Below are 72,089 nucleotides of genomic sequence, written 5' to 3'. Positions count from 1 at the left end.
GCATCTTACCATTCATACATTCAGATATATATGCAGTATAGATATTCACATACATAAGCACGCTGTATTATTTAACTTAAAGCATAAACATGTGCTTCAGAGAGACAAGTCTGGCAGCCCAGAGACCTAATCTTTCCATTAGCAGCCTTCCATCTCCATTACCTTGTCTCACTGGATTTTCTTCTGTGTCACAGTGAGAATGGCTTTTGCAGCAGAACAAGCAGAAGAACACTGAGATTTACATAAAGACTACGCTCGACGTTTCAAGATGCAGCCATGCCGTCAGCCAAGGGATGGTTTTCTCATACTGGAGGAATCTCAGCTGTAATCATCAGCCTTTTCACAACAGATTGCTAGGAGTCTTTTACCTCCTTCACTTGCAATTTGTCCAGCTCAGAGATTTACATGAAAGGGCTGAATTAAATATTGAACTTCAGCTGAAAGTGCATTGCATGAGCTGGAAAATCAAGGAGTATCTCTAGAGTGCAACAATTTTTGCACATGGCAGAAGGATTACATCCTTTTTCCCACCCAAAACACCATCTATAAAAAGGCCACTTAAGTGGTTTACTATTATGATGTCTTTTTCTTCATCTCATATTTACTTTAAATGCGTTCAGGAAAATTAATATAAATGGTACTTTAAGAATTTTAGAAAGTGCTATGAGAACCAATATAGAGTTCCCATTAGTGGATTCTGCTCCACTGAGTTTCATTGTCAGGACTGAAAACTGAAATGCATTTTCAAGACTGAAATTAGATCATCAGCCTTGACTATTTTGAATTAATAGACTGCTCACAAGGAAAATAAGAGAGTGCCAGTACCTATAGATTAGCAACTGAGTAACGCAGGAATAAAGCGAGACCTGGATGTGAGACATGGATAATCTAAAGTAATAGTAATAATAATAATGAAAATAATAAAAATGTTTCTCTTTAGCCAAATGGATGGAAAGACAACAATGACAGATGAAGCAGAGCTGATATGAGGTACATACAGGCCTGACAATGACTGAAGAAATTAGGATTTTCTTTTCCTTTTCAGTGGTGACAATGAAGAACCTTCTTGAACCCATGACAGCAGCAGCAGACCAGGCAAAAGCACATCCAGTGTAGGTGAAATCAAAGTCTTATCTAGACCTTGCACCTTGCAGCTTGGCAAAAGTTAGGAGACTTTAGCAAGTTTGGGATTCTGCGAGTTTTCGTATAGACTTTCAATGCATTTTTCATCCTTGATACATAGGTCAGTCTGTTTGCCAGATGTCAAGCCCTTCTTGCAAAGTACAGGGGGCAACAGAGCTGTTCACATAAAGGTTGTCAGAACTTTTATGCATTTTTCTCATTTTGGCTGACGTTTTCTAAAATTATTCAGCCTGAGGCAGACACTCAGCATGAAGAATTTAAATCCAAATGGTTAAAGCTTGGCAAAACTCTGAGCAACTGAAAACAGAGCCTTGTAATGGGAAGTGTCAGACAACCTCAATAATAGGCGACCAGCCCCGTCTGTACTATGCCTTGTAATACACTGATGATTGATGATATCAGACTTGAAATTTCACAGTTAAGTAGCTGCAGTGCTGTTAATCCCCCCTTGCGAAGAAGATCGGTATTATAGTCCATCTGGTATGTATGTACAATGTAAGATTATGCTCTGCAAGAAACATAAGATTATGCTCATCACAACACAATGAATTAAGAATGGAATTCACCTTACTTTTTTAAAGTAAGGAATAAAATTTGGACATCAGTGATTGAGCTGACATTGCATACTTTGGTTCGATGACAAGTATAGGATATGGCAGCTTCCACACATATACGTTACTGAGTTTTGGATCTTTTTTTCTCATTATGTGAATATTTGTTACAATTTACTTAATTAATTGGCTTCATCTTCCATTTGGACTTTCCTGTGATTGACCTTCACTTGCCTTAATGGGCCAGGACAGAACATTTCAGGGTTGAATTGAAGAGCGTCAAGAGGAACAGAATCTTAAATGGGTGCACCTGGATATTTGTACTGGAAGCGGTTGCAGCAATATTTCAATGAAGTGAGCAGGAATAGCAACATGTGACTGGCTTGACCAACACGTCTCAAATTTTGTTATTCATGAATAAGCCAGAGGGCAAAAAAATTCATAATGATATTTGTCCAAGCAAGTACTGTGTAGGAAACTGCACTTAGCTCAGAGCTATCCCCTCAGTGGGAAAAAAGGCTACATTTGAATAAATTATTTGTGGTGAATTATTCCATTAGCTGTAGTCATCAAAATTCTATCCTGATTTTTATGTAGTATACATAAGAAATTTCTCCTTTCCATATTGTGTCTTCACTTAATTTGTTGCAGCTGGAAACAACAATTAAACATCCCTTTTAATGAAGCTGATTATCTGACAAACACATATCTTAGCTAATGTTTGCTACAGAGATGCTGCAAACAAAAGCAAAGCTCACTGTGAACTTGAGTAATGAAAAAGGTTCTCAAATTTATGCATTAATAGATCTGCGGATGAAACCAGAAATACAAGAAGCAGCACTACACTGAGTGAGCCTCATCATTGTTAGCAGAGTTTTCATTTGGGTTTTTGTTTGTGGAATATAAGGGCTTCTTAAATTAGCATGAGTCTGCAGCCGTTTTATTTCTGAGTTCTCTAGAGAAGGCTTGTGTGAAAGTTTAGACACAAATTCCTTTGTCTTGTGCTGGCCCCAGCAATGTCGAGAGAGTGCAAGAGCGTTTCTGCAGCTCATGGCTACATGACTATTGTGGGACCACATTCAAGCTCTCAAGTGCTACAAAGATCAGAGCAGCAAAGTGAGGAGAAACAGAGATGTGGAGAGAGAAGAAGGAAAATAAAAAATCTGCTTCATCTCTGGAGAAGAGGACTGTGTTCTGTTATCCTTGTGAATGAAACACCAAAGCAGAGAAAGAGCTGAGTGCTCCTGCAGCAGCTCCGGCCACCGCTGGGCTCTGAACGTCCAAGCTGCTGGGAGGCGAGGCATGGAACAACTCACCCAACTGTGCAGGTTCAGTTTGCGGGCACTCATGCAAATCACTCCTTTTGCTTTGGTTTGTGTGGGATTATCCCCTTCTGAGTTTTGGTTTCCTACAAACTCCATAACTCAGAGCAAAGCCAGCCAAAGCCAATGTGTTTTGCCTGGTTTCAGGTTGAAATCACCCCATTTCACACAGTGTTCATCTGTAACCATAAACTGGCCCAGGTGCGCTCTAAATGTTGGCCTACATCTGTTTAGAAAAAAATTACAATTTTTTCACCACAGCAGACCCAAATGTCTGATTGTTACAGACTCCCCCCCCCCAAACAAGGTCATAATGGGTTCATCATAAGGGGAATAATTGGAAATAACATGTCCATTACCTTGGCACTAAGAACGGCTGGAGAGTCTTTCTAGTCTGCTAGAAAGGTACAACAGGTTTGCCCTATATGCACAGCTGGATGCAGCCGCAAATTGAGATAATCTACCCCATATTAAGGGTAGAATTACCCTCAGTTTCTTCTGCATGAACCTGGATATCTAGAAGGGAGGGATTAATCTGGTGAGGACCCTTGGTTAATGCCAAAGATTTACTCTTCCCCCCACTCTTCATTCCCTCCATTTTTGATTCTTCTTATGACTATGATGATAATGCCCCTGGATGAAAAATCATGTCAATTATAAAAACTTTGCAGATGTAATATACTTCTTCTATTTGGTAACATATTGACTTCACATTCTCCTTCAGGAATATCGGCTCTGTGAAATAAATCTTACGGGGATTTCTGTTTTCTCACTTTTTTTTTTTTTAATTTTATCATTAATACCAAAAACAAATTAGGCAAGAAAAAAAAAAAAAAAAAGATTGAAAGCCAAGATTTTATAGCATGGGTGCCCAGGTAGACTCCTGAATTGACATTTACACATGCAAAAAAGCTACATGTTTATCCATTATGCTTGATGCTCACTGGTCTCAGAGGGAGTTGTGGGATGCTCTGCACTATGAAAAAGTCAGGTGTCTTTCCTCTGGATGGATTTAGTCTCATGTAACTTTATAGGTGTACATATCAACTGCAGAATTAAATTTTAGTCATTCTTGACTCCTTTCTGTAGTTAATAACAGTTTAAATAAGCTATTTCAGATATTTGCCACAATGTGGGCTAGATTCCACCCTAAAAAAGTCTTATTTATTTGCTCTGACTATGAAGAGATTCTCAACATCCAGGTTACATATAGACATTCATCATCCATCAGATGCATCCCATCATAAATAAGTTTAAATACGGCTTGAAGGGCAGGATTCGTCTGATGAAGTGCAGACAGCTGCAATGTTGACAACTACATTTACTCTCCTTTTGTACTCAGTTCAAAGAAACAGGTGTCTTTAGGGTGCAGTTCATCTAATATTAAAGCAGACAATTAAAACAGGTCAGACTGATCACCCGCTAAAAGCACCTATTTCCCTCCACTGGCTGGAAGGGGAGTCTGTGACAAGGACCTGAGCTGTGAATATTGGGTGGGATAAACTCCACACTAAAAATTCACCTGTAGCCTCATTTTGGCTGCTGTAAGACTCCAGAAGTGGCCAAAAATTAGAAAGCTTATGATGTGACCAAACCTCAGCAATGTGGGACAACCAAACTTTCCAAGATTTCTTGGGAAAACAGGGGTGCATGTGAACTCAGCACAAAACCCTGTACTTTTGCAGTAATATCATCTTTCTCGGGGATCAGTATACAACTATTACCTAAAGCTAATAAAATAAACTCCTCAGATTTTTTTGTTAAGTAGGTAAGAATGTGCAGCCATCATAGCTACACATGAGGAATAAATCAATAATAGTTGATTCTGTATGATATGAATCTGAGGAAGTTAATCCAGCTAAACGTGATTAAAACATTAAAGCTCCAAACCCTCATGGCATCATAGTATTAGGCAATTCCTTAGCAGGGTGCACATCACCCAAACCTTATGAAAATATTTTCGGAAAGATCCACAGGAAGTATTACATTATTAAAGACATGATAGTTCAGAATACAAAGAGTCAGGAAATGTGACTCCATGCCTGTCCCAGCCTGGTACCCATGTCCTGCCTGCCTGAAACCAGCCAGTTTATCTCCTGTTGCTCTTCCACTCTTCACTAGACTTGCCTGTGTAGGACTGTGAGCTCCTCTCTCTCATGTTGATCTAGAGCTGTGCCCTGTGGCCGTACCTCTCATAAAAAATGTGGGACTGCAGATCAACACAGATTGAACGGCTGTCCTCCTCCAACAAAAAAGGCACTGGAACAGGTTGCCCAGAGAAGTTGTGGATGCCCCATCCCTGGAGGTGTTCAGGACCAGGTTGGACGGGGCTTTAAGCAACCTGGTCTAGTGGGAGGTGTCCCTGCCTGTGGCAGGGGAGTTGGAACAAGATGATCTTTAAGGTCCCTTCCAACCTGAACCATTCTATGATCTTAGTTGATCATAAGATATACTAAGGACACACTGAAGGCTTTTAATTCTTATACTCTTACACCAGTAAGAGATGCAGATTGTGGCAGGCAAATTGCTAAGAAAGTGTAAATAACCATAGAGTGGCTGCCAAACCCTTGCTGGTTTCTGCAACCAGACACATTCTCTGCAATGCACTGATAATTATTTTGCCATTAAGTACCACTATGGAAGGGATTTTACCACTGCCCATGGTATGAGTGAGAGTGCTTTTGGAAAGCTACACCCAGTTTTTCTGATTACATTTTTTATTAAAAGTGCTGATGAAATTAGAAGAGTTCAAAGACTTCTTACAATTAACTTAAGTCTGGGAAATCTGCCTTGGACTAGAGAAATATAGTCTTTTATTTATTTAAAAAATAACTAAGAAGCATCTTAATTACAGGTTATCTACATAGAATATTTATGATTATGACTGGGGTAGGGGGAGATAATTCATTTATCACTCATAATTGACATAATTCAATGGTGGAGAACGAAGATAAAACATAGTTGACAAAAAATAAGGTGTAAATTTTGTACTGTTGCTTAGCACTAAAATGATTTATTGAGGGATGAAGTAGTACTCTTTGAAGACCTTATGCCAAGATTAAGGTTTCTACAATCCCATGAAAAGTCATGGATGAAGGAAAAATCATAGGGTTAGAGCTAAAACTAGAGTTCTATGTTTGATCAGAGGAAATTCTCATAATGGTGTCCACCAATCTTAAACTACAAATTTATCCATGGGTATGTCATGTTTTGATCCCTCTTCCACACCCTATTTAACTTTATACTGAAAGAGAACAGCATTCTCTCTCTCTCTCTTTCCTCCTACTTGGAATATTTCCCTTTCACCATTTTCATTTCCTTTCAAAGTCAGTTTGACACTTACTGCACTAACATTAATGTTGCCTTTGGCCTTCTCTCCTTCTCTAGTGTCTACCCCCATACTAAGAAGGGGTGAAACCCATGTTTCTGGATGCAGGCCGGAGAGCTCTTGTACGTTTTCCTCTTCCCCTGTACTGACTATGGCCAACAGTTGGTGATGAAATTGATGCTTCGGGACTCAAGGCTGCCACAACCCACAGGGAAGGAGTATTAATGACTCATTAGTACAAATCATTTAGAGAAACTCACAGCCCTTCCTCCCTTGGACTTCTCCCTCCACCTTCTCAGTCCCCTGGGGAGGTGCCTAAGGACCATCTTCAAAATCATGACATTTACAATAATATCATGAGTGGTAGTGACCTCATATTTCTGCAGAGCAGAGGGGCAGGTGCACTCGCAGGGTCCCACGTTTGCTGTCCCCGGCTGGGAGTGCCCAGCTTCCTGCTGATGGAATGGCCTGAGGATAATTCCTGCACATCTTCTATTACTATCGGGATTAATACTGGTTCTTTACTAGTCGTGTTCACTATTTCGTCTTAGCCTATTAAATCTATTTCTATTTCAACCCTCGCCTCTCCTTGCTTTCCCCGATTCCCCTTTCCGGGTGGGCAGGGCTCATCAGGTGACACAATAATTGTCTACACGACAGGAAACTCGTGTGGGTTTTCTCAAACCATGACAAATGGTGAAGGTATTAAAGACTATTGGTCCCAGTAGGGACCCTTGAGGGACACCACTCAGTACTGGTTTCCGCTTGGACATTGAGCCATTGACTGTAACTCTCCTTGTTAACTCTTTTCTGAACCCTTCGTCTCCCCACGAAGAGCTGGCAAAGCCGTTGGGGGGGCGGGCACAGAACACTGGGAGCCCCAACATTCCTGCCCGGGAGACGCTCAAACACAAGCACCAACACCACTTTGGTGCCTCCGCACAACACAAGAGATCGTCCAGCGACCATAACAGATCGTGGCACTGCCCATCCTGTGGCACCCACCCGGTGGCCCCTGGGCCCCCCCAATCCCACCGCTAAGCCAGACATTCCTCTTCCCTAAAAACTCCGCTGCCAGAGGTAAGGACTGACCCCAACCCCGGCAGCCCAGGGACGCACGCCGGGGAAATTCACAGCCCTTCCTCCCTTGCACCTCTCCCTCCTCCTTCTCAGTCCCCTCCATCCTGCCCGCCCCAGATGCGGATGTCACCTCCAGCGTTCGCTCATGTCTCTCTTCCAGCATCAACCAACCTCTGCCAGTTGCCTGGGCAGGAGCGGCAGCCATTTCCTGCACCCCTGGCACCCCCAACAGGTATGCCACCCCTATCTGCCCTGGCACCTCGCCCCTCCTGTCCCACCTGCACCACCTCCAGCAGCCCTGGCTCCCTTGTCTCCTCCATCCTCCCGGACACCTCCAGCATCCCCAGCGCCCCTGTCCCCTGCCAGTTGTGGCACAGCGGCTCAGCGAGGCGCAGCGACCAAACCTGCTGGCCCCTGGGCAAAGCCTGCCCAGTAAATAGAATTTACAGAGCATTTCCCAGTGTTGGGGGGACGTCTCTCCCGTTTCACCTCCCCAGTGTGCAGACCCAGGAAACTCCCCACAACCCCCAGCCCGCCACAATACATCTCCATCTCACCCATGCAGGTCTGCAAACGACTCCAAGCGAAGGCTGCTGCTTCAACAACAAAATCTCCAGCGTTGTGGGCATGAGCACCCACCAGCATTCACCAGCCGCCTTCGTGGCCATGAGCCATGGCGGTCCTTCTCCAGCAGGCACTGCCCTGTTGGGACACCACGGCTGCGGGCTACCCATGGCCTGGGCAGACCCATGGGCCCCCCCGGGCCAACACCACCTCTTCCTCCTCTACAACCAACCAGCAACGGCCCCAGCCTCACCACCACTGAAATCATACCTCCTCGGCTACCAACACCTCCAGGGGCAGTATGCACAGAACAGAGAGTGCAGCACAGCCAACACCTTAAGGGCACCCCTGGGCAGTGGCCGCCCTGCAGGAAATGATATCCCTATGGATGTGGGCACCCTCGCAGCTAATGACCTCTCCCTGGCTACAGATGTGCCCATGGAGGAGGATAACCGTCCGGCACATGACCTCTCCCTGGGCACAGATGTGCCCATGGAGGAGGACACCATCCTGGGAAGGGACCTCTCCTTGGCCACAGATGTGCCCATGGAGGAGGACACCGTCCTGGGAAGGGACCTCTCCTTGGCCACAGATGTGCCCATGGAGGAGGAGAGCCTCACGGGACGGGACCTCTCCCTGGGCACAGATGTGCCCATGGAGGAGGACACCATCCTTGGAATGGACCTCTCCTTGGCCACAGATGTGCCCATGGAGGAGGACACCGTCCTTGGAAGGGACCTCTCCTTGGCCACAGATGTGCCCATGGAGGAGGACACCGTCCTGGGAGTGGACCTCTCCCTGGGCACAGATGTGCCCATGGAGTAGGGCACCCTCCAGTAACACATCAACACCACACCAGCTGCATGAAGCCTGAAGGACCACCTAAGGATTCGGGGATTGTTTCACCACCACCCCAGGGCAGCGTGGCCCAAGAGATCATCACGCCGCGCCAGCAAGAGAAGATGCGCAAGAAGGGCTCCTTTCTAAGAAATGGCAGCAAGACCAAGGCTCCCGCAGCCACAGTTGGGGCAGGAGGGTGGGATTAGGATAGTTTCAGGGATGGGATAGTTTGGGGGATTGGGAGGGGGGAGGGGGGCGGAGGGGGGTTTATGTTGTAGTTGCTTGACTGAACGCTTTGTTCACAGTTTCTCCATTAAAAGCTTTTTATCCTGAACCTCTCTGTACCTGCATGGGATGGGGAAACAGGGGGCACCAGGCAATGCCACCAAAGCGGTGCAAGAACACCGCTGAGCCCCAAATCAAGATCCACCAAGCTCTGACTGCACCAAGACATCCTCAGGGCTGAGTCAGCGCCAGCGGTGCAGGCAATCATGGGGGCTGACTCCCCTCTCCCCGTTCCCCCAGCAGAAGCAGCCCTTTGGCGCGGCAGCCAGGACACATGGGCCCAGGCAGGACTCACGGACACGGATCCGTGCAGAAAGCAGCTCTGACCCCTGCGCTCCTGGGCACCAGGAGTAGTAGTGACCTCACGTTTCTGCGGAGCAGAGGGGCAGAATCCCCCCTCCTCGCCCTGCTGGCCACGCTGCTGGGCATGCAGCCCAGGGGGTGGGGGGCTTTCTGGGCTGACAGCGCACGTTGCCGGCTCATATCCAATTTGTTACCCACCAGTAGCCCCAAGTCCCTCTCCACAGGGATGCTCTCCATCCCTTCAGACCCCAGCCTAGATCTCTGCTTGGCAATTGCCCCGACCCACGGGCACGGCCTTGCACTTGGCCTTGTTGAACCTCAGGAGGTTCGCACACGCTCACTCCTCACTCCAGTCCGGGTCCCTCTGGATGGCATCCCGTCCCTCCGCCACATCAACAGCATCACTCAGCTGCCCGTCACCCACGCACTTGCTGGGGGTGCACTCCATCCCACTGTCTATGTCCCTGCCGTCCTGCACTGAGCAACACACGACTAACTTTTCTTCTAATGCTGGGAAAACTGCACTTTCAGAAGACTCCAGTGTCTGCGTTTGTGAAAATACTGACTTGATAGCCAGCTGTGGGGTGGGGGATTCCAGGTCTCAGCGTTTTCAAGCCTTGCCCGGAGCAGGGATGAAGAGGAGCAAGGCCTGGGCATTTGACCCAGGCTGCACAACAGCATCATTTCATGCCACAAACGTCACATTCAATATAAATTAGAGAAGTTTGCTACGTAGTTCTCTCTCCCTTCATGGCGACGGCCCAGAGAACTCCTTGCCCCGGTGCCGGACCCCTGAGCCCTTCCCTTCCTTCTCTAAGCCGTTGCACTCGCAGGGTCCCACGTTTGCTGTCCCCGGCTGGGAGTGCCCAGCTTCCTGCCGATGGAATGGCCTGAGGATAATTCCTGCACATCTTCTATTACTATCGGGATTAATACTGGTTCTTTACTAGTCGTGTTCACTATTTCGTCTTAGCCTATTAAATCTATTTCTATTTCAACCCTCGCCTCTCCTTGCTTTCCCCGATTCCCCTTTCCGGGTGGGCAGGGCTCATCAGGTGACACAATAATTGTCTACACGACAGGAAACTCGTGTGGGTTTTCTCAAACCATGACAAATGGTGAAGGTATTAAAGACTATTGGTCCCAGTAGGGACCCTTGAGGGACATCACTCAGTACTGGTTTCCGCTTGGACATTGAGCCGTTGACTGTAACTCTCCTTGTAACTCTTTTCTGAACCCTTCGTCTCCCCACGAAGAGCTGGCAAAGCCGTTGGGGGGGCGGGCACAGAACACTGGGAGCCCCAACATTCCTGCCCGGGAGACGCTCAAACACAAGCACCAACACCACTTTGGTGCCTCCGCACAACACAAGAGATCGTCCAGCGACCATAACAGATCGTGGCACTGCCCATCCTGTGGCACCCACCCGGTGGCCCCTGGGCCCCCCCCAATCCCACCGCTAAGCCAGACATTCCTCTTCCCTAAAAACTCCGCTGCCAGAGGTAAGGACTGACCCCAACCCCGGCAGACCAGGGACGCACGCCGGGGAAATTCACAGCCCTTCCTCCCTTGCACCTCTCCCTCCTCCTTCTCAGTCCCCTCCATCCTGCCCGCCCCAGATGCGGATGTCACCTCCAGCGTTCGCTCATGTCTCTCTTCCAGCATCAACCAACCTCTGCCAGTTGCCTGGGCAGGAGCGGCAGACATTTCCTGCACCCCTGGCACCCCCACCAGGTATGCCACCCCTATCTGCCCTGGCACCTCGCCCCTCCTGTCCCACCTGCACCACCTCCAGCAGCCCTGGCTCCCTTGTCTCCTCCATCCTCCCGGACACCTCCAGCATCCCCAGCGCCCCTGTCCCCTGCCACTTGTGGCACAGGGGCTCAGCGAGGCGCAGCGACCAAACCTGCTGGCCCCTGGGCAAAGCCTGCCCAGTAAATAGAATTTACAGAGCATTTCCCAGTGTTGGGGGGACATCTCTCCCGTTTCACCTCCCCAGTGTGCAGACCCAGGAAACTCCCCACAACCCCCAGCCCGCCACAATAAATCTCCATCTCACCCATGCAGGTCTGCAAACGACTCCAAGCGAAGGCTGCTGCTTCAACAACAAAATCTCCAGCGTTGTGGGCATGAGCAACCACCAGCATTCACCAGCCGCCTTCGTGGCCATGAGCCATGGCGGTCCTTCTCCAGCAGGCACTGCCCTGTTGGGACACCACGGCTGCGGGCTACCCATGGCCTGGGCAGACCCATGGGCCCCCCCGGGCCAACACCACCTCTTCCTCCTCTACATCCAACCAGCAACGGCCCCAGCCTCACCACCACTGAAACCCTACCTCCTCGGCTACCAACACCTCCAGGGGCAGTATGCACAGAACAGGGAGTGGAGCACAGCCAACACCTTAGGGGCACCCCTGGGCAGTGGCAGACCTGGAGGAAATGATATTCCTATGGATGTGGGCACCCTTGCAGTTAATGACCTCTCCCTGGGGACAGATGTGCCCATGGAGGAGGAAAGCCGTCCGGCACATGACCTCTCCCTGGGCACAGATGTGCCCATGGAGGAGGAAAGCCGTCCGGCACATGACCTCTCCTTGGCCACAGATGTGCCCATGGAGGAGGACACCGTCCTTGGAAGGGACCTCTCCTTGGCCACAGATGTGCCCATGGAGGAGGACACCGTCCTGGGAATGGACCTCTCCTTGGCCACAGATGTGACCATGGAAGAGGAAAGCCTCCTGGGACTTGATCTCTCCCTGGGCACAGATGTGCCCATGGAGGAGGACACCGTCCCGGGAAGGGACCTCTCCTTGGCCACAGATGTGCCCATGGAGGAGGACACCGTCCTTGGAAGGGACCTCTCCTTGGGCACAGATGTGCCCATGGAGGAGGACACCGTCCTGGGAGTGGACCTCTCCCTGGGCACAGATGTGCCCATGGAGTAGGGCACCCTCCAGTAAAACATCAACAGCACACCAGCTGCATGAAGCCTGAAGGACCACCTAAGGATTCGGGGACTGTTTCACCACCACCCCAGGGCAGCGTGGCCCAAGAGATCATCAGGCCACGCCAGCAAGAGAAGATGCGCAAGAACGGCTCCTTTCTAAGAAATGGCAGCAAGACCAAGGCTCCCGCAGCCACAGTTGGGGCAGGAGGGTGGGATTAGGATAGTTTCAGGGATGGGATAGTTTGGGGGATTGGGAGGGGGGAGGGGGGCGGAGGGGGGTTTATGTTGTAGTTGCTTGACTGAACGTTTTGTTCACAGTTTCTCCATTAAAAGCTTTTTTTCCTGAACCTCTCTGTGCCTGCATGGGATGGGGAAACAGGGGGCACCAGGCAATGCCACCAAAGCGGTGCAAGAACACCGCTGAGCCCCAGATCAAGATCCACCAAGCTCTGACTGCACCAAGACATCCTCAGGGCTGAGTCAGCGCCAGCGGTGCAGGCAATCATGGGGGCTGACTCCCCTCTCCCCGTTCCCCCAGCAGAAGCAGCCCTTTGGCGCGGCAGCCAGGACACATGGGCCCAGGCAGGACTCACGGACACGGATCCGTGCAGAAAGCAGCTCTGACCCCTGCGCTCCTGGGCACCAGGAGTAGTAGGGACCTCACGTTTCCGCGGAGCAGAGGGGCAGAATCCCCCCTCCTCGCCCTGCTGGCCACGCTGCTGGGCATGCAGCCCAGGGGGCGGGGGGCTTTCTGGGCTGACAGCGCACGTTGCCGGCTCATGTCCAATTTGTCACCCACCAGTAGCCCCAAGTCCCTCTCCACAGGGATGCTCTCCATCCCTTCAGACCCCAGCCTAGATCTCTGCTTGGCAATTGCCCCGACCCACGGGCACGGCCTTGCACTTGGCCTTGTTGAACCTCAGGAGGTTCACACACGCTCACTCCTCACTCCAGTCCGGGTCCCTCTGGATGGCATCCCGTCCCTCCGCCACATCAACAGCATCACTCAGCTGCCCGTCACCCACGCACTTGCTGGGGGTGCACTCCATCCCACTGTCTATGTCCCTGCCGTCCTGCACTGAGCAACACACGACTAACTTTTCACAGAATCACAGAATCACAGAATCACAGAGGTTGGAAGGGACCTTTTAAGATCATCTAGTCCAACCAATGAAAAAAAAAAAAAAAAAAAACAAAAAAAAACCCAACCAAACAAAAAAAAACAAAAAACAAACAAACAAAAAAACCCACACACAACACAAAAAAACAAAAACAAAACCACCACACACGCAACCCACACACACACCACCACACCACCCAACACTAATCCATATTCACAAGCACTATGTCAACTCCTCTCTTGAATACCTCCAGGGATGGTGCCTCAACCACCTCCCTGGGCAGCCCATTCCAATGCCTGACAACCCTTTCAGTAAAGAAATATTTCCTAATATCTAACCTGAACTTCCCCTGGCGTAACTTGAGGCCATTGCCTCTTGTCCTATCATCTGTAACTTGGGAGAAGAGACCGACCCCCGCCTCTCTACAGCCTCCTTTCAGGTACTTGTAGAGAGCAATAAGGTCTCCCCTCAGCCTCCTCTTCCCCAGGCTGAACAGCCCCAGCTCCCTCAGCCTCTCTTCGTAAGACTTGTGCTCCAGACCCCTCACCAGCTTCGTTGCCCTTCTCTGGACCTGCTCCAGCACCTCAATGTCTTTCCTCTGGTAGGGGGCCCAAAACTGGACGCAGTACTCGAGGTGGGGTCTCACCAGTGCCGAGTACAGGGGGACGATCACCTCTCGGGTCCTACTCACTACACTGTTCTTGATACAGGCCAGGATGCTGTTGGCCTTTTTGGCCACCTGGGCACACTGCTGGCTCATGTTCAGCCTGCTGTCGACCAACACCCCCAGGTCCTTTTCTGCCAGGCAGCTCTCCAGCCATTCTTCCCCAAGCCTGTAGCGCTGCCTGGGGTTGCTGTGACCCAAGTGCAGGACCCGGCACTTGGCCTTATTGAACCTCATCCCGTTGGTCTCAGCCCATCGATCCAGCCTGTCTAGATCCCTCTGCAAAGCCTCTCTACCCTCCAGCAGATCAACACTCCCACCCAGCTTGGTGTCGTCTGCAAATTTGCTGAGGGTGCTTTCGATCCCCTCGTCCAGATCATTGATAAAGATGTTGAAGAAGATGTTTTCTTCTAATGCTGGGAAAACTGCACTTTGAGAAGACTCCAGTGTCTGCGTTTGTGAAAATACTGACTTGATAGCCAGCTGTGGGGTGGGGGATTCCAGGTCTCAGCGTTTTCAAGCCTTGCCCGCAGCAGGGATGAAGAGGAGCAACGCCTGGGCATTTGACCCAGGCTGCACAACAGCATCATTTCATGCCACAAACGTCACATTCAATATAAATTAGAGAAGTTTGCTACGTAGTTCTCTCGCCCTTCATGACGACGGCCCAGAGAACTCCTTGCCCCGGTGCCGGACCCCTGAGCCCTTCCCTTCCTTCTCTAAGCCGTTGCACTCGCAGGGTCCCACGTCTGCTGTCCCCGGCTGGGAGTGCCCAGCTTCCTGCTGAGGGAATGGCCTGAGGATAATTCCTGCACATCTTCTATTACTATCGGGATTAATACTGGTTCTTTACTAGTCGTGTTCACTATTTCGTCTTAGCCTATTAAATCTATTTCTATTTCAACCCTCGCCTCTCCTTGCTTTCCCCGATTCCCCTTTCCGGGTGGGCAGGGCTCATCAGGTGACACAATAATTGTCTACACGACAGGAAACTCGTGTGGGTTTTCTCAAACCATGACAAATGGTGAAGGTATTAAAGACTATTGGTCCCAGTAGGGACCCTTGAGGGACATCACTCAGTACTGGTTTCCGCTTGGACATTGAGCCGTTGACTGTAACTCTCCTTGTAACTCTTTTCTGAACCCTTCGTCTCCCCACGAAGAGCTGGCAAAGCCGTTGGGGGGGCGGGCACAGAACACTGGGAGCCCCAACATTCCTGCCCGGGAGACGCTCAAACACAAGCACCAACACCACTTTGGTGCCTCCGCACAACACAAGAGATCGTCCAGCGACCATAACAGATCGTGGCACTGCCCATCCTGTGGCACCCACCCGGTGGCCCCTGGGCCCCCCCCAATCCCACCGCTAAGCCAGACATTCCTCTTCCCTAAAAACTCCGCTGCCAGAGGTAAGGACTGACCCCAACCCCGGCAGCCCAGGGACGCACGCCGGGGAAATTCACAGCCCTTCCTCCCTTGCACCTCTCCCTCCTCCTTCTCAGTCCCCTCCATCCTGCCCGCCCCAGATGCGGATGTCACCTCCAGCGTTCGCTCATGTCTCTCTTCCAGCATCAACCAACCTCTGCCAGTTGCCTGGGCAGGAGCGGCAGCCATTTCCTGCACCCCTGGCACCCCCAACAGGTATGCCACCCCTATCTGCCCTGGCACCTCGCCCCTCCTGTCCCACCTGCACCACCTCCAGCAGCCCTGGCTCCCTTGTCTCCTCCATCCTCCCGGACACCTCCAGCATCCCCAGCGCCCCTGGCCCCTGCCAGTTGTGGCACAGGGGCTCAGCGAGGTGCAGCGACCAAACCTGCTGGCCCCTGGGCAAAGCCTGCCCAGTAAATAGAATTTACAGAGCATTTCCCACTGTTGGGGGGACGTCTCTCCCGTTTCACCTCCCCAGTGTGCAGACCCAGGAAACTCCCCACAACCCCCAGCCCGCCACACTACATCTCCTTCTCACCCATGCAGGTCTGCAAACGACTCCAAGCGAAGGCTGCTGCTTCAACAACAAAATCTCCATCGTTGTGGGCATGAGCAACCACCAGCATTCACCAGCCGCCTTCATCGCCATGAGCCATGGCGGTCCTTCTCCAGCAGGCACTGCCCTGTTGGGACACCACGGCTGCGGGCTACCCATGGCCTGGGCAGACCCATGGGGCCCCCTGGGCCAACACCACCTCTTCCTGCTCTACAACCAACCAGCAACGGCCCCAGCCTCACCACCACTGAAACCATACCTCCTCGGCTACCAACACCTCCAGGGGCAGTATGCACACAACAGAGAGTGGAGCACAGCCAACATCTTAGGGGCACCCCTGGGCAGTGGCAGACCTGGAGGAAATGATATTCCTATGGATGTGGGCACCCTCGCAGTTAATGACCTCTCCCTGGGGACAGATGTGCCCATGGAGGAGGAAAGCAGTCCGGCACATGACCTCTCCCTGGCCACAGATGTGCCCATGGAGGAGGAGAGCCGTCCGGCACATGACCTCTCCCTGGCCACAGATGTGCCCATGGAGGAGGAGAGCCGTCCGGCACATGACCTCTCCTTGGCCACAGATGTGCCCATGGAGGAGGACACCATCCTTGGAAGGGACCTCTCCTTGGCCACAGATGTGCCCATGGAGGAGGACACCATCCTGGGAAGGGACCTCTCCTTGGCCACAGATGTGCCCATGGAGGAGGACACCGTCCTGGGAAGGGACCTCTCCTTGGCCACAGATGTGCCCATGGAGGAGGACACCATCCCGGGAATGGACCTCTCCTTGGCCACAGATGTGCCCATGGAAGAGGAAAGCCTCCTGGGACTTGATCTCTCCCTGGGCACAGATGTGCCCATGGAGGAGGACACCATCCTGGGAAGGGACCTCTCCCTGGGCACAGATGTGCCCATGGAGTAGGGCACCCTCCAGTAAAACATCAACACCACACCAGCTGCATGAAGCCTGAAGGACCACCTAAGGATTCGGGGATTGTTTCACCACCACCCCAGGGAAGCATGGCCAAAGAGATCATCAGGCCGCGCCAGCAAGAGAAGATGCGCAAGAAGGGCTCCTTTCTAAGAAATGGCAGCAAGACCAAGGCTCCCGCAGCCACAGTTGGGGCAGGAGGGTGGGATTAGGATAGTTTCAGGGATGGGATAGTTTGGGGGATTGGGAGGGGGGAGGGGGGCGGAGGGGTGTTTATGTTGTAGTTGCTTGACTGAACGTTTTGTTCACAGTTTCTCCATTAAAAGCTTTTTTTTCCTGAACCTCTCTGTGCCTGCATGGGATGGGGAAACAGGGAGCACCAGGGAATGCCACCAAAGCGGTGCAAGAACACCGCTGAGCCCCAAATCAAGATCCACCAAGCTCTGACTGCACCAAGACATCCTCAGGGCTGCGTCAGCGCCAGCGGTGCAGGCAATCATGGGGGCTGACTCCCCTCTCCCCGTTCCCCCGGCAGAAGCAGCCCTTTGGCGCGGCAGCCAGGACACATGGGCCCAGGCAGGACTCACGGACACGGATCCGTGCAGAAAGCAGCTCTGACCCCTGCGCTCCTGGGCACCAGGAGTAGTAGGGACCTCATGTTTCTGCGGAGCAGAGGGGCAGAATCCCCCCTCCTCGCCCTGCTGGCCACGCTGCTGGGCATGCAGCCCAGGGGGCGGGGGGCTTTCTGGGCTGACAGCGCACGTTGCCGGCTCATGTCCAATTTGTCACCCACCAGTAGCCCCAAGTCCCTCTCCACAGGGATGCTCTCCATCCCTTCAGACCCCAGCCTAGATCTCTGCTTGGCAATTGCCCCGACCCACGGGCACGGCCTTGCACTTGGCCTTGTTGAACCTCAGGAGGTTCGCACACGCTCACTCCTCACTCCAGTCCGGGTCCCTCTGGATGGCATCCCGTCCCTCCGCCACATCAACAGCATCACTCAGCTGCCCGTCACCCACGCACTTGCTGGGGGTGCACTCCATCCCACTGTCTATGTCCCTGCCATCCTGCACTGAGCAACACACGACTAACTTTTCACAGAATCACAGAATCACAGAATCACAGAGGTTGGAAGGGACCTTTTAAGATCATCTAGTCCAACCAATGAAAAAAAAAAAAAAAAAAAAAAAAAAAAAAAAAACAAACAAACAAAAAAAAAACACACAGAACACAAAAAAACAAAAACAAAACCACCACACACGCAACCCACACACACACCACCACACCACCCAACACTAATCCATATTCCCAAGCACTATGTCAACTCCTCTCTTGAATACCTCCAGGGATGGTGCCTCAACCACCTCCCTGGGCAGCCCATTCCAATGCCTGACAACCCTTTCAGTAAAGAAATATTTCCTAATATCTAACCTGAACTTCCCCTGGCGTAACTTGAGGCCATTGCCTCTTGTCCTATCATCTGTAACTTGGGAGAAGAGACCGACCCCCGCCTCTCTACAGCCTCCTTTCAGGTACTTGTAGAGAGCAATAAGGTCTCCCCTCAGCCTCCTCTTCCCCAGGCTGAACAGCCCCAGCTCCCTCAGCCTCTCTTCGTAAGACTTGTGCTCCAGACCCCTCACCAGCTTCGTTGCCCTTCTCTGGACCTGCTCCAGCACCTCAATGTCTTTCCTGTGGTAGGGGGCCCAAAACTGGACGCAGTACTCAAGGTGGGGTCTCACCAGTGCCGAGTACAGGGGGACGATCACCTCTCGGGTCCTACTCACTACACTGTTCTTGATACAGGCCAGGATGCTGTTGGCCTTTTTGGCCACCTGGGCACACTGCTGGCTCATGTTCAGCCTGCTGTCGACCAACACCCCCAGGTCCTTTTCTGCCAGGCAGCTCTCCAGCCATTCTTCCCCAAGCCTGTAGCGCTGCCTGGGGTTGCTGTGACCCAAGTGCAGGACCCGGCACTTGGCCTTATTGAACCTCATCCCGTTGGTCTCAGCCCATCGATCCAGCCTGTCTAGATCCCTCTGCAAAGCCTCTCTACCCTCCAGCAGATCAACACTCCCACCCAGCTTGGTGTCGTCTGCAAATTTGCTGAGGGTGCTTTCGATCCCCTCGTCCAGATCATTGATAAAGATGTTGAAGAAGATGTTTTCTTCTAATGCTGGGAAAACTGCACTTTCAGAAGACTCCAGTGTCTGCGTTTGTGAAAATACTGACTTGATAGCCAGCTGTGGGGTGGGGGATTCCAGGTCTCAGCGTTTTCAAGCCTTGCCCGCAGCAGGGATGAAGAGGAGCAAGGCCTGGGCATTTGACCCAGGCTGCACAACAGCATCATTTCATGCCACAAACGTCACATTCAATATAAATTAGAGAAGTTTGCTACGTAGTTCTCTCGCCCTTCATGGCGACGGCCCAGAGAACTCCTTGCCCCGGTGCCGGACCCCTGAGCCCTTCCCTTCCTTCTCTAAGCCGTTGCACTCGCAGGGTCCCACGTTTGCTGTCCCCGGCTGGGAGTGCCCAGCTTCCTGCTGATGGAATGGCCTGAGGATAATTCCTGCACATCTTCTATTACTATCGGGATTAATACTGGTTCTTTACTAGTCGTGTTCACTATTTCGTCTTAGCCTATTAAATCTATTTCTATTTCAACCCTCGCCTCTCCTTGCTTTCCCCGATTCCCCTTTCCGGGTGGGCAGGGCTCATCAGGTGACACAATAATTGTCTACACGACAGGAAACTCGTGTGGGTTTTCTCAAACCATGACAAATGGTGAAGGTATTAAAGACTATTGGTCCCAGTAGGGACCCTTGAGGGACATCACTCAGTACTGGTTTCCGCTTGGACATTGAGCCGTTGACTGTAACTCTCCTTGTAACTCTTTTCTGAACCCTTCGTCTCCCCACGAAGAGCTGGCAAAGCCGTTGGGGGGGCGGGCACAGAACACTGGGAGCCCCAACATTCCTGCCCGGGAGACGCTCAAACACAAGCACCAACACCACTTTGGTGCCTCCGCACAACACAAGAGATCGTCCAGCGACCATAACAGATCGTGGCACTGCCCATCCTGTGGCACCCACCCGGTGGCCCCTGGGCCCCCCCCAATCCCACCGCTAAGCCAGACATTCCTCTTCCCTAAAAACTCCGCTGCCAGAGGTAAGGACTGACCCCAACCCCGGCAGACCAGGGACGCACGCCGGGGAAATTCACAGCCCTTCCTCCCTTGCACCTCTCCCTCCTCCTTCTCAGTCCCCTCCATCCTGCCCGCCCCAGATGCGGATGTCACCTCCAGCGTTCGCTCATGTCTCTCTTCCAGCATCAACCAACCTCTGCCAGTTGCCTGGGCAGGAGCGGCAGACATTTCCTGCACCCCTGGCACCCCCACCAGGTATGCCACCCCTATCTGCCCTGGCACCTCGCCCCTCCTGTCCCACCTGCACCACCTCCAGCAGCCCTGGCTCCCTTGTCTCCTCCATCCTCCCGGACACCTCCAGCATCCCCAGCGCCCCTGTCCCCTGCCACTTGTGGCACAGGGGCTCAGCGAGGCGCAGCGACCAAACCTGCTGGCCCCTGGGCAAAGCCTGCCCAGTAAATAGAATTTACAGAGCATTTCCCAGTGTTGGGGGGACATCTCTCCCGTTTCACCTCCCCAGTGTGCAGACCCAGGAAACTCCCCACAACCCCCAGCCCGCCACAATAAATCTCCATCTCACCCATGCAGGTCTGCAAACGACTCCAAGCGAAGGCTGCTGCTTCAACAACAAAATCTCCAGCGTTGTGGGCATGAGCAACCACCAGCATTCACCAGCCGCCTTCGTGGCCATGAGCCATGGCGGTCCTTCTCCAGCAGGCACTGCCCTGTTGGGACACCACGGCTGCGGGCTACCCATGGCCTGGGCAGACCCATGGGCCCCCCCGGGCCAACACCACCTCTTCCTCCTCTACATCCAACCAGCAACGGCCCCAGCCTCACCACCACTGAAACCCTACCTCCTCGGCTACCAACACCTCCAGGGGCAGTATGCACAGAACAGGGAGTGGAGCACAGCCAACACCTTAGGGGCACCCCTGGGCAGTGGCAGACCTGGAGGAAATGATATTCCTATGGATGTGGGCACCCTTGCAGTTAATGACCTCTCCCTGGGGACAGATGTGCCCATGGAGGAGGAAAGCCGTCCGGCACATGACCTCTCCCTGGGCACAGATGTGCCCATGGAGGAGGAAAGCCGTCCGGCACATGACCTCTCCTTGGCCACAGATGTGCCCATGGAGGAGGACACCGTCCTTGGAAGGGACCTCTCCTTGGCCACAGATGTGCCCATGGAGGAGGACACCGTCCTGGGAATGGACCTCTCCTTGGCCACAGATGTGACCATGGAAGAGGAAAGCCTCCTGGGACTTGATCTCTCCCTGGGCACAGATGTGCCCATGGAGGAGGACACCGTCCCGGGAAGGGACCTCTCCTTGGCCACAGATGTGCCCATGGAGGAGGACACCGTCCTTGGAAGGGACCTCTCCTTGGGCACAGATGTGCCCATGGAGGAGGACACCGTCCTGGGAGTGGACCTCTCCCTGGGCACAGATGTGCCCATGGAGTAGGGCACCCTCCAGTAAAACATCAACAGCACACCAGCTGCATGAAGCCTGAAGGACCACCTAAGGATTCGGGGACTGTTTCACCACCACCCCAGGGCAGCGTGGCCCAAGAGATCATCAGGCCACGCCAGCAAGAGAAGATGCGCAAGAACGGCTCCTTTCTAAGAAATGGCAGCAAGACCAAGGCTCCCGCAGCCACAGTTGGGGCAGGAGGGTGGGATTAGGATAGTTTCAGGGATGGGATAGTTTGGGGGATTGGGAGGGGGGAGGGGGGCGGAGGGGGGTTTATGTTGTAGTTGCTTGACTGAACGTTTTGTTCACAGTTTCTCCATTAAAAGCTTTTTTTCCTGAACCTCTCTGTGCCTGCATGGGATGGGGAAACAGGGGGCACCAGGCAATGCCACCAAAGCGGTGCAAGAACACCGCTGAGCCCCAGATCAAGATCCACCAAGCTCTGACTGCACCAAGACATCCTCAGGGCTGAGTCAGCGCCAGCGGTGCAGGCAATCATGGGGGCTGACTCCCCTCTCCCCGTTCCCCCAGCAGAAGCAGCCCTTTGGCGCGGCAGCCAGGACACATGGGCCCAGGCAGGACTCACGGACACGGATCCGTGCAGAAAGCAGCTCTGACCCCTGCGCTCCTGGGCACCAGGAGTAGTAGGGACCTCACGTTTCCGCGGAGCAGAGGGGCAGAATCCCCCCTCCTCGCCCTGCTGGCCACGCTGCTGGGCATGCAGCCCAGGGGGCGGGGGGCTTTCTGGGCTGACAGCGCACGTTGCTGGCTCATGTCCAATTTGTCACCCACCACTAGCCCCAAGTCCCTCTCCACAGGGATGCTCTCCATCCCTTCAGACCCCAGCCTAGATCTCTGCTTGGCAATTGCCCCGACCCACGGGCACGGCCTTGCACTTGGCCTTGTTGAACCTCAGGAGGTTCGCACACGCTCACTCCTCACTCCAGTCCGGGTCCCTCTGGATGGCATCCCGTCCCTCCGCCACATCAACAGCATCACTCAGCTGCCCGTCACCCACGCACTTGCTGGGGGTGCACTCCATCCCACTGTCTATGTCCCTGCCGTCCTGCACTGAGCAACACACGACTAACTTTTCACAGAATCACAGAATCACAGAATCACAGAGGTTGGAAGGGACCTTTTAAGATCATCTAGTCCAACCAATGAAAAAAAAAAAAAAAAAAAACAAAAAAAAACCCAACCAAACAAAAAAAAACAAAAAACAAACAAACAAAAAAACCCACACACAACACAAAAAAACAAAAACAAAACCACCACACACGCAACCCACACACACACCACCACACCACCCAACACTAATCCATATTCACAAGCACTATGTCAACTCCTCTCTTGAATACCTCCAGGGATGGTGCCTCAACCACCTCCCTGGGCAGCCCATTCCAATGCCTGACAACCCTTTCAGTAAAGAAATATTTCCTAATATCTAACCTGAACTTCCCCTGGCGTAACTTGAGGCCATTGCCTCTTGTCCTATCATCTGTAACTTGGGAGAAGAGACCGACCCCCGCCTCTCTACAGCCTCCTTTCAGGTACTTGTAGAGAGCAATAAGGTCTCCCCTCAGCCTCCTCTTCCCCAGGCTGAACAGCCCCAGCTCCCTCAGCCTCTCTTCGTAAGACTTGTGCTCCAGACCCCTCACCAGCTTCGTTGCCCTTCTCTGGACCTGCTCCAGCACCTCAATGTCTTTCCTGTGGTAGGGGGCCCAAAACTGGACGCAGTACTCGAGGTGGGGTCTCACCAGTGCCGAGTACAGGGGGACGATCACCTCTCGGGTCCTACTCACTACACTGTTCTTGATACAGGCCAGGATGCTGTTGGCCTTTTTGGCCACCTGGGCACACTGCTGGCTCATGTTCAGCCTGCTGTCGACCAACACCCCCAGGTCCTTTTCTGCCAGGCAGCTCTCCAGCCATTCTTCCCCAAGCCTGTAGCGCTGCCTGGGGTTGCTGTGACCCAAGTGCAGGACCCGGCACTTGGCCTTATTGAACCTCATCCCGTTGGTCTCAGCCCATCGATCCAGCCTGTCTAGATCCCTCTGCAAAGCCTCTCTACCCTCCAGCAGATCAACACTCCCACCCAGCTTGGTGTCGTCTGCAAATTTGCTGAGGGTGCTTTCGATCCCCTCGTCCAGATCATTGATAAAGATGTTGAAGAAGATGTTTTCTTCTAATGCTGGGAAAACTGCACTTTGAGAAGACTCCAGTGTCTGCGTTTGTGAAAATACTGACTTGATAGCCAGCTGTGGGGTGGGGGATTCCAGGTCTCAGCGTTTTCAAGCCTTGCCCGCAGCAGGGATGAAGAGGAGCAACGCCTGGGCATTTGACCCAGGCTGCACAACAGCATCATTTCATGCCACAAACGTCACATTCAATATAAATTAGAGAAGTTTGCTACGTAGTTCTCTCGCCCTTCATGACGACGGCCCAGAGAACTCCTTGCCCCGGTGCCGGACCCCTGAGCCCTTCCCTTCCTTCTCTAAGCCGTTGCACTCGCAGGGTCCCACGTCTGCTGTCCCCGGCTGGGAGTGCCCAGCTTCCTGCTGAGGGAATGGCCTGAGGATAATTCCTGCACATCTTCTATTACTATCGGGATTAATACTGGTTCTTTACTAGTCGTGTTCACTATTTCGTCTTAGCCTATTAAATCTATTTCTATTTCAACCCTCGCCTCTCCTTGCTTTCCCCGATTCCCCTTTCCGGGTGGGCAGGGCTCATCAGGTGACACAATAATTGTCTACACGACAGGAAACTCGTGTGGGTTTTCTCAAACCATGACAAATGGTGAAGGTATTAAAGACTATTGGTCCCAGTAGGGACCCTTGAGGGACACCACTCAGTACTGGTTTCCGCTTGGACATTGAGCCCTTGACTGTAACTCTCCTTGTAACTCTTTTCTGAACCCTTCGTCTCCCCACGAAGAGCTGGCAAAGCCGTTGGGGGGGCGGGCACAGAACACTGGGAGCCCCAACATTCCTGCCCGGGAGACGCTCAAACACAAGCACCACCACCACTTTGGTGCCTCCGCACAACACAAGAGATCGTCCAGCGACCATAACAGATCGTGGCACTGCCCATCCTGTGGCACCCACCCGGTGGCCCCTGGGCCCCCCCCAATCCCACCGCTAAGCCAGACATTCCTCTTCCCTAAAAACTCCGCTGCCAGAGGTAAGGACTGACCCCAACCCCGGCAGCCCAGGGACGCACGCCGGGGAAATTCACAGCCCTTCCTCCCTTGCACCTCTCCCTCCTCCTTCTCAGTCCCCTCCGTCCTGCCCGCCCCAGATGCGGATGTCACCTCCAGCGTTCGCTCATGTCTCTCTTCCAGCATCAACCAACCTCTGCCAGTTGCCTGGGCAGGAGCGGCAGACATTTCCTGCACCCCTGGCACCCCCAACAGGTATGCCACCCCTATCTGCCCTGGCACCTCGCCCCTCCTGTCCCACCTGCACCACCTCCAGCAGCCCTGGCTCCCTTGTCTCCTCCATCCTCCCGGACACCTCCAGCATCCCCAGCGCCCCTGGCCCCTGCCAGTTGTGGCACAGGGGCTCAGCGAGGCGCAGCGACCAAACCTGCTGGCCCCTGGGCAAAGCCTGCCCAGTAAATAGAATTTACAGAGCATTTCCCAGTGTTGGGGGGACGTCTCTCCCGTTTCACCTCCCCAGTGTGCAGACCCAGGAAACTCCCCACAACCCCCAGCCCGCTACACTACATCTCCTTCTCACCCATGCAGGTCTGCAAACGACTCCAAGCGAAGGCTGCTGCTTCAACAACAAAATCTCCAGCGCTGTGGGCATGAGCACCCACCAGCATTCACCAGCCGCCTTCGTGGCCATGAGCCATGGCGGTCCTTCTCCAGCAGGCACTGCCCTGTTGGGACACCACGGCTGCGGGCTACCCATGGCCTGGGCAGACCCATGGGCCCCCCCGGGCCAACACCACCTCCTCCTCCTCTACATCCAACCAGCAACGGCCCCAGCCTCACCACCACTGAAACCATACCTCCTCGGCTACCAACACCTCCAGGGGCAGTATGCACACAACAGAGAGTGGAGCACAGCCAACACCTTAAGGGCACCCTTGGGCAGTGGCCGCCCTGCAGGAAATGATATCCCTATGGATGTGGGCACCCTCGCAGCTAATGACCTCTCCCTGGCTACAGATGTGCCCATGGAGGAGGATAACCGTCCGGCACATGACCTCTCCCTGGGCACAGATGTGCCCATGGAGGAGGACACCATCCTGGGAAGGGACCTCTCCTTGGCCACAGATGTGCCCATGGAGGAGGACACCGTCCTGGGAATGGACCTCTCCTTGGCCACAGATGTGCCCATGGAGGAGGAGAGCCTCACGGGACGGGACGTCTCCCTGGGCACAGATGTGCCCATGGAGGAGGACACCATCCCGGGAATGGACCTCTCCTTGGCCACAGATGTGCCCATGGAGGAGGACACCGTCCTTGGAAGGGACCTCTCCTTGGGCACAGATGTGCCCATGGAGGAGGACACCGTCCTGGGAGTGGACCTCTCCCTGGGCACAGATGTGCCCATGGAGTAGGGCACCCTCCAGTAACACATCAACACCACACCAGCTGCATGAAGCCTGAAGGACCACCTAAGGATTCGGGGATTGTTTCACCACCACCCCAGGGCAGCGTGGCCCAAGAGATCATCAGGCCACGCCAGCAAGAGAAGATGCGCAAGAACGGCTCCTTTCTAAGAAATGGCAGCAAGACCAAGGCTCCCGCAGCCACAGTTGGGGCAGGAGGGTGGGATTAGGATAGTTTCAGGGATGGGATAGTTTGGGGGATTGGGAGGGGGGAGGGGGGCGGAGGGGGGTTTATGTTGTAGTTGCTTGACTGAACGTTTTGTTCACAGTTTCTCCATTAAAAGCTTTTTTTCCTGAACCTCTCTGTGCCTGCATGGGATGGGGAAACAGGGGGCACCAGGCAATGCCACCAAAGCGGTGCAAGAACACCGCTGAGCCCCAGATCAAGATCCACCAAGCTCTGACTGCACCAAGACATCCTCAGGGCTGAGTCAGCGCCAGCGGTGCAGGCAATCATGGGGGCTGACTCCCCTCTCCCCGTTCCCCCGGCAGAAGCAGCCCTTTGGCGCGGCAGCCAGGACACATGGGCCCAGGCAGGACTCACGGACACGGATCCGTGCAGAAAGCAGCTCTGACCCCTGCGCTCCTGGGCACCAGGAGTAGTAGGGACCTCACGTTTCTGCGGAGCAGAGGGGCAGAATCCCCCCTCCTCGCCCTGCTGGCCACGCTGCTGGGCATGCAGCCCAGGGGGTGGGGGGCTTTCTGGGCTGACAGCGCACGTTGCCGGCTCATGTCCAATTTGTCACCCACCAGTAGCCCCAAGTCCCTCTCCACAGGGATGCTCTCCATCCCTTCAGACCCCAGCCTAGATCTCTGCTTGGCAATTGCCCCGACCCACGGGCACGGCCTTGCACTTGGCCTTGTTGAACCTCAGGAGGTTCGCACACGCTCACTCCTCACTCCAGTCCGGGTCCCTCTGGATGGCATCCCGTCCCTCCGCCACATCAACAGCATCACTCAGCTGCCCGTCACCCACGCACTTGCTGGGGGTGCACTCCATCCCACTGTCTATGTCCCTGCCGTCCTGCACTGAGCAACACACGACTAACTTTTCACAGAATCACAGAATCACAGAATCACAGAGGTTGGAAGGGACCTTTTAAGATCATCTAGTCCAACCAATGAAAAAAAAAAAAAAAAAAAAAAAAAAAAACCAACCAAACAAAAAAAACCAAAAAACAAACAAACAAAAAAAACCCACACACAACACAAAAAAACAAAAACAAAACCACCACACACGCAACCCACACACACACCACCACACCACCCAACACTAATCCATATTCCCAAGCACTATGTCAACTCCTCTCTTGAATACCTCCAGGGATGGTGCCTCAACCACCTCCCTGGGCAGCCCATTCCAATGTCTGACAACCCTTTCAGTAAAGAAATATTTCCTAATATCTAACCTGAACTTCCCCTGGCGTAACTTGAGGCCATTGCCTCTTGTCCTATCATCTGTAACTTGGGAGAAGAGACCGACCCCCGCCTCTCTACAGCCTCCTTTCAGGTACTTGTAGAGAGCAATAAGGTCTCCCCTCAGCCTCCTCTTCCCCAGGCTGAACAGCCCCAGCTCCCTCAGCCTCTCTTCGTAAGACTTGTGCTCCAGACCCCTCACCAGCTTCGTTGCCCTTCTCTGGACCTGCTCCAGCACCTCAATGTCTTTCCTGTGGTAGGGGGCCCAAAACTGGACGCAGTACTCGAGGTGGGGTCTCACCAGTGCCGAGTACAGGGGGACGATCACCTCTCGGGTCCTACTCACTACACTGTTCTTGATACAGGCCAGGATGCTGTTGGCCTTTTTGGCCACCTGGGCACACTGCTGGCTCATGTTCAGCCTGCTGTCGACCAACACCCCCAGGTCCTTTTCTGCCAGGCAGCTCTCCAGCCATTCTTCCCCAAGCCTGTAGCGCTGCCTGGGGTTGCTGTGACCCAAGTGCAGGACCCGGCACTTGGCCTTATTGAACCTCATCCCGTTGGTCTCAGCCCATCGATCCAGCCTGTCTAGATCCCTCTGCAAAGCCTCTCTACCCTCCAGCAGATCAACACTCCCACCCAGCTTGGTGTCGTCTGCAAATCTGCTGAGGGTGCTTTCGATCCCCTCGTCCAGATCATTGATAAAGATGTTGAAGAAGATGTTTTCTTCTAATGCTGGGAAAACTGCACTTTGAGAAGACTCCAGTGTCTGCGTTTGTGAAAATACTGACTTGATAGCCAGCTGTGGGGTGGGGGATTCCAGGTCTCAGCGTTTTCAAGCCTTGCCCGCAGCAGGGATGAAGAGGAGCAACGCCTGGGCATTTGACCCAGGCTGCACAACAGCATCATTTCATGCCACAAACGTCACATTCAATATAAATTAGAGAAGTTTGCTACGTAGTTCTCTCGCCCTTCATGGCGACGGCCCAGAGAACTCCTTGCCCCGGTGCCGGACCCCTGAGCCCTTCCCTTCCTTCTCTAAGCCGTTGCACTCGCAGGGTCCCACGTTTGCTGTCCCCGGCTGGGAGTGCCCAGCTTCCTGCTGAGGGAATGGCCTGAGGATAATTCCTGCACATCTTCTATTACTATCGGGATTAATACTGGTTCTTTACTAGTCGTGTTCACTATTTCGTCTTAGCCTATTAAATCTATTTCTATTTCAACCCTCGCCTCTCCTTGCTTTCCCCGATTCCCCTTTCCGGGTGGGCAGGGCTCATCAGGTGACACAATAATTGTCTACACGACAGGAAACTCGTGTGGGTTTTCTCAAACCATGACAAATGGTGAAGGTATTAAAGACTATTGGTCCCAGTAGGGACCCTTGAGGGACATCACTCAGTACTGGTTTCCGCTTGGACATTGAGCCGTTGACTGTAACTCTCCTTGTAACTCTTTTCTGAACCCTTCGTCTCCCCACGAAGAGCTGGCAAAGCCGTTGGGGGGGCGGGCACAGAACACTGGGAGCCCCAACATTCCTGCCCGGGAGACGCTCAAACACAAGCACCAACACCACTTTGGTGCCTCCGCACAACACAAGAGATCGTCCAGCGACCATAACAGATCGTGGCACTGCCCATCCTGTGGCACCCACCCGGTGGCCCCTGGGCCCCCCCCAATCCCACCGCTAAGCCAGACATTCCTCTTCCCTAAAAACTCCGCTGCCAGAGGTAAGGACTGACCCCAACCCCGGCAGCCCAGGGACGCACGCCGGGGAAATTCACAGCCCTTCCTCCCTTGCACCTCTCCCTCCTCCTTCTCAGTCCCCTCCATCCTGCCCGCCCCAGATGCGGATGTCACCTCCAGCGTTCGCTCATGTCTCTCTTCCAGCATCAACCAACCTCTGCCAGTTGCCTGGGCAGGAGCGGCAGCCATTTCCTGCACCCCTGGCACCCCCACCAGGTATGCCACCCCTATCTGCCCTGGCACCTCGCCCCTCCTGTCCCACCTGCACCACCTCCAGCAGCCCTGGCTCCCTTGTCTCCTCCATCCTCCCGGACACCTCCAGCATCCCCAGCGCCCCTGTCCCCTGGCAGTTGTGGCACAGGGGCTCAGCGAGGCGCAGCGACCAAACCTGCTGGCCCCTGGGCAAAGCCTGCCCAGTAAATAGAATTTACAGAGCATTTCCCACTGTTGGGGGGACATCTCTCCCGTTTCACCTCCCCAGTGTGCAGACCCAGGAAACTCCCCACAACCCCCAGCCCGCTACACTACATCTCCATCTCACCCATGCAGGTCTGCAAACGACTCCAAGCGAAGGCTGCTGCTTCAACAACAAAATCTCCAGCGTTGTGGGCATGAGCACCCACCAGCATTCACCAGCCGCCTTCGTCGCCATGAGCCATGGCGGTCCTTCTCCAGCAGGCACTGCCCTGTTGGGACACCACGGCTGCGGGCTACCCATGGCCTGGGCAGACCCATGGGCCCCCCCGGGCCAACACCACCTCTTCCTGCTCTACAACCAACCAGCAACGGCCCCAGCCTCACCACCACTGAAACCATACCTCCTCGGCTACCAACACCTCCAGGGGCAGTATGCACAGAACAGGGAGTGCGGCACAGCCAACACCTTAGGGGCACCCCTGGGCAGTGGCCGCCCTGCAGGAAATGATATCCCTATGGATGTGGGCACCCTCGCAGCTAATGACCTCTCCCTGGGGACAGATGTGCCCATGGAGGAGGATAACCGTCCGGCACATGACCTCTCCCTGGGCACAGATGTGCCCATGGAGGAGGACAGCCGTCTGGCAAATGACCTCTCCTTGGCCACAGATGTGCCCATGGAGGAGGACACCGTCCTGGGAAGGGACCTCTCCTTGGCCACAGATGTGCCCATGGAGGAGGACACCGTCCTGGGAATGGACCTCTCCTTGGCCACAGATGTGCCCATGGAGGAGGAGAGCCTCACGGGACGGGACCTCTCCCTGGGCACAGATGTGCCCATGGAGGAGGACACCATCCCGGGAATGGACCTCTCCTTGGCCACAGATGTGCCCATGGAGGAGGACACCGTCCTTGGAAGGGACCTCTCCTTGGCCACAGATGTGCCCATGGAGGAGGACACCGTCCTGGGAATGGACCTCTCCCTGGGCACAGATGTGCCCATGGAGTAGGGCACCCTCGCACCCTCCAGTAACACATCAACACCACACCAGCTGCATGAAGCCTGAAGGACCACCTAAGGATTCGGGGATTGTTTCACCACCACCCCAGGGCAGCGTGGCCCAAGAGATCATCAGGCCGCGCCAGCAAGAGAAGATGCGCAAGAACGGCTCCTTTCTAAGAAATGGCAGCAAGACCAAGGCTCCCGCAGCCACAGTTGGGGCAGGAGGGTGGGATTAGGATAGTTTCAGGGATGGGATAGTTTGGGGGATTGGGAGGGGGGAGGGGGGCGGAGGGGTGTTTATGTTGTAGTTGCTTGACTGAACGTTTTGTTCACAGTTTCTCCATTAAAAGCTTTTTTTCCTGAACCTCTCTGTGTCTGCATGGGATGGGGAAACAGGGGGCACCAGGCAATGCCACCAAAGCGGTGCAAGAACACCGCTGAGCCCCAAATCAAGATCCACCAAGCTCTGACTGCACCAAGACATCCTCAGGGCTGAGTCAGCGCCAGCGGTGCAGGCAATCATGGGGGCTGACTCCCCTCTCCCCGTTCCCCCGGCAGAAGCGGCCCGTTGGCGCGGCAGCCAGGACACATGGGCCCAGGCAGGACTCACGGACACGGATCCGTGCAGAAAGCAGCTCTGACCCCTGCGCTCCTGGGCACCAGGAGTAGTAGGGACCTCACGTTTCTGCGGAGCAGAGGGGCAGAATCCCCCCTCCTCGCCCTGCTGGCCACGCTGCTGGGCATGCAGCCCAGGGGGCGGGGGGCTTTCTGGGCTGACAGCGCACGTTGCCGGCTCATGTCCAATTTGTCACCCACCAGTAGCCCCAAGTCCCTCTCCACAGGGATGCTCTCCATCCCTTCAGACCCCAGCCTAGATCTCTGCTTGGCAATTGCCCCGACCCACGGGCACGGCCTTGCACTTGGCCTTGTTGAACCTCAGGAGGTTCGCACACGCTCACTCCTCACTCCAGTCCGGGTCCCTCTGGATGGCATCCCGTCCCTCCGCCACATCAACAGCATCACTCAGCTGCCCGTCACCCACGCACTTGCTGGGGGTGCACTCCATCCCACTGTCTATGTCCCTGCCGTCCTGCACTGAGCAACACACGACTAACTTTTCTTCTAATGCTGGGAAAACTGCACTTTGAGAAGACTCCAGTGTCTGCGTTTGTGAAAATACTGACTTGATAGCCAGCTGTGGGGTGGGGGATTCCAGGTCTCAGCGTTTTCAAGCCTTGCCTGCAGCAGGGATGAAGAGGAGCAAGGCCTGGGCATTTGACCCAGGCTGCACAACAGCATCATTTCATGCCACAAACGTCACATTCAATATAAATTAGAGAAGTTTGCTACGTAGTTCTCTCGCCCTTCATGGCGACGGCCCAGAGAACTCCTTGCCCCGGTGCCGGACCCCTGAGCCCTTCCCTTCCTTCTCTAAGCCGTTGCACTCGCAGGGTCCCACGTTTGCTGTCCCCGGCTGGGAGTGCCCAGCTTCCTGCTGATGGAATGGCCTGAGGATAATTCCTGCACATCTTCTATTACTATCGGGATTAATACTGGTTCTTTACTAGTCGTGTTCACTATTTCGTCTTAGCCTATTAAATCTATTTCTATTTCAACCCTCGCCTCTCCTTGCTTTCCCCGATTCCCCTTTCCGGGTGGGCAGGGCTCATCAGGTGACACAATAATTGTCTACACGACAGGAAACTCGTGTGGGTTTTGTCAAACCATGACAAATGGTGAAGGTATTAAAGACTATTGGTCCCAGTAGGGACCCTTGAGGGACACCACTCAGTACTGGTTTCCGCTTGGACATTGAGCCGTTGACTGTAACTCTCCTTGTAACTCTTTTCTGAACCCTTCGTCTCCCCACGAAGAGCTGGCAAAGCCGTTGGGGGGGCGGGCACAGAACACTGGGAGCCCCAACATTCCTGCCCGGGAGACGCTCAAACACAAGCACCAACACCACTTTGGTGCCTCCGCACAACACAAGAGATCGTCCAGCGACCATAACAGATCGTGGCACTGCCCATCCTGTGGCACCCACCCGGTGGCCCCTGGGCCCCCCCAATCCCACCGCTAAGCCAGACATTCCTCTTCCCTAAAAACTCCGCTGCCAGAGGTAAGGACTGACCCCAACCCCGGCAGCCCAGGGACGCACGCCGGGGAAATTCACAGCCCTTCCTCCCTTGCACCTCTCCCTCCTCCTTCTCAGTCCCCTCCATCCTGCCCGCCCCAGATGCGGATGTCACCTCCAGCGTTCGCTCATGTCTCTCTTCCAGCATCAACCAACCTCTGCCAGTTGCCTGGGCAGGAGCGGCAGCCATTTCCTGCACCCCTGGCACCCCCACCAGGTATGCCACCCCTATCTGCCCTGGCACCTCGCCCCTCCTGTCCCACCTGCACCACCTCCAGCAGCCCTGGCTCCCTTGTCTCCTCCATCCTCCCGGACACCTCCAGCATCCCCAGCGCCCCTGTCCCCTGCCACTTGTGGCACAGGGGCTCAGCGAGGCGCAGCGACCAAACCTGCTGGCCCCTGGGCAAAGCCTGCCCAGTAAATAGAATTTACAGAGCATTTCCCACTGTTGGGGGGACATCTCTCCCGTTTCACCTCCCCAGTGTGCAGACCCAGGAAACTCCCCACAACCCCCAGCCCGCCACAATAAATCTCCATCTCACCCATGCAGGTCTGCAAACGACTCCAAGCGAAGGCTGCTGCTTCAACAACAAAATCTCCAGCGTTGTGGGCATGAGCACCCACCAGCATTCACCAGCCGCCTTCGTGGCCATGAGCCATGGCGGTCCTTCTCCAGCAGGCACTGCCCTGTTGGGACACCACGGCTGCGGGCTACCCATGGCCTGGGCAGACCCATGGGCCCCCCCGGGCCAACACCACCTCTTCCTCCTCTACAACCAACCAGCAACGGCCCCAGCCTCACCACCACTGAAATCATACCTCCTCGGCTACCAACACCTCCAGGGGCAGTATGCACAGAACAGAGAGTGCAGCACAGCCAACACCTTAAGGGCACCCCTGGGCAGTGGCCGCCCTGCAGGAAATGATATCCCTATGGATGTGGGCACCCTCGCAGCTAATGACCTCTCCCTGGCTACAGATGTGCCCATGGAGGAGGATAACCGTCCGGCACATGACCTCTCCCTGGGCACAGATGTGCCCATGGAGGAGGACACCATCCTGGGAAGGGACCTCTCCTTGGCCACAGATGTGCCCATGGAGGAGGAGAGCCTCACGGGACGGGACCTCTCCCTGGGCACAGATGTGCCCATGGAGGAGGACACCATCCTTGGAATGGACCTCTCCTTGGCCACAGATGTGCCCATGGAGGAGGACACCGTCCTTGGAAGGGACCTCTCCTTGGGCACAGATGTGCCCATGGAGGAGGACACCGTCCTGGGAGTGGACCTCTCCCTGGGCACAGATGTGCCCATGGAGTAGGGCACCCTCCAGTAACACATCAACACCACACCAGCTGCATGAAGCCTGAAGGACCACCTAAGGATTCGGGGATTGTTTCACCACCACCCCAGGGAAGCATGGCCAAAGAGATCATCACGCCGCGCCAGCAAGAGAAGATGCGCAAGAAGGGCTCCTTTCTAAGAAATGGCAGCAAGACCAAGGCTCCCGCAGCCACAGTTGGGGCAGGAGGGTGGGATTAGGATAGTTTCAGGGATGGGATAGTTTGGGGGATTGGGAGGGGGGAGGGGGGGCGGAGGGGGGTTTATGTTGTAGTTGCTTGACTGAACGCTTTGTTCACAGTTTCTCCATTAAAAGCTTTTTATCCTGAACCTCTCTGTGCCTGCATGGGATGGGGAAACAGTGGGCACCAGGCAATGCCACCAAAGCGGTGCAAGAACACCGCTGAGCCCCAAATCAAGATCCACCAAGCTCTGACTGCACCAAGACATCCTCAGGGCTGAGTCAGCGCCAGCGGTGCAGGCAATCATGGGGGCTGACTCCCCTCTCCCCGTTCCCCCGGCAGAAGCAGCCCTTTGGCGCGGCAGCCAGGACACATGGGCCCAGGCAGGACTCACGGACACGGATCCGTGCAGAAAGCAGCTCTGACCCCTGCGCTCCTGGGCACCAGGAGTAGTAGTGACCTCACGTTTCTGCGGAGCAGAGGGGCAGAATCCCCCCTCCTCGCCCTGCTGGCCACGCTGCTGGGCATGCAGCCCAGGGGGCGGGGGGCTTTCTGGGCTGACAGCGCACGTTGCCGGCTCATGTCCAATTTGTCACCCACCAGTAGCCCCAAGTCCCTCTCCACAGGGATGCTCTCCATCCCTTCAGACCCCAGCCTAGATCTCTGCTTGGCAATTGTCCTGACCCACGGGCACGGCCTTGCACTTGGCCTTGTTGAACCTCAGGAGGTTCGCACACGCTCACTCCTCACTCCAGTCCAGGTCCCTCTGGATGGCATCCCGTCCCTCCGCCACATCAACAGCATCACTCAGCTGCCCGTCACCCACGCACTTGCTGGGGGTGCACTCCATCCCACTGTCTATGTCCCTGCCGTCCTGCACTGAGCAACACACGACTAGCTTTTCTTCTAATGCTGGGAAAACTGCACTTTGAGAAGACTCCAGTGTCTGCGTTTGTGAAAATACTGACTTGATAGCCAGCTGTGGGGTGGGGGATTCCAGGTCTCAGCGTTTTCAAGCCTTGCCCGGAGCAGGGATGAAGAGGAGCAAGGCCTGGGCATTTGACCCAGGCTGCACAACAGCATCATTTCATGCCACAAACGTCACATTCAATATAAATTAGAGAAGTTTGCTACGTAGTTCTCTCTCCCTTCATGGCGATGGCCCAGAGAACTCCTTGCCCCGGTGCCGGACCCCTGAGCCCTTCCCTTCCTTCTCTAAGCCGTTGCACTCGCAGGGTCCCACGTTTGCTGTCCCCGGCTGGGAGTGCCCAGCTTCCTGCTGATGGAATGGCCTGAGGATAATTCCTGCACATCTTCTATTACTATCGGGATTAATACTGGTTCTTTACTAGTCGTGTTCACTATTTCGTCTTAGCCTATTAAATCTATTTCTATTTCAACCCTCGCCTCTCCTTGCTTTCCCCGATTCCCCTTTCCGGGTGGGCAGGGCTCATCAGGTGACACAATAATTGTCTACACGACAGGAAACTCGTGTGGGTTTTCTCAAACCATGACAAATGGTGAAGGTATTAAAGACTATTGGTCCCAGTAGGGACCCTTGAGGGACACCACTCAGTACTGGTTTCCGCTTGGACATTGAGCCGTTGACTGTAACTCTCCTTGTAACTCTTTTCTGAACCCTTCGTCTCCCCACGAAGAGCTGGCAAAGCCGTTGGGGGGGCGGGCACAGAACACTGGGAGCCCCAACATTCCTGCCCGGGAGACGCTCAAACACAAGCACCACCACCACTTTGGTGCCTCCGCACAACACAAGAGATCGTCCAGCGACCATAACAGATCGTGGCACTGCCCATCCTGTGGCACCCACCCGGTGGCCCCTGGGCCCCCCCCAATCCCACCGCTAAGCCAGACATTCCTCTTCCCTAAAAACTCCGCTGCCAGAGGTAAGGACTGACCCCAACCCCGGCAGCCCAGGGACGCACGCCGGGGAAATTCACAGCCCTTCCTCCCTTGCACCTCTCCCTCCTCCTTCTCAGTCCCCTCCATCCTGCCCGCCCCAGATGCGGATGTCACCTCCAGCGTTCGCTCATGTCTCTCTTCCAGCATCAACCAACCTCTGCCAGTTGCCTGGGCAGGAGCGGCAGACATTTCCTGCACCCCTGGCACCCCCACCAGGTATGCCACCCCTATCTGCCCTGGCACCTCGCCCCTCCTGTCCCACCTGCACCACCTCCAGCAGCCCTGGCTCCCTTGTCTCCTCCATCCTCCCGGACACCTCCAGCATCCCCAGCGCCCCTGTCCCCTGCCAGTTGTGGCACAGGGGCTCAGCGAGGCGCAGCGACCAAACCTGCTGGCCCCTGGGCAAAGCCTGCCCAGTAAATAGAATTTACAGAGCATTTCCCACTGTTGGGGGGACATCTCTCCCGTTTCACCTCCCCAGTGTGCAGACCCAGGAAACTCCCCACAACCCCCAGCCCGCCACAATACATCTCCATCTCACCCATGCAGGTCTGCAAACGACTCCAAGGGGAGGCTGCTGCTTCAACAACAAAATCTCCAGCGCTGTGGGCATGAGCACCCACCAGCATTCACCAGCCGCCTTCGTGGCCATGAGCCATGGCGGTCCTTCTCCAGCAGGCACTGCCCTGTTGGGACACCACGGCTGCGGGCTACCCATGGCCTGGGCAGACCCATGGGCCCCCCCGGGCCAACACCACCTCCTCCTCCTCTACATCCAACCAGCAACGGCCCCAGCCTCACCACCACTGAAACCATACCTCCTCGGCTACCAACACCTCCAGGGGCAGTATGCCCACAACACAGAGTGGAGCACAGCCAACACCTTAAGGGCACCCCTGGGCAGTGGCCGCCCTGCAGGAAATGATATCCCTATGGATGTGGGCACCCTCGCAGTTAATGACCTCTCCCTGGCTACAGATGTGCCCATGGAGGAGGATAACCGTCCGGCACATGACCTCTCCCTGGCCACAGATGTGCCCATGGAGGAGGACACCATCCTAGGAAGGGACCTCTCCTTGGCCACAGATGTGCCCATGGAGGAGGACACCGTCCTGGGAATGGACCTCTCCTTGGCCACAGATGTGCCCATGGAGGAGGAGAGCCTCACGGGACGGGACCTCTCCCTGGGCACAGATGTGCCCATGGAGGAGGACACCGTCCTGGGAAGGGACCTCTCCTTGGCCACAGATGTGCCCATGGAGGAGGACACCGTCCCGGGAATGGACCTCTCCTTGGCCACAGATGTGCCCATGGAGGAGGACACCGTCCTGGGAATGGACCTCTCCTTGGCCACAGATGTGCCCATGGAGGAGGACACCGTCCTGGGAGTGGACCTCTCCCTGGGCACAGATGTGCCCATGGAGGAGGACACCGTCCTGGGAGTGGACCTCTCCCTGGGCACAGATGTGCCCATGGAGTAGGGCACCCTCCAGTAACACATCAACACCACACCAGCTGCATGAAGCCTGAAGGACCACCTAAGGATTCGGGGATTGTTTCACCACCACCCCAGGGCAGCGTGGCCCAAGAGATCATCAGGCCACGCCAGCAAGAGAAGATGCGCAAGAACGGCTTCTTTCTAAGAAATGGCAGCAAGACCAAGGCTCCCGCAGCCACAGTTGGGGCAGGAGGGTGGGATTAGGATAGTTTCAGGGATGGGATAGTTTGGGGGATTGGGAGGGGGGAGGGGGGCGGAGGGGGGTTTATGTTGTAGTTGCTTGACTGAACGCTTTGTTCACAGTTTCTCCATTAAAAGCTTTTTTTCCTGAACCTCTCTGTGCCTGCATGGGATGGGGAAACAGGGGGCACCAGGCAATGCCACCAAAGCGGTGCAAGAACACCGCTGAGCCCCAAATCAAGATCCACCAAGCTCTGACTGCACCAAGACATCCTCAGGGCTGAGTCAGCGCCAGCGGTGCAGGCAATCATGGGGGCTGACTCCCCTCTCCCCGTTCCCCCGGCAGAAGCAGCCCTTTGGCGCGGCAGCCAGGACACATGGGCCCAGGCAGGACTCACGGACACGGATCCGTGCAGAAAGCAGCTCTGACCCCTGCGCTCCTGGGCACCAGGAGTAGTAGTGACCTCACGTTTCTGCGGAGCAGAGGGGCAGAATCCCCCCTCCTCGCCCTGCTGGCCACGCTGCTGGGCATGCAGCCCACGGGGCGGGGGGCTTTCTGGGCTGACAGCGCACGTTGCCAGCTCATGTCCAATTTGTCACCCACCAGTAGCCCCAAGTCCCTCTCCACAGGGATGCTCTCCATCCCTTCAGACCCCAGCCTAGATCTCTGCTTGGCAATTGCCCCGACCCACGGGCACGGCATTGCACTTGGCCTTGTTGAACCTCAGGAGGTTCGCACACGCTCACTCCTCACTCCAGTCCAGGTCCCTCTGGATGGCATCCCGTCCCTCCGCCACATCAACAGCATCACTCAGCTGCCCGTCACCCACGCACTTGCTGGGGGTGCACTCCATCCCACTGTCTATGTCCCTGCCGTCCTGCACTGAGCAACACACGACTAGCTTTTCTTCTAATGCTGGGAAAACTGCACTTTGAGAAGACTCCAGTGTCTGCTTTTGTGAAAATACTGACTTGATAGCCAGCTGTGGGGTGGGGGATTCCAGGTCTCAGGGTTTTCAAGCCTTGCCCGCAGCAGGGATGAAGAGGAGCAAGGCCTGGGCATTTGAGCCAGGCTGCACAACAGCATCATTTCATGCCACAAACGTCACATTCAATATAAATTAGAGAAGTTTGCTACGTAGTTCTCTCTCCCTTCATGGCGACGGCCCAGAGAACTCCTTGCCCCGGTGCCGGACCCCTGAGCCCTTCCCTTCCTTCTCTAAGCCGTTGCACTCGCAGGGTCCCACGTTTGCTGTCCCCGGCTGGGAGTGCCCAGCTTCCTGCTGAGGGAATGGCCTGAGGATAATTCCTGCACATCTTCTATTACTATCGGGATTAATACTGGTTCTTTACTAGTCGTGTTCACTATTTCGTCTTAGCCTATTAAATCTATTTCTATTTCAACCCTCGCCTCTCCTTGCTTTCCCCGATTCCCCTTTCCGGGTGGGCAGGGCTCATCAGGTGACACAATAATTGTCTACACGACAGGAAACTCGTGTGGGTTTTCTCAAACCATGACAAATGGTGAAGGTATTAAAGACTATTGGTCCCAGTAGGGACCCTTGAGGGACACCACTCAGTACTGGTTTCCGCTTGGACATTGAGCCGTTGACTGTAACTCTCCTTGTAACTCTTTTCTGAACCCTTCGTCTCCCCACGAAGAGCTGGCAAAGCCGTTGGGGGGGCGGGCACAGAACACTGGGAGCCCCAACATTCCTGCCCGGGAGACGCTCAAACACAAGCACCAACACCACTTTGGTGCCTCCGCACAACACAAGAGATCGTCCAGCGACCATAACAGATCGTGGCACTGCCCATCCTGTGGCACCCACCCGGTGGCCCCTGGGCCCCCCCCAATCCCACCGCTAAGCCAGACATTCCTCTTCCCTAAAAACTCCGCTGCCAGAGGTAAGGACTGACCCCAACCCCGGCAGCCCAGGGACGCACGCCGGGGAAATTCACAGCCCTTCCTCCCTTGCACCTCTCCCTCCTCCTTCTCAGTCCCCTCCATCCTGCCCGCCCCAGATGCGGATGTCACCTCCAGCGTTCGCTCATGTCTCTCTTCCAGCATCAACCAACCTCTGCCAGTTGCCTGGGCAGGAGCGGCAGACATTTCCTGCACCCCTGGCACCCCCACCAGGTATGCCACCCCTATCTGCCCTGGCACCTCGCCCCTCCTGTCCCACCTGCACCACCTCCAGCAGCCCTGGCTCCCTTGTCTCCTCCATCCTCCCGGACACCTCCAGCATCCCCAGCGCCCCTGTCCCCTGCCAGTTGTGGCACAGGGGCTCAGCGAGGCGCAGCGACCAAACCTGCTGGCCCCTGGGCAAAGCCTGCCCAGTAAATAGAATTTACAGAGCATTTCCCACTGTTGGGGGGACATCTCTCCCGTTTCACCTCCCCAGTGTGCAGACCCAGGAAACTCCCCACAACCCCCAGCCCGCCACAATACATCTCCATCTCACCCATGCAGGTCTGCAAACGACTCCAAGGGGAGGCTGCTGCTTCAACAACAAAATCTCCAGCGCTGTGGGCATGAGCACCCACCAGCATTCACCAGCCGCCTTCGTGGCCATGAGCCATGGCGGTCCTTCTCCAGCAGGCACTGCCCTGTTGGGACACCACGGCTGCGGGCTACCCATGGCCTGGGCAGACCCATGGGCCCCCCCGGGCCAACACCACCTCCTCCTCCTCTACATCCAACCAGCAACGGCCCCAGCCTCACCACCACTGAAACCATACCTCCTCGGCTACCAACACCTCCAGGGGCAGTATGCCCACAACACAGAGTGGAGCACAGCCAACACCTTAAGGGCACCCCTGGGCAGTGGCCGCCCTGCAGGAAATGATATCCCTATGGATGTGGGCACCCTCGCAGTTAATGACCTCTCCCTGGCTACAGATGTGCCCATGGAGGAGGATAACCGTCCGGCACATGACCTCTCCCTGGCCACAGATGTGCCCATGGAGGAGGACACCATCCTAGGAAGGGACCTCTCCTTGGCCACAGATGTGCCCATGGAGGAGGACACCGTCCTGGGAAGGGACCTCTCCTTGGCCACAGATGTGCCCATGGAGGAGGACACCGTCCTGGGAAGGGACCTCTCCTTGGCCACAGATGTGCCCATGGAGGAGGAGAGCCTCACGGGACGGGACCTCTCCCTGGGCACAGATGTGCCCATGGAGGAGGACACCGTCCCGGGAATGGACCTCACCTTGGCCACAGATGTGCCTATGGAGGAGGACACCGTCCTGGGAATGGACCTCTCCCTGAGCACAGATGTGCCCATGGAGTAGGGCACCCTCGCACCCTCCAGTAACACATCAACACCACACCAGCTGCATGAAGCCTGAAGGACCACCTAAGGATTCGGGGATTGTTTCACCACCACCCCAGGGCAGCGTGGCCCAAGAGATCATCAGGCCGCGCCAGCAAGAGAAGATGCGCAAGAACGGCTCCTTTCTAAGAAATGGCAGCAAGACCAAGGCTCCCGCAGCCACAGTTGGGGCAGGAGGGTGGGATTAGGATAGTTTCAGGGATGGGATAGTTTGGGGGGTTGGGAGGGGGGAGGGGGGCGGAGGTGGGTTTATGTTGTAGTTGCTTGACTGAACGCTTTGTTCACAGTTTCTCCATTAAAAGCTTTTTTTCCTGAACCTCTCTGTGCCTGCATGGGATGGGGAAACAGGGGGCACCAGGCAATGCCACCAAAGCGGTGCAAGAACACCGCTGAGCCCCAAATCAAGATCCACCAAGCTCTGACTGCACCAAGACATCCTCAGGGCTGAGTCAGCGCCAGCGGTGCAGGCAATCATGGGGGCTGACTCCCCTCTCCCCGTTCCCCCGGCAGAAGCAGCCCTTTGGCGCGGCAGCCAGGACACATGGGCCCAGGCAGGACTCACGGACACGGATCCGTGCAGAAAGCAGCTCTGACCCCTGCGCTCCTGGGCACCAGGAGTAGTAGTGACCTCACGTTTCTGCGGAGCAGAGGGGCAGAATCCCCCCTCCTCGCCCTGCTGGCCACGCTGCTGGGCATGCAGCCCAGGGGGCGGGGGGCTTTCTGGGCTGACAGCGCACGTTGCCGGCTCATGTCCAATTTGTCACCCACCAGTAGCCCCAAGTCCCTCTCCACAGGGATGCTCTCCATCCCTTCAGACCCCAGCCTAGATCTCTGCTTGGCAATTGCCCCGACCCACGGGCACGGCATTGCACTTGGCCTTGTTGAACCTCAGGAGGTTCGCACACGCTCACTCCTCACTCCAGTCCAGGTCCCTCTGGATGGCATCCCGTCCCTCCGCCACATCAACAGCATCACTCAGCTGCCCGTCACCCACGCACTTGCTGGGGGTGCACTCCATCCCACTGTCTATGTCCCTGCCGTCCTGCACTGAGCAACACACGACTAACTTTTCTTCTAATGCTGGGAAAACTGCACTTTGAGAAGACTCCAGTGTCTGCGTTTGTGAAAATACTGACTTGATAGCCAGCTGTGGGGTGGGGGATTCCAGGTCTCAGCGTTTTCAAGCCTTGCCCGCAGCAGGGATGAAGAGGAGCAACGCCTGGGCATTTGACCCAGGCTGCACAACAGCATCATGTCATGCCACAAACGTCACATTCAATATAAATTAGAGAAGTTTGCTACGTAGTTCTCTCTCCCTTCATGGCGACGGCCCAGAGAACTCCTTGCCCCGGTGCCGGACCCCTGAGCCCTTCCCTTCCTTCTCTAAGCCGTTGCACTCGCAGGGTCCCACGTCTGCTGTCCCCGGCTGGGAGTGCCCAGCTTCCTGCTGAGGGAATGGCCTGAGGATAATTCCTGCACATCTTCTATTACTATCGGGATTAATACTGGTTCTTTACTAGTCGTGTTCACTATTTCGTCTTAGCCTATTAAATCTATTTCTATTTCAACCCTCGCCTCTCCTTGCTTTCCCCGATTCCCCTTTCCGGGTGGGCAGGGCTCATCAGGTGACACAATAATTGTCTACACGACAGGAAACTCGTGTGGGTTTTCTCAAACCATGACAAATGGTGAAGGTATTAAAGACTATTGGTCCCAGTAGGGACCCTTGAGGGACACCACTCAGTACTGGTTTCCGCTTGGACATTGAGCCGTTGACTGTAACTCTCCTTGTAACTCTTTTCTGAACCCTTCGTCTCCCCACGAAGAGCTGGCAAAGCCGTTGGGGGGGCGGGCACAGAACACTGGGAGCCCCAACATTCCTGCCCGGGAGACGCTCAAACACAAGCACCACCACCACTTTGGTGCCTCCGCACAACACAAGAGATCGTCCAGCGACCATAACAGATCGTGGCACTGCCCATCCTGTGGCACCCACCCGGTGGCCCCTGGGCCCCCCCCAATCCCACCGCTAAGCCAGACATTCCTCTTCCCTAAAAACTCCGCTGCCAGAGGTAAGGACTGACCCCAACCCCGGCAGCCCAGGGACGCACGCCGGGGAAATTCACAGCCCTTCCTCCCTTGCACCTCTCCCTCCTCCTTCTCAGTCCCCTCCATCCTGCCCGCCCCAGATGCGGATGTCACCTCCAGCGTTCGCTCATGTCTCTCTTCCAGCATCAACCAACCTCTGCCAGTTGCCTGGGCAGGAGCGGCAGACATTTCCTGCACCCCTGGCACCCCCAACAGGTATGGCACCCCTATCTGCCCTGGCACCTCGCCCCTCCTGTCCCACCTGCACCACCTCCAGCAGCCCTGGCTCCCTTGTCTCCTCCATCCTCCCGGACACCTCCAGCATCCCCAGCGCCCCTGTCCCCTGCCAGTTGTGGCACAGGGGCTCAGCGAGGCGCAGCGACCAAACCTGCTGGCCCTGGGCAAAGCCTGCCCAGTAAATAGAATTTACAGAGCATTTCCCAGTGTTGGGGGGACATCTCTCCCGTTTCACCTCCCCAGCGTGCAGACCCAGGAAACTCCCCACAACCCCCAGCCCGCTACACTACATCTCCTTCTCACCCATGCAGGTCTGCAAACGACTCCAAGCGAAGGCTGCTGCTTCAACAACAAAATCTCCAGCGTTGTGGGCATGAGCACCCACCAGCATTCACCAGCCGCCTTCGTGGCCATGAGCCATGGCGGTCCTTCTCCAGCAGGCACTGCCCTGTCGGGACACCACGGCTGCGGGCTACCCATGGCCTGGGCAGACCCATGGGCCCCCCCGGGCCAACACCACCTCTTCCTCCTCTACAACCAACCAGCAACGGCCCCAGCCTCACCACCACTGAAACCCTACCTCCTTGGCTACCAACACCTCCAGGGGCAGTATGCACAGAACAGAGAGTGCAGCACAGCCAACACCTTAGGGGCACCCCTGGGCAGTGGCCACCCTGCAGGAAATGATATCCCTATGGATGTGGGCACCCTCGCAGTTAATGACCTCTCCCTGGGCACAGATGTGCCCATGGAGGAGGAGAGCCGTCCAGCACATGACCTTTCCCTGCGCACAGATGTGCCCATGGAGGAGGACAGCCATCTGGCACATGACCTCTCCTTGGCCACAGATGTGCCCATGGAGGAGGACACCGTCCTGGGAAGGGACCTCTCCTTGGCCACAGATGTGCCCATGGAGGAGGACACCGTCCTGGGAATGGACCTCTCCTTGGCCACAGATGTGCCCATGGAGGAGGAGAGCCTCACGGGACGGGACCTCTCCCTGGGCACAGATGTGCCCATGGAGGAGGACACCGTCCTGGGAAGGGACCTCTCCTTGGCCACAGATGTGCCCATGGAGGAGGACACCGTCCCGGGAATGGACCTCTCCTTGGCCACAGATGTGCCCATGGAGGAGGACACCGTCCTGGGAATGGACCTCTCCTTGGCCACAGATGTGCCCATGGAGGAGGACACCGTCCTGGGAGTGGACCTCTCCCTGGGCACAGATGTGCCCATGGAGGAGGACACCGTCCTGGGAGTGGACCTCTCCCTGGGCACAGATGTGCCCATGGAGTAGGGCACCCTCCAGTAACACATCAACACCACACCAGCTGCATGAAGCCTGAAGGACCACCTAAGGATTTGGGGATTGTTTCACCACCACCCCAGGGCAGCGTGGCCCAAGAGATCATCAGGCCACGCCAGCAAGAGAAGATGCGCAAGAACGGCTTCTTTCTAAGAAATGGCAGCAAGACCAAGGCTCCCGCAGCCACAGTTGGGGCAGGAGGGTGGGATTAGGATAGTTTCAGGGATGGGATAGTTTGGGGGATTGGGAGGGGGGAGGGGGGCGGAGGGGGGTTTATGTTGTAGTTGCTTGACTGAACGCTTTGTTCACAGTTTCTCCATTAAAAGCTTTTTTTCCTGAACCTCTCTGTGCCTGCATGGGATGGGGAAACAGGGGGCACCAGGCAATGCCACCAAAGCGGTGCAAGAACACCGCTGAGCCCCAAATCAAGATCCACCAAGCTCTGACTGCACCAAGACATCCTCAGGGCTGAGTCAGCGCCAGCGGTGCAGGCAATCATGGGGGCTGACTCCCCTCTCCCCGTTCCCCCGGCAGAAGCAGCCCTTTGGCGCGGCAGCCAGGACACATGGGCCCAGGCAGGACTCACGGACACGGATCCGTGCAGAAAGCAGCTCTGACCCCTGCGCTCCTGGGCACCAGGAGTAGTAGTGACCTCACGTTTCTGCGGAGCAGAGGGGCAGAATCCCCCCTCCTCGCCCTGCTGGCCACGCTGCTGGGCATGCAGCCCACGGGGCGGGGGGCTTTCTGGGCTGACAGCGCACGTTGCCAGCTCATGTCCAATTTGTCACCCACCAGTAGCCCCAAGTCCCTCTCCACAGGGATGCTCTCCATCCCTTCAGACCCCAGCCTAGATCTCTGCTTGGCAATTGCCCCGACCCACGGGCACGGCCTTGCACTTGGCCTTGTTGAACCTCAGGAGGTTCGCACACGCTCACTCCTCACTCCAGTCCAGGTCCCTCTGGATGGCATCCCGTCCCTCCGCCACATCAACAGCATCACTCAGCTGCCCGTCACCCACGCACTTGCTGGGGGTGCACTCCATCCCACTGTCTATGTCCCTGCCGTCCTGCACTGAGCAACACACGACTAGCTTTTCTTCTAATGCTGGGAAAACTGCACTTTGAGAAGACTCCAGTGTCTGCTTTTGTGAAAATACTGACTTGATAGCCAGCTGTGGGGTGGGGGATTCCAGGTCTCAGGGTTTTCAAGCCTTGCCCGGAGCAGGGATGAAGAGAAGCAAGGCCTGGGCATTTGAGCCTGGCTGCACAACAGCATCATTTCATGCCACAAACGTCACATTCAATATAAATTAGAGAAGTTTGCTACGTAGTTCTCTCTCCCTTCATGGCGACGGCCCAGAGAACTCCTTGCCCCGGTGCCGGACCCCTGAGCCCTTCCCTTCCTTCTCTAAGCCGTTGCACTCGCAGGGTCCCACGTTTGCTGTCCCCGGCTGGGAGTGCCCAGCTTCCTGCTGAGGGAATGGCCTGAGGATAATTCCTGCACATCTTCTATTACTATCGGGATTAATACTGGTTCTTTACTAGTCGTGTTCACTATTTCGTCTTAGCCTATTAAATCTATTTCTATTTCAACCCTCGCCTCTCCTTGCTTTCCCCGATTCCCCTTTCCGGGTGGGCAGGGCTCATCAGGTGACACAATAATTGTCTACACGACAGGAAACTCGTGTGGGTTTTCTCAAACCATGACAAATGGTGAAGGTATTAAAGACTATTGGTCCCAGTAGGGACCCTTGAGGGACACCACTCAGTACTGGTTTCCGCTTGGACATTGAGCCGTTGACTGTAACTCTCCTTGTAACTCTTTTCTGAACCCTTCGTCTCCCCACGAAGAGCTGGCAAAGCCGTTGGGGGGGCGGGCACAGAACACTGGGAGCCCCAACATTCCTGCCCGGGAGACGCTCAAACACAAGCACCAACACCACTTTGGTGCCTCCGCACAACACAAGAGATCGTCCAGCGACCATAACAGATCGTGGCACTGCCCATCCTGTGGCACCCACCCGGTGGCCCCTGGGCCCCCCCCAATCCCACCGCTAAGCCAGACATTCCTCTTCCCTAAAAACTCCGCTGCCAGAGGTAAGGACTGACCCCAACCCCGGCAGCCCAGGGACGCACGCCGGGGAAATTCACAGCCCTTCCTCCCTTGCACCTCTCCCTCCTCCTTCTCAGTCCCCTCCATCCTGCCCGCCCCAGATGCGGATGTCACCTCCAGCGTTCGCTCATGTCTCTCTTCCAGCATCAACCAACCTCTGCCAGTTGCCTGGGCAGGAGCGGCAGACATTTCCTGCACCCCTGGCACCCCCACCAGGTATGCCACCCCTATCTGCCCTGGCACCTCGCCCCTCCTGTCCCACCTGCACCACCTCCAGCAGCCCTGGCTCCCTTGTCTCCTCCATCCTCCCGGACACCTCCAGCATCCCCAGCGCCCCTGTCCCCTGCCAGTTGTGGCACAGGGGCTCAGCGAGGCGCAGCGACCAAACCTGCTGGCCCCTGGGCAAAGCCTGCCCAGTAAATAGAATTTACAGAGCATTTCCCACTGTTGGGGGGACATCTCTCCCGTTTCACCTCCCCAGTGTGCAGACCCAGGAAACTCCCCACAACCCCCAGCCCGCCACAATACATCTCCATCTCACCCATGCAGGTCTGCAAACGACTCCAAGGGGAGGCTGCTGCTTCAACAACAAAATCTCCAGCGCTGTGGGCATGAGCACCCACCAGCATTCACCAGCCGCCTTCGTGGCCATGAGCCATGGCGGTCCTTCTCCAGCAGGCACTGCCCTGTTGGGACACCACGGCTGCGGGCTACCCATGGCCTGGGCAGACCCATGGGCCCCCCCGGGCCAACACCACCTCCTCCTCCTCTACATCCAACCAGCAACGGCCCCAGCCTCACCACCACTGAAACCATACCTCCTCGGCTACCAACACCTCCAGGGGCAGTATGCCCACAACACAGAGTGGAGCACAGCCAACACCTTAAGGGCACCCCTGGGCAGTGGCCGCCCTGCAGGAAATGATATCCCTATGGATGTGGGCACCCTCGCAGTTAATGACCTCTCCCTGGCTACAGATGTGCCCATGGAGGAGGATAACCGTCCGGCACATGACCTCTCCCTGGCCACAGATGTGCCCATGGAGGAGGACACCATCCTAGGAAGGGACCTCTCCTTGGCCACAGATGTGCCCATGGAGGAGGACACCGTCCTGGGAAGGGACCTCTCCTTGGCCACAGATGTGCCCATGGAGGAGGACACCATCCTAGGAAGGGACCTCTCCTTGGCCACAGATGTGCCCATGGAGGAGGACACCGTCCTGGGAAGGGACCTCTCCTTGGCCACAGATGTGCCCATGGAGGAGGACACCGTCCTGGGAAGGGACCTCTCCTTGGCCACAGATGTGCCCATGGAGGAGGAGAGCCTCACGGGACGGGACCTCTCCCTGGGCACAGATGTGCCCATGGAGGAGGACACCATCCCGGGAATGGACCTCACCTTGGCCACAGATGTGCCTATGGAGGAGGACACCGTCCTGGGAATGGACCTCTCCCTGAGCACAGATGTGCCCATGGAGTAGGGCACCCTCGCACCCTCCAGTAACACATCAACACCACACCAGCTGCATGAAGCCTGAAGGACCACCTAAGGATTCGGGGATTGTTTCACCACCACCCCAGGGCAGCGTGGCCCAAGAGATCATCAGGCCACGCCAGCAAGAGAAGATGCGCAAGAACGGCTCCTTTCTAAGAAATGGCAGCAAGACCAAGGCTCCCGCAGCCACAGTTGGGGCAGGAGGGTGGGATTAGGATAGTTTCAGGGATGGGATAGTTTGGGGGGTTGGGAGGGGGGAGGGGGGCGGAGGGGGGTTTATGTTGTAGTTGCTTGACTGAACGTTTTGTTCACAGTTTCTCCATTAAAAGCTTTTTATCCTGAACCTCTCTGTGTCTGCATGGGATGGGGAAACAGGGGGCACCAGGCAATGCCACCAAAGCAGTGCAAGAACACCGCTGAGCCCCAAATCAAGATCCACCAAGCTCTGACTGCACCAAGACTTCATCAGGGCTGAGTCAGCGCCAGCGGTGCAGGCAATCATGGGGGCTGACTCCCCTCTCCCCGTTCCCCCGGCAGAAGCAGCCCTTTGGCGCGGCAGCCAGGACACATGGGCCCATGAAGGACTCACGGACATGGATCCGTGCAGAAAGCAGCTCTGACCCCTACGCTCCTGGGCACCAGGAGTAGTAGTGACCTCACTTTTCTGCGGAGCAGAGGGGCAGAATCCCCCCTCCTCGCCCTGCTGGCCACGCTGCTGGGCATGCAGCCCAGGGGGCGGGGGGCTTTCTGGGCTGACAGCGCACGTTGCTGGCTCATGTCCAATTTGTCACCCACCACTAGCCCCAAGTCCCTCTCCACAGGGATGCTCTCCATCCCTTCAGACCCCAGCCTAGATCTCTGCTTGGCAATTGCCCCGACCCACGGGCACGGCCTTGCACTTGGCCTTGTTGAACCTCAGGAGGTTCGCACACGCTCACTCCTCACTCCAGTCCGGGTCCCTCTGGATGGCATCCCGTCCCTCCGCCACATCAACAGCATCACTCAGCTGCCCGTCACCCACGCACTTGCTGGGGGTGCACTCCATCCCACTGTCTATGTCCCTGCCGTCCTGCACTGAGCAACACACGACTAACTTTTCACAGAATCACAGAATCACAGAATCACAGAGGTTGGAAGGGACCTTTTAAGATCATCTAGTCCAACCAATGAAAAAAAAAAAAAAAACAAAAAAACAAAAAAAACAAACAAACAAACAAACAAACAAAAACACACAGAACACAAAAAAACAAAAACAAAACCACCACACACGCAACCCACACACACACCACCACACCACCCAACACTAATCCATATTCCCAAGCACTATGTCAACTCCTCTCTTGAATACCTCCAGGGATGGTGCCTCAACCACCTCCCTGGGCAGCCCATTCCAATGCCTGACAACCCTTTCAGTAAAGAAATATTTCCTAATATCTAACCTGAACTTCCCCTGGCGTAACTTGAGGCCATTGCCTCTTGTCCTATCATCTGTAACTTGGGAGAAGAGACCGACCCCCGCCTCTCTACAGCCTCCTTTCAGGTACTTGTAGAGAGCAATAAGGTCTCCCCTCAGCCTCCTCTTCCCCAGGCTGAACAGCCCCAGCTCCCTCAGCCTCTCTTCGTAAGACTTGTGCTCCAGACCCCTCACCAGCTTCGTTGCCCTTCTCTGGACCTGCTCCAGCACCTCAATGTCTTTCCTGTGGTAGGGGGCCCAAAACTGGACGCAGTACTCAAGGTGGGGTCTCACCAGTGCCGAGTACAGGGGGACGATCACCTCTCGGGTCCTACTCACTACACTGTTCTTGATACAGGCCAGGATGCTGTTGGCCTTTTTGGCCACCTGGGCACACTGCTGGCTCATGTTCAGCCTGCTGTCGACCAACACCCCCAGGTCCTTTTCTGCCAGGCAGCTCTCCAGCCATTCTTCCCCAAGCCTGTAGTGCTGCCTGGGGTTGCTGTGACCCAAGTGCAGAACCCGGCACTTGGCCTTATTGAACCTCATCCCGTTGGTCTCAGCCCATCGATCCAGCCTGTCTAGATCCCTCTGCAAAGCCTCTCTACCCTCCAGCAGATCAACACTCCCACCCAGCTTGGTGTCGTCTGCAAATTTGCTGAGGGTGCTTTCGATCCCCTCGTCCAGATCATTGATAAAGATGTTGAAGAAGATGTTTTCTTCTAATGCTGGGAAAACTGCACTTTGAGAAGACTCCAGTGTCTGCGTTTGTGAAAATACTGACTTGATAGCCAGCTGTGGGGTGGGGGATTCCAGGTCTCAGCGTTTTCAAGCCTTGCCCGCAGCAGGGATGAAGAGGAGCAAGGCCTGGGCATTTAAGCCAGGCTGCACAACAGCATCATTTCATGCCACAAACGTCACATTCAATATAAATTAGAGAAGTTTGCTACGTAGTTCTCTCGCCCTTCATGGCGACGGCCCAGAGAACTCCTTGCCCCGGTGCCGGACCCCTGAGCCCTTCCCTTCCTTCTCTAAGCCGTTGCACTCGCAGGGTCCCACGTTTGCTGTCCCCGGCTGGGAGTGCCCAGCTTCCTGCTGATGGAATGGCCTGAGGATAATTCCTGCACATCTTCTATTACTATCGGGATTAATACTGGTTCTTTACTAGTCGTGTTCACTATTTCGTCTTAGCCTATTAAATCTATTTCTATTTCAACCCTCGCCTCTCCTTGCTTTCCCCGATTCCCCTTTCCGGGTGGGCAGGGCTCATCAGGTGACACAATAATTGTCTACACGACAGGAAACTCGTGTGGGTTTTCTCAAACCATGACAAATGGTGAAGGTATTAAAGACTATTGGTCCCAGTACGGACCCTTGAGGGACACCACTCAGTACTGGTTTCCGCTTGGACATTGAGCCATTGACTGTAACTCTCCTTGTAACTCTTTTCTGAACCCTTCGTCTCCCCACGAAGAGCTGGCAAAGCCGTTGGGGGGGCGGGCACAGAACACTGGGAGCCCCAACATTCCTGCCCGGGAGACGCTCAAACACAAGCACCAACACCACTTTGGTGCGTCTGCACAACACAAGAGATCGTCCAGCGACCATAACAGATCGTGGCACTGCCCATCCTGTGGCACCCACCCGGTGGCCCCTGGGCCCCCCCAATCCCACCGCTAAGCCAGACATTCCTCTTCCCTAAAAACTCCGCTGCCAGAGGTAAGGACTGACCCCAACCCCGGCAGCCCAGGGACGCACGCCGGGGAAATTCACAGCCCTTCCTCCCTTGCACCTCTCCCTCCTCCTTCTCAGTCCCCTCCATCCTGCCCGCCCCAGATGCGGATGTCACCTCCAGCGTTCGCTCATGTCTCTCTTCCAGCATCAACCAACCTCTGCCAGTTGCCTGGGCAGGAGCGGCAGCCATTTCCTGCACCCCTGGCACCCCCACCAGGTATGCCACCCCTATCTGCCCTGGCACCTCGCCCCTCCTGTCCCACCTGCACCACCTCCAGCAGCCCTGGCTCCCTTGTCTCCTCCATCCTCCCGGACACCTCCAGCATCCCCAGCGCCCCTGTCCCCTGCCACTTGTGGCACAGGGGCTCAGCGAGGCGCAGCGACCAAACCTGCTGGCCCCTGGGCAAAGCCTGCCCAGTAAATAGAATTTACAGAGCATTTCCCACTGTTGGGGGGACATCTCTCCCGTTTCACCTCCCCAGTGTGCAGACCCAGGAAACTCCCCACAACCCCCAGCCCACTACACTACATCTCCATCTCACCCATGCAGGTCTGCAAACGACTCCAAGGGGAGGCTGCTGCTTCAACAACAAAATCTCCAGCGCTGTGGGCATGAGCACCCACCAGCATTCACCAGCCGCCTTCGTGGCCATGAGCCATGGCGGTCCTTCTCCAGCAGGCACTGCCCTGTTGGGACACCACGGCTGCGGGCTACCCATGGCCTGGGCAGACCCATGGGGCCCCCCGGGCCAACACCACCTCCTCCTCCTCTACATCCAACCAGCAACGGCCCCAGCCTCACCACCACTGAAACCATACCTCCTCGGCTACCAACACCTCCAGGGGCAGTATGCCCACAACAGAGAGTGGAGCACAGCCAACACCTTAAGGGCACCCCTGGGCAGTGGCCGCCCTGCAGGAAATGATATCCCTATGGATGTGGGCACCCTCGCAGCTAATGACCTCTCCCTGGCTACAGATGTGCCCATGGAGGAGGATAACCGTCCGGCACATGACCTCTCCCTGGGCACAGATGTGCCCATGGAGGAGGACACCGTCCTGGGAAGGGACCTCTCCTTGGCCACAGATGTGCCCATGGAGGAGGACACCGTCCTGGGAATGGACCTCTCCTTGGCCACAGATGTGCCCATGGAGGAGGAGAGCCTCACGGGACGGGACCTCTCCCTGGGCACAGATGTGCCCATGGAGGAGGACACCATCCCGGGAATGGACCTCTCCTTGGCCACAGATGTGCCCATGGAGGAGGACACCGTCCTTGGAAGGGACCTCTCCTTGGCCACAGATGTGCCCATGGAGGAGGACACCGTCCTGGGAATGGACCTCTCCCTGGGCACAGATGTGCCCATGGAGTAGGGCACCCTCGCACCCTCCAGTAACACATCAACACCACACCAGCTGCATGAAGCCTGAAGGACCACCTAAGGATTCGGGGATTGTTTCACCACCACCCCAGGGAAGCATGGCCAAAGAGATCATCAGGCCGCGCCAGCAAGAGAAGATGCGCAAGAACGGCTCCTTTCTAAGAAATGGCAGCAAGACCAAGGCTCCCGCAGCCACAGTTGGGGCAGGAGGGTGGGATTAGGATAGTTTCAGGGATGGGATAGTTTGGGGGATTGGGAGGGGGGAGGGGGGGCGGAGGGGGGTTTATGTTGTAGTTGCTTGACTGAACGTTTTGTTCACAGTTTCTCCATTAAAAGCTTTTTATCCTGAACCTCTCTGTGTCTGCATGGGATGGGGAAACAGGGGGCACCAGGCAATGCCACCAAAGCAGTGCAAGAACACCGCTGAGCCCCAAATCAAGATCCACCAAGCTCTGACTGCACCAAGACTTCATCAGGGCTGAGTCAGCGCCAGCGGTGCAGGCAATCATGGGGGCTGACTCCCCTCTCCCCGTTCCCCCGGCAGAAGCAGCCCTTTGGCGCGGCAGCCAGGACACATGGGCCCAGGCAGGACTCACGGACATGGATCCGTGCAGAAAGCAGCTCTGACCCCTACGCTCCTGGGCACCAGGAGTAGTAGTGACCTCACTTTTCTGCGGAGCAGAGGGGCAGAATCCCCCCTCCTCGCCCTGCTGGCCACGCTGCTGGGCATGCAGCCCAGGGGGCGGGGGGCTTTCTGGGCTGACAGCGCACGTTGCCGGCTCATGTCCAATTTGTCACCCACCACTAGCCCCAAGTCCCTCTCCACAGGGATGCTCTCCATCCCTTCAGACCCCAGCCTAGATCTCTGCTTGGCAATTGCCCCGACCCACGGGCACGGCCTTGCACTTGGCCTTGTTGAACCTCAGGAGGTTCGCACACGCTCACTCCTCACTCCAGTCCGGGTCCCTCTGGATGGCATCCCGTCCCTCCGCCACATCAACAGCATCACTCAGCTGCCCGTCACCCACGCACTTGCTGGGGGTGCACTCCATCCCACTGTCTATGTCCCTGCCGTCCTGCACTGAGCAACACACGACTAACTTTTCTTCTAATGCTGGGAAAACTGCACTTTGAGAAGACTCCAGTGTCTGCGTTTGTGAAAATACTGACTTGATAGCCAGCTGTGGGGTGGGGGATTCCAGGTCTCAGCGTTTTCAAGCCTTGCCCGCAGCAGGGATGAAGAGGAGCAAGGCCTGGGCATTTAAGCCAGGCTGCACAACAGCATCATTTCATGCCACAAACGTCACATTCAATATAAATTAGAGAAGTTTGCTACGTAGTTCTCTCGCCCTTCATGGCGACGGCCCAGAGAACTCCTTGCCCCGGTGCCGGACCCCTGAGCCCTTCCCTTCCTTCTCTAAGCCGTTGCACTCGCAGGGTCCCACGTTTGCTGTCCCCGGCTGGGAGTGCCCAGCTTCCTGCTGATGGAATGGCCTGAGGATAATTCCTGCACATCTTCTATTACTATCGGGATTAATACTGGTTCTTTACTAGTCGTGTTCACTATTTCGTCTTAGCCTATTAAATCTATTTCTATTTCAACCCTCGCCTCTCCTTGCTTTCCCCGATTCCCCTTTCCGGGTGGGCAGGGCTCATCAGGTGACACAATAATTGTCTACACGACAGGAAACTCGTGTGGGTTTTCTCAAACCATGACAAATGGTGAAGGTATTAAAGACTATTGGTCCCAGTACGGACCCTTGAGGGACACCACTCAGTACTGGTTTCCGCTTGGACATTGAGCCATTGACTGTAACTCTCCTTGTAACTCTTTTCTGAACCCTTCGTCTCCCCACGAAGAGCTGGCAAAGCCGTTGGGGGGGCGGGCACAGAACACTGGGAGCCCCAACATTCCTGCCCGGGAGACGCTCAAACACAAGCACCAACACCACTTTGGTGCGTCTGCACAACACAAGAGATCGTCCAGCGACCATAACAGATCGTGGCACTGCCCATCCTGTGGCACCCACCCGGTGGCCCCTGGGCCCCCCCAATCCCACCGCTAAGCCAGACATTCCTCTTCCCTAAAAACTCCGCTGCCAGAGGTAAGGACTGACCCCAACCCCGGCAGCCCAGGGACGCACGCCGGGGAAATTCACAGCCCTTCCTCCCTTGCACCTCTCCCTCCTCCTTCTCAGTCCCCTCCATCCTGCCCGCCCCAGATGCGGATGTCACCTCCAGCGTTCGCTCATGTCTCTCTTCCAGCATCAACCAACCTCTGCCAGTTGCCTGGGCAGGAGCGGCAGCCATTTCCTGCACCCCTGGCACCCCCACCAGGTATGCCACCCCTATCTGCCCTGGCACCTCGCCCCTCCTGTCCCACCTGCACCACCTCCAGCAGCCCTGGCTCCCTTGTCTCCTCCATCCTCCCGGACACCTCCAGCATCCCCAGCGCCCCTGTCCCCTGCCACTTGTGGCACAGGGGCTCAGCGAGGCGCAGCGACCAAACCTGCTGGCCCCTGGGCAAAGCCTGCCCAGTAAATAGAATTTACAGAGCATTTCCCACTGTTGGGGGGACATCTCTCCCGTTTCACCTCCCCAGTGTGCAGACCCAGGAAACTCCCCACAACCCCCAGCCCACTACACTACATCTCCATCTCACCCATGCAGGTCTGCAAACGACTCCAAGGGGAGGCTGCTGCTTCAACAACAAAATCTCCAGCGCTGTGGGCATGAGCACCCACCAGCATTCACCAGCCGCCTTCGTGGCCATGAGCCATGGCGGTCCTTCTCCAGCAGGCACTGCCCTGTTGGGACACCACGGCTGCGGGCTACCCATGGCCTGGGCAGACCCATGGGGCCCCCCGGGCCAACACCACCTCCTCCTCCTCTACATCCAACCAGCAACGGCCCCAGCCTCACCACCACTGAAACCATACCTCCTCGGCTACCAACACCTCCAGGGGCAGTATGCCCACAACAGAGAGTGGAGCACAGCCAACACCTTAAGGGCACCCCTGGGCAGTGGCCGCCCTGCAGGAAATGATATCCCTATGGATGTGGGCACCCTCGCAGCTAATGACCTCTCCCTGGCTACAGATGTGCCCATGGAGGAGGATAACCGTCCGGCACATGACCTCTCCCTGGGCACAGATGTGCCCATGGAGGAGGACACCGTCCTGGGAAGGGACCTCTCCTTGGCCACAGATGTGCCCATGGAGGAGGACACCGTCCTGGGAATGGACCTCTCCTTGGCCACAGATGTGCCCATGGAGGAGGAGAGCCTCACGGGACGGGACCTCTCCCTGGGCACAGATGTGCCCATGGAGGAGGACACCATCCCGGGAATGGACCTCTCCTTGGCCACAGATGTGCCCATGGAGGAGGACACCGTCCTTGGAAGGGACCTCTCCTTGGCCACAGATGTGCCCATGGAGGAGGACACCGTCCTGGGAATGGACCTCTCCCTGGGCACAGATGTGCCCATGGAGTAGGGCACCCTCGCACCCTCCAGTAACACATCAACACCACACCAGCTGCATGAAGCCTGAAGGACCACCTAAGGATTCGGGGATTGTTTCACCACCACCCCAGGGAAGCATGGCCAAAGAGATCATCAGGCCGCGCCAGCAAGAGAAGATGCGCAAGAACGGCTCCTTTCTAAGAAATGGCAGCAAGACCAAGGCTCCCGCAGCCACAGTTGGGGCAGGAGGGTGGGATTAGGATAGTTTCAGGGATGGGATAGTTTGGGGGATTGGGAGGGGGGAGGGGGGCGGAGGGGGGTTTATGTTGTAGTTGCTTGACTGAACGTTTTGTTCACAGTTTCTCCATTAAAAGCTTTTTATCCTGAACCTCTCTGTGTCTGCATGGGATGGGGAAACAGGGGGCACCAGGCAATGCCACCAAAGCAGTGCAAGAACACCGCTGAGCCCCAAATCAAGATCCACCAAGCTCTGACTGCACCAAGACTTCATCAGGGCTGAGTCAGCGCCAGCGGTGCAGGCAATCATGGGGGCTGACTCCCCTCTCCCCGTTCCCCCGGCAGAAGCAGCCCTTTGGCGCGGCAGCCAGGACACATGGGCCCAGGCAGGACTCACGGACATGGATCCGTGCAGAAAGCAGCTCTGACCCCTACGCTCCTGGGCACCAGGAGTAGTAGTGACCTCACTTTTCTGCGGAGCAGAGGGGCAGAATCCCCCCTCCTCGCCCTGCTGGCCACGCTGCTGGGCATGCAGCCCAGGGGGCGGGGGGCTTTCTGGGCTGACAGCGCACGTTGCCGGCTCATGTCCAATTTGTCACCCACCACTAGCCCCAAGTCCCTCTCCACAGGGATGCTCTCCATCCCTTCAGACCCCAGCCTAGATCTCTGCTTGGCAATTGCCCCGACCCACGGGCACGGCCTTGCACTTGGCCTTGTTGAACCTCAGGAGGTTCGCACACGCTCACTCCTCACTCCAGTCCGGGTCCCTCTGGATGGCATCCCGTCCCTCCGCCACATCAACAGCATCACTCAGCTGCCCGTCACCCACGCACTTGCTGGGGGTGCACTCCATCCCACTGTCTATGTCCCTGCCGTCCTGCACTGAGCAACACACGACTAACTTTTCTTCTAATGCTGGGAAAACTGCACTTTGAGAAGACTCCAGTGTCTGCGTTTGTGAAAATACTGACTTGATAGCCAGCTGTGGGGTGGGGGATTCCAGGTCTCAGCGTTTTCAAGCCTTGCCCGCAGCAGGGATGAAGAGGAGCAAGGCCTGGGCATTTAAGCCAGGCTGCACAACAGCATCATTTCATGCCACAAACGTCACATTCAATATAAATTAGAGAAGTTTGCTACGTAGTTCTCTCGCCCTTCATGGCGACGGCCCAGAGAACTCCTTGCCCCGGTGCCGGACCCCTGAGCCCTTCCCTTCCTTCTCTAAGCCGTTGCACTCGCAGGGTCCCACGTTTGCTGTCCCCGGCTGGGAGTGCCCAGCTTCCTGCTGATGGAATGGCCTGAGGATAATTCCTGCACATCTTCTATTACTATCGGGATTAATACTGGTTCTTTACTAGTCGTGTTCACTATTTCGTCTTAGCCTATTAAATCTATTTCTATTTCAACCCTCGCCTCTCCTTGCTTTCCCCGATTCCCCTTTCCGGGTGGGCAGGGCTCATCAGGTGACACAATAATTGTCTACACGACAGGAAACTCGTGTGGGTTTTCTCAAACCATGACAAATGGTGAAGGTATTAAAGACTATTGGTCCCAGTACGGACCCTTGAGGGACACCACTCAGTACTGGTTTCCGCTTGGACATTGAGCCATTGACTGTAACTCTCCTTGTAACTCTTTTCTGAACCCTTCGTCTCCCCACGAAGAGCTGGCAAAGCCGTTGGGGGGGCGGGCACAGAACACTGGGAGCCCCAACATTCCTGCCCGGGAGACGCTCAAACACAAGCACCAACACCACTTTGGTGCGTCTGCACAACACAAGAGATCGTCCAGCGACCATAACAGATCGTGGCACTGCCCATCCTGTGGCACCCACCCGGTGGCCCCTGGGCCCCCCCAATCCCACCGCTAAGCCAGACATTCCTCTTCCCTAAAAACTCCGCTGCCAGAGGTAAGGACTGACCCCAACCCCGGCAGCCCAGGGACGCACGCCGGGGAAATTCACAGCCCTTCCTCCCTTGCACCTCTCCCTCCTCCTTCTCAGTCCCCTCCATCCTGCCCGCCCCAGATGCGGATGTCACCTCCAGCGTTCGCTCATGTCTCTCTTCCAGCATCAACCAACCTCTGCCAGTTGCCTGGGCAGGAGCGGCAGACATTTCCTGCACCCCTGGCACCCCCAACAGGTATGGCACCCCTATCTGCCCTGGCACCTCGCCCCTCCTGTCCCACCTGCACCACCTCCAGCAGCCCTGGCTCCCTTGTCTCCTCCATCCTCCCGGACACCTCCAGCATCCCCAGCGCCCCTGTCCCCTGCCACTTGTGGCACAGGGGCTCAGCGAGGCGCAGCGACCAAACCTGCTGGCCCCTGGGCAAAGCCTGCCCAGTAAATAGAATTTACAGAGCATTTCCCAGTGTTGGGGGGACATCTCTCCCGTTTCACCTCCCCAGTGTGCAGACCCAGGAAACTCCCCACAACCCCCAGCCCACTACACTACATCTCCATCTCACCCATGCAGGTCTGCAAACGACTCCAAGGGGAGGCTGCTGCTTCAACAACAAAATCTCCAGCGCTGTGGGCATGAGCACCCACCAGCATTCACCAGCCGCCTTCGTGGCCATGAGCCATGGCGGTCCTTCTCCAGCAGGCACTGCCCTGTTGGGACACCACGGCTGCGGGCTACCCATGGCCTGGGCAGACCCATGGGGCCCCCCGGGCCAACACCACCTCCTCCTCCTCTACATCCAACCAGCAACGGCCCCAGCCTCACCACCACTGAAACCATACCTCCTCGGCTACCAACACCTCCAGGGGCAGTATGCCCACAACAGAGAGTGGAGCACAGCCAACACCTTAAGGGCACCCCTGGGCAGTGGCCGCCCTGCAGGAAATGATATCCCTATGGATGTGGGCACCCTCGCAGCTAATGACCTCTCCCTGGCTACAGATGTGCCCATGGAGGAGGATAACCGTCCGGCACATGACCTCTCCCTGGGCACAGATGTGCCCATGGAGGAGGACACCGTCCTGGGAAGGGACCTCTCCTTGGCCACAGATGTGCCCATGGAGGAGGACACCGTCCTGGGAATGGACCTCTCCTTGGCCACAGATGTGCCCATGGAGGAGGAGAGCCTCACGGGACGGGACCTCTCCCTGGGCACAGATGTGCCCATGGAGGAGGACACCATCCCGGGAATGGACCTCTCCTTGGCCACAGATGTGCCCATGGAGGAGGACACCGTCCTTGGAAGGGACCTCTCCTTGGCCACAGATGTGCCCATGGAGGAGGACACCATCCTGGGAATGGACCTCTCCCTGGGCACAGATGTGCCCATGGAGTAGGGCACCCTCGCACCCTCCAGTAACACATCAACACCACACCAGCTGCATGAAGCCTGAAGGACCACCTAAGGATTCGGGGATTGTTTCACCACCACCCCAGGGAAGCATGGCCAAAGAGATCATCAGGCCGCGCCAGCAAGAGAAGATGCGCAAGAACGGCTCCTTTCTAAGAAATGGCAGCAAGACCAAGGCTCCCGCAGCCACAGTTGGGGCAGGAGGGTGGGATTAGGATAGTTTCAGGGATGGGATAGTTTGGGGGATTGGGAGGGGGGAGGGGGGCGGAGGGGGGTTTATGTTGTAGTTGCTTGACTGAACGTTTTGTTCACAGTTTCTCCATTAAAAGCTTTTTATCCTGAACCTCTCTGTGTCTGCATGGGATGGGGAAACAGGGGGCACCAGGCAATGCCACCAAAGCAGTGCAAGAACACCGCTGAGCCCCAAATCAAGATCCACCAAGCTCTGACTGCACCAAGACTTCATCAGGGCTGAGTCAGCGCCAGCGGTGCAGGCAATCATGGGGGCTGACTCCCCTCTCCCCGTTCCCCCGGCAGAAGCAGCCCTTTGGCGCGGCAGCCAGGACACATGGGCCCAGGCAGGACTCACGGACATGGATCCGTGCAGAAAGCAGCTCTGACCCCTACGCTCCTGGGCACCAGGAGTAGTAGTGACCTCACTTTTCTGCGGAGCAGAGGGGCAGAATCCCCCCTCCTCGCCCTGCTGGCCACGCTGCTGGGCATGCAGCCCAGGGGGCGGGGGGCTTTCTGGGCTGACAGCGCACGTTGCCGGCTCATGTCCAATTTGTCACCCACCACTAGCCCCAAGTCCCTCTCCACAGGGATGCTCTCCATCCCTTCAGACCCCAGCCTAGATCTCTGCTTGGCAATTGCCCCGACCCACGGGCACGGCCTTGCACTTGGCCTTGTTGAACCTCAGGAGGTTCGCACACGCTCACTCCTCACTCCAGTCCGGGTCCCTCTGGATGGCATCCCGTCCCTCCGCCACATCAACAGCATCACTCAGCTGCCCGTCACCCACGCACTTGCTGGGGGTGCACTCCATCCCACTGTCTATGTCCCTGCCGTCCTGCACTGAGCAACACACGACTAACTTTTCTTCTAATGCTGGGAAAACTGCACTTTCAGAAGACTCCAGTGTCTGCGTTTGTGAAAATACTGACTTGATAGCCAGCTGTGGGGTGGGGGACTCCAGGTCTCAGCGTTTTCAAGCCTTGCCCGGAGCAGGGATGAAGAGGAGCAAGGCCTGGGCATTTGAGCCAGGCTGCACAACAGCATCATTTCATGCCACAAACGTCACATTCAATATAAATTAGAGAAGTTTGCTACGTAGTTCTCTCTCCCTTCATGGCGACGGCCCAGAGAACTCCTTGCCCCGGTGCCGGACCCCTGAGCCCTTCCCTTCCTTCTCTAAGCCGTTGCACTCGCAGGGTCCCACGTTTGCTGTCCCCGGCTGGGAGTGCCCAGCTTCCTGCTGAGGGAATGGCCTGAGGATAATTCCTGCACATCTTCTATTACTATCGGGATTAATACTGGCTCTTTACTAGTCGTGTTCACTATTTCGTCTTAGCCTATTAAATCTATTTCTATTTCAACCCTCGCCTCTCCTTGCTTTCCCCGATTCCCCTTTCCGGGTGGGCAGGGCTCATCAGGTGACACAATAATTGTCTACACGACAGGAAACTCGTGTGGGTTTTCTCAAACCATGACAAATGGTGAAGGTATTAAAGACTATTGGTCCCAGTACGGACCCTTGAGGGACACCACTCAGTACTGGTTTCCGCTTGGACATTGAGCCGTTGACTGTAACTCTCCTTGTAACTCTTTTCTGAACCCTTCGTCTCCCCACGAAGAGCTGGCAAAGCCGTTGGGGGGGCGGGCACAGAACACTGGGAGCCCCAACATTCCTGCCCGGGAGACGCTCAAACACAAGCACCAACACCACTTTGGTGCCTCCGCACAACACAAGAGATCGTCCAGCGACCATAACAGATCGTGGCACTGCCCATCCTGTGGCACCCACCCGGTGGCCCCTGGGCCCCCCCCCAATCCCACCGCTAAGCCAGACATTCCTCTTCCCTAAAAACTCCGCTGCCAGAGGTAAGGACTGACCCCAACCCCGGCAGCCCAGGGACGCACGCCGGGGAAATTCACAGCCCTTCCTCCCTTGCACCTCTCCCTCCTCCTTCTCAGTCCCCTCCGTCCTGCCCGCCCCAGATGCGGATGTCACCTCCAGCGTTCGCTCATGTCTCTCTTCCAGCATCAACCAACCTCTGCCAGTTGCCTGGGCAGGAGCGGCAGACATTTCCTGCACCCCTGGCACCCCCACCAGGTATGCCACCCCTATCTGCCCTGGCACCTCGCCCCTCCTGTCCCACCTGCACCACCTCCAGCAGCCCTGGCTCCCTTGTCTCCTCCATCCTCCCGGACACCTCCAGCATCCCCAGCGCCCCTGTCCCCTGCCAGTTGTGGCACAGGGGCTCAGCGAGGCGCAGCGACCAAACCTGCTGGCCCCTGGGCAAAGCCTGCCCAGTAAATAGAATTTACAGAGCATTTCCCAGTGTTGGGGGGACGTCTCTCCCGTTTCACCTCCCCAGTGTGCAGACCCAGGAAACTCCCCACAACCCCCAGCCCGCTACACTACATCTCCTTCTCACCCATGCAGGTCTGCAAACGACTCCAAGCGAAGGCTGCTGCTTCAACAACAAAATCTCCAGCGCTGTGGGCATGAGCACCCACCAGCATTCACCAGCCGCCTTCGTCGCCATGAGCCATGGCGGTCCTTCTCCAGCAGGCACTGCCCTGTTGGGACACCACGGCTGCGGGCTACCCATGGCCTGGGCAGACCCATGGGCCCCCCCGGGCCAACACCACCTCCTCCTCCTCTACATCCAACCAGCAACGGCCCCAGCCTCACCACCACTGAAACCATACCTCCTCGGCTACCAACACCTCCAGGGGCAGTATGCACACAACAGAGAGTGGAGCACAGCCAACACCTTAAGGGCACCCTTGGGCAGTGGCCGCCCTGCAGGAAATGATATCCCTATGGATGTGGGCACCCTTGCAGTTAATGACCTCTCCCTGGGGACAGATGTGCCCATGGAGGAGGAAAGCCGTCCGGCACATGACCTCTCCCTGGCCACAGATGTGCCCATGGAGGAGGAGAGCTGTCCGGCACATGACCTCTCCTTGGCCACAGATGTGCCCATGGAGGAGGACACCGTCCTGGGAATGGACCTCTCCTTGGCCACAGATGTGCCCATGGAGGAGGACACCGTCCTGGGAAGGGACCTCTCCTTGGCCACAGATGTGCCCATGGAGGAGGACACCGTCCTGGGAATGGACCTCTCCTTGGCCACAGATGTGACCATGGAAGAGGAAAGCCTCCTGGGACTTGATCTCTCCCTGGGCACAGATGTGCCCATGGAGGAGGACACCATCCTGGGAATGGACCTCTCCCTGGGCACAGATGTGCCCATGGAGTAGGGCACCCTCCAGTAACACATCAACACCACACCAGCTGCATGAAGCCTGAAGGACCACCTAAGGATTCGGGGATTCTTTCACCACCACCCCAGGGCAGCGTGGCCCAAGAGATCATCAGGCCGCGCCAGCAAGAGAAGATGCGCAAGAACGGCTCCTTTCTAAGAAATGGCAGCAAGACCAAGGCTCCCGCAGCCACAGTTGGGGCAGGAGGGTGGGATTAGGATAGTTTCAGGGATGGGATAGTTTGGGGGATTGGGAGGGGGGAGGGGGGCGGAGGGGGGTTTATGTTGTAGTTGCTTGACTGAACGCTTTGTTCACAGTTTCTCCATTAAAAGCTTTTTATCCTGAACCTCTCTGTGTCTGCATGGGATGGGGAAACAGGGGGCACCAGGCAATGCCACCAAAGCGGTGCAAGAACACCGCTGAGCCCCAAATCAAGATCCACCAAGCTCTGACTGCACCAAGACATCCTCAGGGCTGCGTCAGCGCCAGCGGTGCAGGCAATCATGGGGGTTGACTCCGCTCTCCCCGTTCCCCCGGGAGAAGCAGCCCGTTGACGCGGCAGCCAGGACACATGGGCCCAGGCAGGACTCACGGACACGGATCCGTGCAGAAAGCAGCTCTGACCCCTGCGCTCCTGGGCACCAGGAGTAGTAGTGACCTCACGTTTCTGCGCAGCAGAGGGGCAGAATCCCCCCTCCTCGCCCTGCTGGCCACGCTGCTGGGGATGCAGCCCAGGGGACGGGGGGCTTTCTGGGCTGACAGCGCACGTTGCCGGCTCATGTCCAATTTGTCACCCACCAGTAGCCCCAAGTCCCTCTCCACAGGGATGCTCTCCATCCCTTCAGACCCCAGCCTAGATCTCTGCTTGGCAATTGCCCCGACCCACGGGCACGGCCTTGCACTTGGCCTTGTTGAACCTCAGGAGGTTCGCACACGCTCACTCCTCACTCCAGTCCGGGTCCCTCTGGATGGCATCCCGTCCCTCCGCCACATCAACAGCATCACTCAGCTGCCCGTCACCCACGCACTTGCTGGGGGTGCACTCCATCCCACTGTCTATGTCCCTGCCGTCCTGCACTGAGCAACACACGACTAACTTTTCTTCTAATGCTGGGAAAACTGCACTTTGAGAAGACTCCAGTGTCTGCGTTTGTGAAAATACTGACTTGATAGCCAGCTGTGGGGTGGGGGATTCCAGGTCTCAGCGTTTTCAAGCCTTGCCTGCAGCAGGGATGAAGAGGAGCAAGGCCTGGGCATTTGACCCAGGCTGCACAACAGCATCATTTCATGCCACAAACGTCACATTCAATATAAATTAGAGAAGTTTGCTACGTAGTTCTCTCTCCCTTCATGGCGACGGCCCAGAGAACTCCTTGCCCCGGTGCCGGACCCCTGAGCCCTTCCCTTCCTTCTCTAAGCCGTTGCACTCGCAGGGTCCCACGTCTGCTGTCCCCGGCTGGGAGTGCCCAGCTTCCTGCTGAGGGAATGGCCTGAGGATAATTCCTGCACATCTTCTATTACTATCGGGATTAATACTGGTTCTTTACTAGTAGTGTTCACTATTTCGTCTTAGCCTATTAAATCTATTTCTATTTCAACCCTCGCCTCTCCTTGCTTTCCCCGATTCCCCTTTCCGGGTGGGCAGGGCTCATCAGGTGACACAATAATTGTCTACACGACAGGAAACTCGTGTGGGTTTTCTCAAACCATGACAAATGGTGAAGGTATTAAAGACTATTGGTCCCAGTACGGACCCTTGAGGGACACCACTCAGTACTGGTTTCCGCTTGGACATTGAGCCGTTGACTGTAACTCTCCTTGTAACTCTTTTCTGAACCCTTCGTCTCCCCACGAAGAGCTGGCAAAGCCGTTGGGGGGGCGGGCACAGAACACTGGGAGCCCCAACATTCCTGCCCGGGAGACGCTCAAACACAAGCACCAACACCACTTTGGTGCCTCCGCACAACACAAGAGATCGTCCAGCGACCATAACAGATCGTGGCACTGCCCATCCTGTGGCACCCACCCGGTGGCCCCTGGGCCCCCCCCAATCCCACCGCTAAGCCAGACATTCCTCTTCCCTAAAAACTCCGCTGCCAGAGGTAAGGACTGACCCCAACCCCGGCAGCCCAGGGACGCACGCCAGGGAAATTCACAGCCCTTCCTCCCTTGCACCTCTCCCTCCTCCTTCTCAGTCCCCTCCATCCTGCCCGCCCCAGATGCGGATGTCACCTCCAGCGTTCGCTCATGTCTCTCTTCCAGCATCAACCAACCTCTGCCAGTTGCCTGGGCAGGAGCGGCAGACATTTCCTGCACCCCTGGCACCCCCACCAGGTATGCCACCCCTATCTGCCCTGGCACCTCGCCCCTCCTGTCCCACCTGCACCACCTCCAGCAGCCCTGGCTCCCTTGTCTCCTCCATCCTCCCGGACACCTCCAGCATCCCCAGCGCCCCTGTCCCCTGCCACTTGTGGCACAGGGGCTCAGCGAGGCGCAGCGACCAAACCTGCTGGCCCCTGGGCAAAGCCTGCCCAGTAAATAGAATTTACAGAGCATTTCCCAGTGTTGGGGGGACGTCTCTCCCGTTTCACCTCCCCAGTGTGCAGACCCAGGAAACTCCCCACAACCCCCAGCCCGCTACACTACATCTCCTTCTCACCCATGCAGGTCTGCAAACGACTCCAAGCGAAGGCTGCTGCTTCAACAACAAAATCTCCAGCGCTGTGGGCATGAGCACCCACCAGCATTCACCAGCCGCCTTCGTCGCCATGAGCCATGGCGGTCCTTCTCCAGCAGGCACTGCCCTGTTGGGACACCACGGCTGCGGGCTACCCATGGCCTGGGCAGACCCATGGGCCCCCCCGGGCCAACACCACCTCCTCCTCCTCTACATCCAACCAGCAACGGCCCCAGCCTCACCACCACTGAAACCATACCTCCTCGGCTACCAACACCTCCAGGGGCAGTATGCACACAACAGAGAGTGGAGCACAGCCAACACCTTAAGGGCACCCTTGGGCAGTGGCCGCCCTGCAGGAAATGATATCCCTATGGATGTGGGCACCCTTGCAGTTAATGACCTCTCCCTGGGGACAGATGTGCCCATGGAGGAGGAAAGCCGTCCGGCACATGACCTCTCCCTGGCCACAGATGTGCCCATGGAGGAGGAGAGCTGTCCGGCACATGACCTCTCCTTGGCCACAGATGTGCCCATGGAGGAGGACACCGTCCTGGGAATGGACCTCTCCTTGGCCACAGATGTGCCCATGGAGGAGGACACCGTCCTGGGAAGGGACCTCTCCTTGGCCACAGATGTGCCCATGGAGGAGGACACCGTCCTGGGAATGGACCTCTCCTTGGCCACAGATGTGACCATGGAAGAGGAAAGCCTCCTGGGACTTGATCTCTCCCTGGGCACAGATGTGCCCATGGAGGAGGACACCATCCTGGGAATGGACCTCTCCCTGGGCACAGATGTGCCCATGGAGTAGGGCACCCTCCAGTAACACATCAACACCACACCAGCTGCATGAAGCCTGAAGGACCACCTAAGGATTCGGGGATTCTTTCACCACCACCCCAGGGCAGCGTGGCCCAAGAGATCATCAGGCCGCGCCAGCAAGAGAAGATGCGCAAGAACGGCTCCTTTCTAAGAAATGGCAGCAAGACCAAGGCTCCCGCAGCCACAGTTGGGGCAGGAGGGTGGGATTAGGATAGTTTCAGGGATGGGATAGTTTGGGGGATTGGGAGGGGGGAGGGGGGCGGAGGGGGGTTTATGTTGTAGTTGCTTGACTGAACGCTTTGTTCACAGTTTCTCCATTAAAAGCTTTTTATCCTGAACCTCTCTGTGTCTGCATGGGATGGGGAAACAGGGGGCACCAGGCAATGCCACCAAAGCGGTGCAAGAACACCGCTGAGCCCCAAATCAAGATCCACCAAGCTCTGACTGCACCAAGACATCCTCAGGGCTGCGTCAGCGCCAGCGGTGCAGGCAATCATGGGGGTTGACTCCGCTCTCCCCGTTCCCCCGGGAGAAGCAGCCCGTTGACGCGGCAGCCAGGACACATGGGCCCAGGCAGGACTCACGGACACGGATCCGTGCAGAAAGCAGCTCTGACCCCTGCGCTCCTGGGCACCAGGAGTAGTAGTGACCTCACGTTTCTGCGCAGCAGAGGGGCAGAATCCCCCCTCCTCGCCCTGCTGGCCACGCTGCTGGGGATGCAGCCCAGGGGACGGGGGGCTTTCTGGGCTGACAGCGCACGTTGCCGGCTCATGTCCAATTTGTCACCCACCAGTAGCCCCAAGTCCCTCTCCACAGGGATGCTCTCCATCCCTTCAGACCCCAGCCTAGATCTCTGCTTGGCAATTGCCCCGACCCACGGGCACGGCCTTGCACTTGGCCTTGTTGAACCTCAGGAGGTTCGCACACGCTCACTCCTCACTCCAGTCCGGGTCCCTCTGGATGGCATCCCGTCCCTCCGCCACATCAACAGCATCACTCAGCTGCCCGTCACCCACGCACTTGCTGGGGGTGCACTCCATCCCACTGTCTATGTCCCTGCCGTCCTGCACTGAGCAACACACGACTAACTTTTCTTCTAATGCTGGGAAAACTGCACTTTGAGAAGACTCCAGTGTCTGCGTTTGTGAAAATACTGACTTGATAGCCAGCTGTGGGGTGGGGGATTCCAGGTCTCAGCGTTTTCAAGCCTTGCCTGCAGCAGGGATGAAGAGGAGCAAGGCCTGGGCATTTGACCCAGGCTGCACAACAGCATCATTTCATGCCACAAACGTCACATTCAATATAAATTAGAGAAGTTTGCTACGTAGTTCTCTCTCCCTTCATGGCGACGGCCCAGAGAACTCCTTGCCCCGGTGCCGGACCCCTGAGCCCTTCCCTTCCTTCTCTAAGCCGTTGCACTCGCAGGGTCCCACGTCTGCTGTCCCCGGCTGGGAGTGCCCAGCTTCCTGCTGAGGGAATGGCCTGAGGATAATTCCTGCACATCTTCTATTACTATCGGGATTAATACTGGTTCTTTACTAGTCGTGTTCACTATTTCGTCTTAGCCTATTAAATCTATTTCTATTTCAACCCTCGCCTCTCCTTGCTTTCCCCGATTCCCCTTTCCGGGTGGGCAGGGCTCATCAGGTGACACAATAATTGTCTACACGACAGGAAACTCGTGTGGGTTTTCTCAAACCATGACAAATGGTGAAGGTATTAAAGACTATTGGTCCCAGTACGGACCCTTGAGGGACACCACTCAGTACTGGTTTCCGCTTGGACATTGAGCCGTTGACTGTAACTCTCCTTGTAACTCTTTTCTGAACCCTTCGTCTCCCCACGAAGAGCTGGCAAAGCCGTTGGGGGGGCGGGCACAGAACACTGGGAGCCCCAACATTCCTGCCCGGGAGACGCTCAAACACAAGCACCAACACCACTTTGGTGCCTCCGCACAACACAAGAGATCGTCCAGCGACCATAACAGATCGTGGCACTGCCCATCCTGTGGCACCCACCCGGTGGCCCCTGGGCCCCCCCAATCCCACCGCTAAGCCAGACATTCCTCTTCCCTAAAAACTCCGCTGCCAGAGGTAAGGACTGACCCCAACCCCGGCAGCCCAGGGACGCACGCCGGGGAAATTCACAGCCCTTCCTCCCTTGCACCTCTCCCTCCTCCTTCTCAGTCCCCTCCATCCTGCCCGCCCCAGATGCGGATGTCACCTCCAGCGTTCGCTCATGTCTCTCTTCCAGCATCAACCAACCTCTGCCAGTTGCCTGGGCAGGAGCGGCAGACATTTCCTGCACCCCTGGCACCCCCACCAGGTATGGCACCCCTATCTGCCCTGGCACCTCGCCCCTCCTGTCCCACCTGCACCACCTCCAGCAGCCCTGGCTCCCTTGTCTCCTCCATCCTCCCGGACACCTCCAGCATCCCCAGCGCCCCTGTCCCCTGCCACTTGTGGCACAGGGGCTCAGCGAGGCGCAGCGACCAAACCTGCTGGCCCCTGGGCAAAGCCTGCCCAGTAAATAGAATTTACAGAGCATTTCCCACTGTTGGGGGGACATCTCTCCCGTTTCACCTCCCCACTGTGCAGACCCAGGAAACTCCCCACAACCCCCAGCCCGCCACAATAAATCTCCATCTCACCCATGCAGGTCTGCAAACGACTCCAAGCGAAGGCTGCTGCTTCAACAACAAAATCTCCAGCGTTGTGGGCATGAGCAACCACCAGCATTCACCAGCCGCCTTCGTGGCCATGAGCCATGGCGGTCCTTCTCCAGCAGGCACTGCCCTGTCGGGACACCACGGCTGCGGGCTACCCATGGCCTGGGCAGACCCATGGGCCCCCCCGGGCCAACACCACCTCTTCCTCCTCTACATCCAACCAGCAACGGCCCCAGCCTCACCACCACTGATACCCTACCTCCTCGGCTACCAACACCTTCAGGGGCAGTATGCACAGAACAAGGAGTGGAGCACAGCCAACACCTTAGGGGCACCCCTGGGCAGTGGCCGCCCTGCAGAAAATTATATCCCTATGGATGTGGGCACCCTTGCAGTTAATGACATCTCCCTGGGCACAGATGTGCCCATGGAGGAGGAAAGCCGTCCGGCACATGACCTCTCCCTGGGCACAGATGTGCCCATGGAGGAGGAAAGCCGTCCGGCACATGACCTCTCCTTGGCCACAGATGTGCCCATGGAGGAGGACACCGTCCTTGGAAGGGACCTCTCCTTGGCCACAGATGTGCCCATGGAGGAGGACACCGTCCTGGGAATGGACCTCTCCTTGGCCACAGATGTGACCATGGAAGAGGAAAGCCTCCTGGGACTTGATCTCTCCCTGGGCACAGATGTGCCCATGGAGGAGGACACCGTCCCGGGAAGGGACCTCTCCTTGGCCACAGATGTGCCCATGGAGGAGGACACCGTCCTTGGAAGGGACCTCTCCTTGGGCACAGATGTGCCCATGGAGGAGGACACCGTCCTGGGAGTGGACCTCTCCCTGGGCACAGATGTGCCCATGGAGTAGGGCACCCTCCAGTAAAACATCAACAGCACACCAGCTGCATGAAGCCTGAAGGACCACCTAAGGATTCGGGGACTGTTTCACCACCACCCCAGGGCAGCGTGGCCCAAGAGATCATCAGGCCACGCCAGCAAGAGAAGATGCGCAAGAACGGCTCCTTTCTAAGAAATGGCAGCAAGACCAAGGCTCCCGCAGCCACAGTTGGGGCAGGAGGGTGGGATTAGGATAGTTTCAGGGATGGGATAGTTTGGGGGATTGGGAGGGGGGAGGGGGGCGGAGGGGGGTTTATGTTGTAGTTGCTTGACTGAACGTTTTGTTCACAGTTTCTCCATTAAAAGCTTTTTTTCCTGAACCTCTCTGTGCCTGCATGGGATGGGGAAACAGGGGGCACCAGGCAATGCCACCAAAGCGGTGCAAGAACACCGCTGAGCCCCAGATCAAGATCCACCAAGCTCTGACTGCACCAAGACATCCTCAGGGCTGAGTCAGCGCCAGCGGTGCAGGCAATCATGGGGGCTGACTCCCCTCTCCCCGTTCCCCCAGCAGAAGCAGCCCTTTGGCGCGGCAGCCAGGACACATGGGCCCAGGCAGGACTCACGGACACGGATCCGTGCAGAAAGCAGCTCTGACCCCTGCGCTCCTGGGCACCAGGAGTAGTAGGGACCTCACGTTTCCGCGGAGCAGAGGGGCAGAATCCCCCCTCCTCGCCCTGCTGGCCACGCTGCTGGGCATGCAGCCCAGGGGGCGGGGGGCTTTCTGGGCTGACAGCGCACGTTGCCGGCTCATGTCCAATTTGTCACCCACCAGTAGCCCCAAGTCCCTCTCCACAGGGATGCTCTCCATCCCTTCAGACCCCAGCCTAGATCTCTGCTTGGCAATTGCCCCGACCCACGGGCACGGCCTTGCACTTGGCCTTGTTGAACCTCAGGAGGTTCACACACGCTCACTCCTCACTCCAGTCCGGGTCCCTCTGGATGGCATCCCGTCCCTCCGCCACATCAACAGCATCACTCAGCTGCCCGTCACCCACGCACTTGCTGGGGGTGCACTCCATCCCACTGTCTATGTCCCTGCCGTCCTGCACTGAGCAACACACGACTAACTTTTCACAGAATCACAGAATCACAGAATCACAGAGGTTGGAAGGGACCTTTTAAGATCATCTAGTCCAACCAATGAAAAAAAAAAAAAAAAAAAAAAAAAAAAAAACCAACCAAACAAAAAAAAACAAAAAACAAACAAACAAAAAAACCCACACACAACACAAAAA

The sequence above is a fragment of the Numenius arquata genome, chromosome 9 (genome assembly GCF_964106895.1).
Source record: "Numenius arquata chromosome 9, bNumArq3.hap1.1, whole genome shotgun sequence".
Classification (NCBI taxonomy): domain Eukaryota; kingdom Metazoa; phylum Chordata; class Aves; order Charadriiformes; family Scolopacidae; genus Numenius; species Numenius arquata.
The sequence above is the reverse complement of the archived record's forward strand: the minus strand, read 5'-3'. Positions refer to the sequence as shown.